Below are 72,089 nucleotides of genomic sequence, written 5' to 3' on the forward strand. Positions count from 1 at the left end.
AGACTGAGGATGGAGAGTCTGGACGCCAATGACTCCAGTGGCATTGTTCTCACTGTGTCACAGCTGGTTCCCAGAACCCATAATGTTGACATCAGCCTGTGGGAGGCGTGAACCCAGTGAAACTGAGCACCAAGAAGTTAAAAATCTTCCCTATAGCGAGAAACTTTGAGGTAAGCTTTCCTAACTACAGCTGCGCATACTCAGCATAATCAACTGCTGTTTAAAACTAACCAGGTCTTTCTCCAACACCTTTGTCTTTCTGTCCAAAAACCCTGTCCCTCCTTAGTATATGAGTGAGCTGTCTTTCCCAGGAAGTTAAGGTCCAGACATCAAGATTCAGCCTCACAAGGCCAAATGCAGGCTGAAGATGAAAACTAACCAGAAAAGTCCAGACAGTCAAGGGAAAGAAATTCAGTCTTCAAGGCCAAACACAGGCTGGTGGGAAGGTGCCAACCAGCAAGGCCACACGCTCCGCTTCCCCTAACTAAAACCCCAGCACACGCTCCTCCTCCCCTACCCAAAACCCCAGCACATGCTCTCCCTCCCTACCTAAACCCCAGCACATGCTCCCCTCCCTACCTAAAACCCCAGCACACACTCCTCCTCCCCACCTAAAACCCCAGCACACGCTCCCTCCCCACCTAAAACCCCAGCACATGCTCCCCTCCCTACCTAAAACCCCAGCACATGCTCCCCTCCCTACCCAAAACCCCAGCACACGCTCCTCCTCCCCACCTAAAACCCCAGCACACGCCTCCTCCCCACCTAAAACCCCAGAACACGCTCTCCCTCCCCTACCTAAACCCCAGCACACGCTCCCCCTCCCCTACCTAAAACCCCAGCACGTGCTCCCCTTCCCCTACCTAAAACCCCAAATAAAAACCCCTACCTTTTTCCCTTTGAGGAGGTGGATCGAGTTCTAACTCTTATCTCCTCATCTGGCTGTCTTTAGATAATAGCAAACCTCTTTCCTTGCCACAAACCTGGTGTTTCAGTTTTCTTCTTTATTGGCCCTACTATGCGGCAGGTACACAAAATGTGTTTGGGTTCGGTAACACCAGGGCCTTCAGTTCACCCCTTGTAGGCCATCACGCTAAGCAGTGGCTCAGATGGAACCTGTTCTCTGACCTAATAACCACAACTGCCCGTAATATCTCCTGTAGCTCACAATTTGACCGTTTGCTGGGTTTCCGATACATTAGTTCATTAGTGACAACAACAACAAAAAGGAAAGACAATGCCCAGCCTGCTCAGAGAGTTTTCCAGAGCCACATTAAGGAAGCTTCCTGCATTTTCTTTCTGGATCCATCTCCTCCCAGGGAAGCGCCCTGATGCAGAAGACCACCGTCACTTCTTACACAAGAACAAAGAAAGCAGTTGCCAGCTCCACCCTGGACAATTGTAACTGTGAGTAAAATATTTAGCATTGACTGGAATTCTCTGAAAAATATCGAATCACAGCATTCCCGAGAAGCACTTAGTTTTTGTTTTCTTTTTTCTCTTAAATTGTATTATGGATAATAACATTTCTGCAAAACTTAGCAAGTGAGACTTCTTTGATAACCTTGCACCATTCTGTTTAATAAACAGTGTTTCTTTTGTTGATGAGTTGTCAAAGGCAATAATATTGGGCATTTCTCTCAGGGATTTTGCTTAAGAGAAAGTATTTGAACCAAGTGAAAAAGATGATCCTGGAAAAACCTCAGTGTAACTTCAGGTTCTTTCAACCAAAAGCACTAGCTGTGGGCCTACTCCGTGCACATGCTGGTGGGGCACAGGAGGAGGTGAGGTAACATTCCTCAGAGGGCACTTGTGTGCTCAGCATGACCCATCTGTTTATTTTGTGGTAAATGTGAACTGTTTGCCTGGGTTGGCTGGGAGCCAGCCTCCCCTGCAATGGACAGAGAAGCCACCACAACAGACACTCTCTCCTGTTTCTGTCACAGAAGTTCTACCCTCCAAGCTGCCATGTTCAGGTGAGGCAGAAAGTACCTTCCTTTTAAGACAAAACACACAGCGCACACACTCTCTTGCCAGGAGGATGGCTCTGTCTATTACATGCCAAGGATCCTCCCATTTTGGCCCCTGCTCCTCCCTCAGCCCTTGCTTCTCAAGGTCATTTCCTGCCAAGGGGCTAAGTCTACACCTGTGTCAGTTTATCTTCTAATGTACAAAACACAACAGGGACATGGACTCCTTGTAGGCGAGGCTGCTAAGGGACTAGGTCTCAGCTTCCAGACTTAGCTTATCCCTCCCTTGATCAGCTGACGTAGATCAGCTCAAGGTCAGGAGCAGTGAACAGAACCAGTAATATGGGAGTGAAGTGGATGCACAAAAACTTGGCTGACCTCGCCATTTGGCCAAAGGCTTTTTCTCCCTAAAATTGAATTCTGTTTTTGTAACAGTAGCAGTTCATAAAACAATGAATAGCAGGCACTTGTATAAAGCGAATAAACTAGCATTATTAAATTCCAGGCCATGGCCTGGGGCTTAGCCTTCCTTCAGCATAATCTCCACCTTCTACAGCTAGCACAGTAATTCTGGGCAATGAGGAGTCGTGTTTCGGGCAATGAGTCCAATATCCCCAAGGTGATTGGATTTTGGCTTTGATGTAGCGAGACAGAAGAGTGGATTCAAACACTGTAGACGAAAATCTTTCTCCCAAGACTGAATCAACCAAAATGTTCACTTAACCAGAAGGTCCACCTACTCAAGCCTCCCTGGTTTTTATATATTGCAGATGTCTTTGGTTTTGAACAAAAGGAATATAACATCTCCAGTAAAGTCTTGTTGCTAACTGGAAATTATCATGTCTCACAGGACAGTGCAATAAAGGAAAAAAATGGCATTTTGTGTTGACATAATTATTGTGCTTTATTTTCAGGGACATAAATTGTAACGATTCAACTGACTAAATTTAACACAACTTAAAATTACATGTAGTCACTATAGACAGTAGCATAAGCAAGAATTGTCAGAGAAAATGCAACTCTTTAGCTCTTTCAAACTTTTCTCAAACTTTTTTTTCTAGTCCTAAAAGTGTTGTTGTAATTAAATTCTATGTGGAACTTCATTATTAAAGCAGAAAAATAGCTGTTTTTCTTTTTTTGTGTGCTGCTGCCGAAAGCATCACCTATCAGTGGCCACGACCCTTTTGTTGTCCCTGGTGCTCCCAAGGGGTTTCAGGCGCTCACCGTGAAGTATAATTTAGTCCACTGGTCTAGCTTTGGGAGGTGGTGGAACATCTCTGTTTAGAGGCTGCCTAACTTCCTTTCTGGCTCTACCACTTATTAGCTGTGGGACCTTGTTCAAATTACTTCACTTCTCTGTGCTAGTTCTACAAATAACAAAATTAATTCATAGGGCTACATGAGCTATCTCATGTAAAGGGCTGTATGGTATCCAACAGAGAGTAGATGTTCAATACTTAAGTTATCATTAACATGAGGTCAGAGTGATCCATTGATGATTAGGTAGCTAGTAACTGAAGTTTTTTTTCTTTTTTGTCATTACTGATTACAGCTTTTAGTTGTGCCCCTGTCCATTGTTACCTGTGCTGCTTAGGCAATAATACCATCCGACTCCCCGTAGGTTCCTACAGATAACATCCCCCTGGGGCCTGGGTCACCGTGGTAATGAGTGTTTGAGCTGTTTTTCAGGAATTAGAACCCCTTGTCTGGTTCAGGCCAGTTGAGACCACCAACCCATCAACTGGGCCCATGCAGATGTCTGATAAGTGACCTTTTGACATTGAGAGGCTAAAAACTCCACCCTCAGGTCATGCTAACGCCACCATTTTGTGAACATGCGTCCTATGAAGAGCCATGAAGTTTGACTACACTTGCGCAGATCATCAATGATCTCACCTCTCCTCGCCTCCAGTCTTCTATCTCCACACTTGGGACCACCTTGCCCCCTACCCCATAAATACCCCTGAGTCCCCATTTTTGGGGAGGTGGATTTGAGACTTGTTCTCCCACTTCCTCACTTGGCTGCCTTGGGATTAAACCCTCTCTCTGCTGCAATCTTGTCATCTCGGTGTTTGGCTTTCTGGGAGATGGGCAAAAACAAATCTATTTCAGTAACAGATTTAACTGGGTGTTTTCCTTCCTTCTCATGAGGTCTGTGTACACACTAGGAGAAGTACACGTACACGCTGAAGTGAGATACCTGACTAAGATAGATGACAATTTGGAAGCTTCTTTAAAGGAGCTCTTCTGAACTGGCAACTGGTGTTTAAGGAGCATTTAGCAAGTAGAGATGTGAGCACTTCTATGTTGGACGTGTGCTCTCTGAGGTGGGCACGCAGATCACAGAAGGTGTTTTTTCCTTAATCACTTTTGCAGAGATTATAACCCATGAGTCATTGACTCACCCAGTGAAACCTCAGAGCAGTCCACTGAAGTTTGAAAATGTTAGTGAAAAATAACTGACACCAAGATTGAGAGGCAAGAGTTCTTTTAATTTTTTTTCAGTTGTATTTCTGTCCTACACAAAAACATGAACAAAATGTTGTTTGATGATGTTAATGACGGTAATAATGTTAACAGTTGTAAGGGGTTCTGGGAAGAAGACCAGTCACAGACCCCAGCTCCTCTTCTGTCAGGAACCACCTGCGAGAAGTTGGACATCTTGTTGATGTGGGAGATCAAAATTGGCCACCCCAAAATATGTTCCTTTGCCTTGATTATTTTCTCTGATGGATATTTGACCTCCCCTATTAACTGCCTAAATGAGTTTAACTCAGGGTATAGATAATTTACATTTATAAGGGAAATCTCCATTTGTAAAAGTATCTCCCTCTCTGTACTGGGAAGAGGGGGGATGACCTTATCTCTAGAAACTTTTATCATTATGGAAGGAGAGGACTTAAATCTGCATACTCTTGATTACTGTGATTTCTGTCTCCCTCCCCACCCCCAACATCCTCCTTTGTGTACCTGAATATGCTATTTAAGGTGAAAAACCTCCGCCGTTTGTCGAGAAACTCAGTTTCCCTGGTTTCTCCCATGTATACTTGTTTTTAAATTTTGTTTGATTTTCTCCTGCTACTCAGTCTTTTGTCAATTTAATTTGTAGGCCAGCCAGAAATGACCCACAGTGGGTAGAGGACAGTTTTCCTCCCCCTTCATTGACAATTTGACCCAAGAACCACCATTCTCAGTGGAGGCACATTCCTCTGGGGGGAATTTCCAAATGACCTGCAAGTTTGGGTTTTTTTCCAACACCTCATTCATCTTTGTGAGGGAAAGTGGCCCCTCCAGTAAAGTCTCACTGTAGAGAGCCTGATGACAGATGGGCTCATGTCTTTGTCTCAGGATGGTTCTTACTAGCAAAACTATTTGAGGATCAAAGGTCTCCTGCACCCTGGTCTATTTCTACCATTTTTAGCATTTTCTGTCTCCTTTTTCTACTCCATTTTTCTTAATAGCAATGTCACTACTTGATATTATAATACATAACTATTTGTTCATATTTTTGTAGTTTTCCCAAATAGAATATAAACTCCAGGAGATCAGGGGCTTGCTGTGTTTGTTAATGCCTAGAATGTCTGGTGCATTAACACACACAAGGAATAGTTCTTAGATGTTTCTCTCATTCTTTCATTCAAAGCCTGACTGTGAACCATTCATATACAAAGCAAAGAGATCCCCTCTCTTGTTTATTTGTTTTTGCTGAAATCATAGGAAGCGGCCTGAGATAAGCAAAGAGAGGACAGCCTGGGGGCTTGAGGATTGGAATGAAACAAAAGTGTGATTTCCTCCTTCTCATATTTTCCTCAGTGGGGAGGAATTTTTGATTGCCAAGGCAGTGCTGGGTGGGAAGCCTCCCTCTGTCCCTGTGTCACCTACTAGGTGCCCCAAGGAACTCAAGCATGGTTTTGGAAGCATTTAACTGTTTTTCCAAATTGTCTTTTTCCCCTTTTTGTTATGTTAAGGAGATGCAACCACCAACCACCCTGAACCAGACCAAGCCTCACCACAAGAGCTACGTCCATGACCTTTTCCTTATTTTTAACAGTAAGATCTGTCCAGGAGGAGCTTAGGCCTTATCACCATAACCTGCAGTGTCTGTGGAAGCATGTTTTCCAACTGAGCCTGCACAAGTGAATACTCACCTCTCCCTTTTGAATATTCATTCCCTATCCAAAATAAAATGTCCTTGCTTCACTTTGTTCAGTGATGCCACAACTTTAGAAATGATTCCTCATGGCCTCCGATTTGCTGCAAATATACTTTACTTTGTGAGACAACTTTCACTTGTGTAGAGTCTTATTTATCTCGCCAGGAGGCGAACCCACTTGGTTTGGTGACACATGGCCTAGTAGGTGGCAGCTGGGGTCAGGGCAGAGGCTGAAGCCTCTGTCAAATACTTGCAAAGTAGGAAATTAATTTTTGAATTCTCTGAACCTTTTTTCCTTTGTGAGAACTGCAGCTGCAACACATTTTAATTTGCATTTGAATGTACTGCTTTTAAAAAATCCATTATAAGATCAATTATCCTTTTTTATAGTATGTATATAAATCGCCGTTTATCGAACCTACCATTAAAGAGAATGGAATTCAAAATAAAAAACAAAACAAATCCTAGGTTGGCTATTTGAATGGGTAAATATACCACAATTGTCAAATTCTGGGTTTGTTTACTACCGATATGAAGAGGTGCCGTATTAATGCACAGAAATATTATCTGGGGTCTCTCCAGGATTCCTCTAAACCAGTCCCACCTCCCCCTCCCACACTCCTGTTCCCCTTTCCTACCGTTCCACCCTCTCTCTATGTAACGCTGTCTTCCAGAATGTGTCTGTCAATCCTGTATCGTGGCTGCTTCCTTGAGGGAAGAAATTCCTTCTCTCAAACAAGAACAGAGTCACCCATCACCTTATGTTGGCCAACAGCCTCTCACCTTTGACACAGTGCAGACCACGCACTATGGCAGGGCCTGAAGTAACACCATAGTTCCATGACATTATTGCCATTTGACCATAAAGCAGGGTTCTGAAGAAATAGAGTAACGGAGATAAGCATTGATTGAGGAGGAAGGTCAAGCATATCAGTCAGTGATAAGTGGTCACCATGCGTCTGGAGGAGAGGTGGCAATTCTGCACAGTTATGGAGCAAGATGAAGGCCAACAGGAGGCCAGACATTAAAAGAGAGGGATCCCTTGGGCCGGCCCCGTGGCTTAGCAGTTAAGTGCGCGCGCTCTGCTACTGGCGGCCCGGGTTCGGATCCTGGGCATGCACCAACGCACCACTTCTCCAGCCATGCTGAGGCCGCATCCCACATACAGCAACTAGAAGGACATGCAACTATGACATACAACTATCTACTGGGGCTTTGGGGGAAAAAAAAAGGAGGAGGATTGGCAACAGATGTTAGCTCAGAGCTGGTCTTCCTCAGGAAAAAAAAAAAAAAAGAGGAGGATTAGCACGGATGTTAGCTCAGGGCTGATCTTCCTCAAAAAAAAAAAAAAAAAAAGAGAGTGATCCCCCCGAAAGTGAGGGCCACCAAGGACTTTGCCTCATTAGAAATTATTATGAAGGCTGCTTGGATTTGAGTGTTTGGGGCACTTGATCCACGTTTTAAGTAAAATAATGAAATTCTGCCTTGTGTTGGAATAAGGTACATTGATGGTTGTTCTAGTTCTGTCACTAATTAGCTTTGTAACATCGAAGAAGCTACAGAACTACCTTAATATTTAGTTTGCTCATGTATAATAGAATGGCATTTGCATGACACATTTCAGAGAAATCTTCAATTTTCAAATTTTACAATAGATTGAATGTAAACATGGCCTCAATTCTTCCCTTTCTTGTACAATGTATCTTTACTGCTTTTCCCACCAATCAGCTGAGTTTAATTCCTCACACTTGCATCTGGGCTGGCCTTGTGCCTTGCTTTGGCCAATAGAACGTGGAGAAAGTGATGATGTGCTAGATCTCAAGAGAATTTACAGGCTTTTACTTTTTCTCTTGCAAATCTGTCCAGCATTCAAGTGAGAAAGCCCAAGCTAGCCTGCTGGAGCGTGAGAGACCTCGTGGAGCAGAGTCATATCACCCAGCCAAGGCCCTCCTAAAGCAATCAGCTGACCCATTCCACTCACTAGTTGATCACAGATGCATAAGAGAGCCTAGCAAGATCAGTACTCCTCAGGTGGCCCACCAACTCTTGAGAAATAATGGATGATGTACCTTAAGTCGCTAAGTTTTAGAGTTAATTGTGCAACAATACCTAACTGATACAGATGATGATCACATCTGAGATTCATTGGTATGCATTTTGGATACGTTTTAGTTTCAAAGAGGGATTCCTTTAACTACTCTAAAGTTGATGTCGATTATTTCCAGATTTGGTACAAGTCGTCAAATGGAAAGCTAGGTATGTTTTTGTTCTTCTAATAAGCTACTAGGTAATTCCCAGTCTTAGTTTGAACATTTTAAGAAACTGAAATAATGAATGATGACTTGTAAGTTACATATTCTGGTTTTTTAGTCCAGCTATTACCCAAACACCATGAAAACTTTCTAGGCATGCAGAGCAATTTTTGGAGAATTGCTTGCAATGCTGCCTATTATTATAAATATTGGGCAAATTTCTCCTGCTCTGGATGAATTTAGGTGAATTTGATTATGGGATAGGAATTGAGCAAAGATTCACTTACCCTTGGCGACATCAAAGACTCTGGTGCCAACATTATTTGAATGATGAATTTATTGCATTTGTAAAAATGATACATGCTCACTATAAAACATTCAAACAATTCAGGAAAGTATAAAGAAGTTAATAAATCACCTCAAATCCTCAAAAACACTAGTGTTGTCACTTTGTGAATATCTCATATATTTCTCTACTCAGATATATAAATAGAAGGATGAGGAGGAAGATAAAGAGATTTCTAAGTACACTTTCAGACTATACATATTATTTTTAATTTTAAAAGTATCGCATTTAATAATCTTTCATTTTATCAAGAGAAAAAAAGTTAAGGAAGTGTTCAAATTCAGATAAATATTATTCATTCCTTAACAACTAGTTTCTCTAAGTTTATTCAAAACCCGAAAAAGATTAGAGAATCAAATACCTATTATGCATCACTCAGATCTTTCTGTCCTCACCTCTTCCATGTTGCAGCTTTGCATTAGCTAGGACCAATGTTATAAAGCTATAACCTGACAGTGTGTCCCTACTTGCCATGCTGTGCATTTCAGCTCCCAGTGTGGGGCTTCCCTGTGGATGTCACGATAGGATCCTACTGAGCACATACACAACCCAAAAGTGTGGGGGAGTTAACACTCAGGGGAAGATTTTTTGACTAATCGAAAATGAGAGCCAATGTTAAATTATTCCCCCTATCTCCACAATCCCCAAACAGGGGTGGGTCTTGAGATGCAGTTTACATATTTCTCGGGGCCACGTTCCTATGAGTCAAGCAAGCATTCACACTTAGCAATTGCCCACTTGATAACACATCTGTACATTGCCTTCCTACCTTGCCTACCTCACTTATCACATTCCCTACTCTAGCTCACTGGAATTGAACTTCTTCACATAGTAATAGCACATAGCCCTGGCCTCAGGTGTTTTTAGTGTTGAATTCATTCTAAGATATTGATACCAGAAGTGGATCTAGGTTATTAGGAAAGCAGATCCTCAAGATGATGTTTTGGTATTTTTGAGCTTATCGATGGCGATAAGGATCTCCATGTTGATGGTAGTGGAGTGGTGCTTGTAATCCCAGGCATGCAGTGGCATCACCTGTGGTTAATTGGGATAAGGTAGAGGTGGAAGATGAGGCATTGGGATGTGTGGGGATTGTGACACATAGTATTGGGGAAATAATGTTTATAAGGATTGTGAAGTGGTCTGGCTTCATTAATGACACTGGAAGCATTTCAAAAAGTAAATAATAGGCTCAGGGCATCAAAATGCAGCTTAAGACACCCTATAAAAGCCAAAGGACCTCAATAGTATTAGACTGGGATTTTGTCACCTCCTATAGTCTTATGAGAGACTGTTTGAAATGAGGTCCAAAATCTTATTGTAAAGTGACAGGCTGCAAAGGAGACCAAATGCACAGCCTTGACAAGTCACTGATAGGAAAATAGTGGGAACCTGAGACCTAGGATGGGGGTATCTGGATGGATGAGCCTGAGAATCTTTAAACCCCAAATTCTACTTAAATGTTCAGGATGCAAAACAGCATCTTCTCTATTGTCAGAGAAGAACAGTTTCTTCTTGCCTGAAGAGTAAAACATGACTTCACCTGAAGCAAGGTGACACTTATTTTCCTTACAATATGCCATCACCACTCTTCGTGCATCCCAGAGCAATGTTTGTCCTTCCTGGTTTGAGTCATGCTGAGGACTAACTGCAGTTATTGGCCTTGAGGTAAAGAGATTATATGCTTAAAGGGATAACAGAAGCTGGCTAGTTTTCCCAGTAGAAACTGGGGAGATGCATGTGGGATCAGAGCTTGAGGGTGTTGGACAGTGGGGCTGGGAGAAGAGCTGGCTAGGGAAGAGGTGACTGACACGGGGGCACTTGCACTGTACACGAGCCCACACTCTGGCAAAGACATCTGTATGTAATCTAGTCATCTGTTGAGATGGCTCCTTGAAGTTTGAACATGATAATATCCTCCAGTAAATGAGATGGAGATGTTAAATTTTCCTTGACTTAGTATTGAAGAAAGAGTTAGAATGTAAAAGGAAATGGGAACAGTAGGATCGATTTATTATATAAGATCTGAAAACTCACCACCAAAAATGTTTCCCAAGAGGCCCCAGAGGACATTTCTTCACTAAGGTCATAAGGAACACATTTACAGGAGGACACTTGGATGGTGTTCAGAAGCCTTTCCACGGGGTTGTTCTCTTTAAGCCAGAGCTAATGTTGGAAAGTGACATCATGAAAGTGGGCTCTATGAAATCAATGCGGTTGACTCCAGAATTGCAGAGACCTACTGGAAGCATTTATTGTCAGAGGCCAAGAGGATACAGTTATCATAATGGGTAAGAAGAGTGCCTTGACCTTTCAAGAACTGTTATGGTGAGTAATAGATTCAAATGTCAAGGCAGTACATAATATTGGACCTAAATTTTAGGTCTTAAGCCACATCAGGGGCCTAGAAGGAACATAGCTGGAAGTTAGAGAAAAGTAAGCTTGAGGTGTACGTATGGACCTATGGAATAAACTCAAAATGTGTAGATCTTCATGTCTCACATTAATACCCACCAGAAAGTGCCCACCGCAGAGAGGTACTAAACAACTAACTGAATAGGATGATCTGACCTATGGATGTCAGCCAGACTCCCTCTTTGACTACTCCAGAACTTGCAAATAGACCCATATAGTGGCCATAGTGGCAGAGATGGAGGCTTTGAGCTTTGTGTGAAAGAGATGGGCTCCATCTCACTAAGGCAGATCAAGCTACTGTCACAACTGAATGCCCAAACTGTCGATAGCCAAGACTAACGCTGACCCCTTGGTATGGGCAGCAAGGCATTGGGTGGCAGATAAACTGCCTCAGAATCCTTCCATTTTGGAGGTGGGCAGATATTTGTCCTTGTGCCTCCTCCAGACATGGATTTTCCTTTCCTTCTCTGCCATCAGCACTGCTATTTGAGATTTTACAGATTGCCTGATATTCCACAGAACCTTACTTCCATCCAAAAGAGCACGTTACAGCAATGAAGTGCAGCAATGAGCACAAGACAATGGGATCCACTGATCTTACCATGTACTTATCATCCAGAAACATCCAAACTTACAGAATGATGAAATGTTAGCAATTCAGTCCACACATCTAGCACCCAGATCATTGTTTCTAAATACCATTTCCCATTTAAACAATATAGAGCTTCTTGGAGAAATCACTTATTTCATGTCTGGGGCAGGGAAAGTACAAGATGAGCATGGAACAACTTTTTGTGCCAGAAAGTAAGGAAGTACTCATCAAAGAATGGGAACATGTCAAGACAACACAGGGGCTAGCTTGAAGGGGCTCCCATCGGCCAAATCTGGGAACACTTGATCACCAAAATAATATTAGTGCTTAGTTATAATCCATTGAATACAATAAGAATCCATGATAATATGAAGAAACGAAGGGAAAAAGGATGGAGGGAGGGAAAGCTAATCCTTACAGTAAAATGCCAAGTAACGAATGGAGACCAAGTGATGGAGCTAGGAAATAATCATTTTGCAAACATCATAGTAAATATTAATTTAGTCCAGAATCATCAAGGGACACTAAAATTAGTTTGTGAGAGTTTGATAAGGCAGAGCACATCTATGGTCTCAAAGCATTTCTTCACAAATTACTTATTAATTACAGAAGGAAAAATCAGTCACATTATATGGAAAAAACCTGGCAGACACCATCCTTACCAGGTGTTCAAAGTTAACATTCCTAATAACGGGACAAACCAAGAAAACATATGATTGTGCTCCCTAATGTGATACAAAGAGAAGGATCATATGTTGCAGTTATTCCAAAAGTAGGTAACCTGAATTGAATCATAAGGACATATCATAACAATCCAAACTGAGGGACATCCTAACTGGCCTGTACTCTTTAAAAATGAAAATACTAACAAAGTCAAAGAAAGACTTGGGAACCATTCAGATTAAAGGAGATGAAGGAAACATGAAAATGAAATATACGATTCTGGTTTGGATCCTGGACTAGAAAAATTTCTATGAAGGACATTATTGGGACAGTTGGGTAGATTTGAATAAGGTCTATAGATCACCTAGTATTTTGTCAATGTTAAATTCTTTGATTTTGAGACTGTACTGTGGTTATGCAAATGAATGTCCTAGTAACTGGAAATATATATACACTAAAGTATTTGGGAGTAAATAGGCATAATGTCTGAAATTTACTCTCAAATTATTCACAAAATATGACAAAGCAAATGTGGCAAAACCATATCAAATATTGAAGGTGAATGAAAGATATAGGACCTTCTTTGTATTATTCTCATGAGTTTTCTATAAATTGGAAGTTATTTCAAAATGAAAACTTACAAAGACCTTAGCTCATGCCAACACAGGAACGTGGATTTGGGGAACTGGCTTTCAGGATAAGTATGACACTGAACCAAGAACTCTGTTCCACTGAACGGGGAGGGTCTTAGTTTTATTGGAGGAAGATTGCCTATTGGATTCCCACTCTGGATGGTACTGGAATTTGTAGCTAAAGCTCAGGTCCCATAGACTCATCAAGTGTTCTGGGATGAAAATTGACTGCAGTGTTTAAACTTGGTTTCTATATTTTCATAGTTTTTTTCTATTTTGACCTAAGGATTGTTTGTGTCTTACCAGGTCATCAATGGATTTAATTAAGATGCCACATATTTTCTCCAAGTTTTTTTCTTTTAGTTTTTCAGTAATATGGTCAATCCAGACACAGTCTACCAACTTACCAGAAGTGGAAGTCCCTTTCCATTGCTTTCTGGCACTAAACATCACTGTGGAGAAACCTGAGATCATCCTGTTTTATTTCTTTCTTGTTTTCTTTTGAAGGTGACTGGTTTTAACTACTGGATACCTGAAAAGAAATTTTTTAAAAAAATCCTTAAATCTCAATAATTTATTGATAACATGTATGGATATCAATACTTCCTGATATAGAGTGTGCTTTTTAAATCTGCAGATTCCACTCTTCCTTTATTTCAAGAAAATTTTGCTATAAATTTTGGAGGACTTTTTCACTTTTTTGTTGTTGTTGGATTAGCTGTGTAATTGTTTTCACGTTAGATCGTATTTTTCCTCTCTTTCCTGGCTATTATCCTCTCTCTAAAATTTTTAATACTTTTCTCTGTACCTATGCATTCACTGATGATCTCATGTTTTTTCTCTATCCAATTAATTGGATTTTCGATGTCTATTTTTTCCTTAATGTATCTAACTTATTTATTACAAAGCACACACATATACGTTATTGTGTACCTAACATACTGATTAGATATGTAATGGCATACTTTGTGTTCTCAATTTATTCCTTAGCTCTATAACCTCTCTTTTCATCATATTTTATAACTTTATCATTTATTCATTTAATCTATACATTTAATTGCTTATTCTATGAGTTATTATTATTTTATTGACTTTCTATGTTCCCCTATAGTTATACTCATTCCTAGAGTATCTGCTCTGGATTACACTTTCTTCCAGAAACAATTCATTTTTTGTCTTTTATATGTTATGTTTTGTCTTTTATATGTTTTATATGTTATGATCCTTCCTTCCTCTTCTTCCTCCTCACCTCCCTTCTCTGTCTCTCTCTCTCTCTCAGTCTGTTTGATTTGACCATAGAATGCTTGCATAACTCTCATGATAATGTTTGTTTTCATTTTTTGCTTACTTGATATGGGTCACCTTATTCAAAATTTTTTGAGCTCTGACAAGGTATGAATGAATAAACCCTGACAATTTTTACCTTAAACTGGATCAGATCCTCTTCCCCTTCCAACTAGCTCTAGTTCAAAGGCTGACCATGGCTTTCCAGCTACTTTTCTGGAGCCTAAATGCTCTGGGGTGGGGGAGGCAGAAGCCATTTTAAGGGGAATTTGATTATTCCATCTTTCTCAACCTCTCTTTCTCTGAGACTGACTAAAGACTCTCTCCTTGACCGAAGTTTAGACAGGCTCCTCTGAGCCTCTTTTTGACTAGGACTCATCCTTGGGCCCTGTCTTCAGCCTGCATGGCTCAGTTGTAGCAAGAATCCTGCTAAGTCAGTTTAGTGAGAATCCCCCCAACCTTAATATAGATGACCCTTGATATCTGATCAAGGTCCTCATCCCCACCCTTCGATGTCTATGCCCTTGACCTGACTTCAGCAAGAATCCTGTTAAGTCGATTTAGCAAGAATCCTCCTACCTTTGATGTTTCCTCCTAGTAATTTTCCATCCACCAACCCCCACCCTGCTCCTTGGCTATAAATACCCACTTGTCTTGCTGTGTTCAGACTTGAGCCCCATCTCTCTCCCTAATCGATACCCCTATGCCTACAGATCTTGATGCTATTTCATTCTGAAGGAAACTTTGCCTGAGCAAAAGCCCAAAAATCTCCCCCAAGTCCCCAGATTTATGGTTTCCATTTATCATCAGGAAGAAATACTAGGCAGGTGAAGTATTTCTTTCAGGGATCTCTCAATTTATGTCATAGTCTGCCCACCAATTTAAAAAAAATAATTCTTCTGCTTGTGCATAGTAGAGTTGAAATAATATAGGTGATTAAAAAGAAAAACCCGGCCTCTTACGTCCTAATGTAATACACACTTTCTAATAAAGCATACTTTTTCTCTTAAATCTTGATTTATGAAATGACTAGGCCAAGGACGTCACTTCAATTGGACATAAAAAAGCCAAAGCTATTTTTAAATTATCAATTTATTTAAACATCTTCAGGAAAAACCATGATGAGCTTATCAAAATAAAATGCTCAGAACTGGCTGGTGAGCAGCAGGATTGGGGAAAGGGAGAGATGACATGCAAAAGAACGAGAAAGCCACAGAATCATGGGGAGGGGTTCCAAAAACACATTCTGTGACCATTTTTCCCTGAGGTGGCTTTGTAACATCACCCACATGGCTACATACGGCCCGATTCTCAGGAAGTTGTCCCTCCTCTCTGCTTTTCATTACTTTCTTTCACAATCTGTTTGCTACTCAGGTGTCAATTTTCTCTTCCTTTCGGGGAGGTAACAGCCCATTAACTCATGGGTCACTTGGTCACTGAATTGTCAGCCTGATAAACTGGTGTACGAGGATTCAACCTTCGGGGCCTGGATTGTTACTGTGTGACACTGGGCAAGTCACTTAACCTCTCTGGATTTCAGCTCCCTCATCTTTTAACTAAGAATTTTGGACCAGAATAGCCAAAGCAATCCTCAGAAAAAAGAACAAAGCTGGAAGTGTCAAACTCCCTGACTTCAATATATACTACAAAGCTTTAGTAATCAAAGCAGCATGGTATTGGCAGAATAACAGACACACAGATCAATGGAACAGAATTGAAAGCCCAGAAATAAAACCACATATTGATGGACAGCTGATTTTTGACAAAAGAGCCAAGAACAAACAATCGAGAAAGGAAATTCTCTTCAATAAATGGTGTTAGGAAAACTGGACAGCCACATGTAAGAGAATGAAAGTGAAGCCAGGTACCTGTAAATATTCCATAAGAACATGGTTACCCTCCGACTGAACTTGTTCCCAACACAGACACAGATGAAAAGAAGTTAATAAATAACCTTAGTCGCCATTCAATGTATTTGTTGAGCCCAAATGCTTGTTTCACAGCCCACATATAATTATAGCTTGCTAAGTTTTTGTTTTCTTGTCTAACCAAAAGGGGTATCTCCAGGGTTGCAAGAATTTATGAGCTTGTTTTGCAGAGGAAAAAGAATGCCTTTAAGGAAGTTACAACCACCAGATAACCAGCCCCCAGCTGACACTTATGCCAAGAAGTCTGGCTCCTCAAGGTCTTACCTGGAGTGAAAGAAACACAGACTTCACCTTTGTTTCCCCAAAACTCCACCTCCTAACCCCCTTAGCTGTATAAAAACCCCCTTCTTCCTTCTTTTGTTGAAGCGGATCTGAGAGAACCCATTCTCCCACCTTCTCATTTTGGCCAATTCAAATGAACCTTTCTCTGCCTCCAAGCACTGGTGTCTCAGTGATTGGCTTACTGCGCATCAGGCGTGGACCTGAGATTAAGAGATTCAGTATCAAAAGTAGACCATTATCCTATGCTATACACAAAAATTAACTCAAAATGGATTAAAGACTTGAATGTAAAATTTGAAACCATAAGACTCCCAGAAGAAAACATAGACACCCGTGGCTTGGTGGTTAAGTGCGCGTGCTCCGCTGCTGGCGGCCTGGGTTTGGATCCCGGACATGCACCGACGCACTGCTTCTCTGGCCATGCTGGGGCTGCGTCCCACATACAGCAACTGGAAGGATGTACAGCTATGACATACAACTATCTACTGTGGCTTTGGGGGGACAAATAAATAAAATAAAAAAAAACAAAGAAAACATAGACAGTATGCTCTTTGACATCAGTCTTAGCAGTATCTTTTTGAGTATCATGTCTCCTCAGGCAAGGGAAACAAAAGAAAAAATAAAATGGGACTACATCAGACTAAAAAGCTTCTGCACAGCAAAGGAAACCATCAACAAAATGAAAAGACAACCCACCAACTGGGAGAAAGTATTTGCAAATATCCAATGAAGGGTTAATTTCCAAAATATATAAAGAACTCATACAACTCAACAACAACAAAAAAATGAACAACCCAATCAAAAAATGGGCAGAGGATATGAACAGACATTTTTCCAAAGAAGGTAAACAGATGGCCACAGGCACATGAAAAGATGTTCAACATCACTAATTATTAGGGAAAAGCAAATCAAAACTACAAGGCGCTATCCCCTCACTCCCATCAGAATGGCTATTATTAAAAAGACAAGAAATAACAAGTGTTGGAGAGGGTGAGGAGAAAAGGGAACTGTCATACACTGCTGGTGGGAATGCAAACTGGTGCAACCATGATAGGAAACAATATGGAGATTTCTCAAAAAATTAAAAATAGAAATACCATATGATCCAGATATCCCACTACTGAGTACTTATCCAAAGAACATGAAAACACTAATTCAAAAATATCTATGCACCCTCTATGTTCATTGCAGCATTATTCATAATAGCCAAGATGTGGAAGCAACCTAAGTGCCCATCAATGGATGAATGGATAAAGAAGATGTGGTATATATACACAATGGAATACTACTCAACCATAAAAAAGACAAAATTGTGCCATTTGTGACAACACGGATGGACTTTGAGGGTATTATGCTAAGCTAAACAAGTCAGACAGAGAAAGGCAAATACTGTATGGCTTCACTCATATGTGAAAGATAAACAAACAAACACATGGATAAGGAGAACAGATTGGTGGTTACCAGAGGGGAAGGGGGTGGGGGAGGACAAAGAGGGTAAAGGGGCACATACGTATGGTGACAGATGGCAACCAGACTTTTGGTGGTGAACACAATGCAGTCTATACAGAAGCCAAAATATAATGATGTACACCTGAAATTTACATAATGTTATAAACTAATGTGATCTCAATAAAAAAAAGTTAAGAAAAAAAAAAAGAATTTTGCCCCAGCTGATTTCTAACACTGGAGGAGTTTAAGTAGAGGGTTTTGGTTTTGCTGCTGTACCTTCAGGAAAGTGTTCCTCTTCCCATCAGGCCAAATGACAAATGCAGTGAGAGGAGACCTACCAGAGGAGTAAAACTCAGTAACAACCCTGAGCACATTTGCTCTCGCTGCTTGCAGCAGGCCTGGAGCCCAATGCCCAGGATGAGAGGTCACCACTGTAGTCACTTCCCAGAATTATCTCAGGACTCAAGCCACAGATCTGCATGTGGCTGGAAGCCTGGGCCTGCTGTGGGGAGACTTATGTCTGGGATGGGCAACGTGGTGTTTCTTTAAGACAGATTCTCTCATGTCCATGAGAAATAGGAGTGTCTTTTCTTATTTCAGATCCTCACACTGGATCATAACCTTCACACTAGGCTTTCATATCAATAGACATAACCAGTTCTGCAACCTTGACCTATCTGCACGCCTCTTTATACCTCCGTTTCCTTATTTCCAAGACGGATTTGTAATTATCTGCCTCATGGCATTATTGAAACAAACAAATTAACTCTGTAAGTGTCAACTGCAGCATCTGAGAAGGCAAGTCTTAATAAACGGTAGCCATTTCGCCCTATCACTTCTCAGCGGGGAGGCTGTGTCTGCAGCAGGCCAGGCGGAGGGTCCCAGGTCCAATGTGCACTTTGCCAGCAGCCTTCTCCAAGGACCACAGCTCGGTTCGTCTTCTCCATCATGGACCTCTGTAGGACATACTGTTTGTTCTACACAATTAAGAACTTAAATACTTTTTCAAACTGTTAACATTGCTTCATGTGTGTAGGTCTTATAGGATGTCACTGGCCCACCCTCTCGGAATCACGTGCTTTCAGGGTATCAGGATGTGTTACAGTGTGTATACAGTTGCCAGACCCTTGAAAAGACACCTGAATAGTGAGAGTGGGGCCATCACTCCAGGCAGCGAGGCAGGGGAAAGCCTTCAGGAGGAGCTCAGGTTTGAGTTAGTTCTTGAAATATGGGTAGAGTTTAGAAGTGTGGACAAAAATGGCAAAAATATTCTCGGTGATCAGAGCAGCAACGCAAAGGGCCAGGCCTGGGCACTCCCTCGGCCCCTGGAGGGGCTGAAGCTGGCAGTTCTGAATCTGCGGCCAGAATTCTTGGTCAGAGCTGCAGGAGGAGGTGCAGAAAGGATTAAAAGTCCACGGTCTAACGGCCTCTTCTGCTGTCGTGAACTTAAATCTTGTCTTGAGTCAAGAAAATTTGTTTCTGAAGCTGGGTGGAAAAACACTGGATTTGGGAGCCAGGAGCAAACTGTGCTCCCAAGTGGGGATGACACCGTGCAGAGCTGTTATGAGGACAGAATGAGATATTAGATTTTATTTTTTTACTAGATTTACTTTGAAGGAAATTACAAGAGCTCCAAGTGTAAGAGAATATTATAATGTTCTCTTTGCTTTGCTGTGAAAACCGGGCCTTTCCCCCGGGTTAGAATTGTGATGTTCAATCTCATGAGGGATTCAGACTTAATTGGAAATCATACCATGATGTCGCCTTCTGGAAGCTTCCCCAGAAGAGTCCATCAAAGTAGTAGCAATTACCCTGGGAGGCCATTTGGCAAGACCTTGATCCACTGGGTGATGGTGACATTTCCCAGAGATATAATGTCACTCAGACAGGGTGCTACAATTTCCTCTTGCTTTTCCCACTGGGTGGGTCTCATTATTCTCTCTATTGCAGTCTAGAGTTTTAAAGCAAATCAGTTTGAGTTTGTAAGCCAGAAAAATTCAAATACAATATTAAATCCAGCCCCATTAAGCCAACCCAGGCTTCAGGTTTCCTCAGTTCAAGATGGAGCTAAGGTGGCAGATCCTGCGAACACAAGGTGGTGGGCTCAGCACCTCCCTCACCAGCCCGGAAACTTGTCTGGCTCTGAATCGCACTTTCTTTTCCGACAGCCACAGTGAAAGGGAGGTGAGAAGCCCGAGCTGGTAGCTAGTGCACAGATTTGTAAAATAGATCTAATTATTTTTATTACAAAGCTTTTGCTTTTATCTAAAGGGACGTGTAAGAAGATGATTTTGTGCTTTTATGCACACGGATTTGAGGAAAATCCCTGTGCTTTCCAGTGCTCTGACGCATCAGACCTTACTTTCTCCCATACTTCTTGCCCCGTGGCATAGGCATGTGTTTGTGCTGGATTCCGTCATTACTTCCCTTCCTCTGTGTTAAGAAAATCACTTGCCAATGTTGGGGACTCTTGTGAAACACTTTTGTTTAGTAACTGTGTGCTCCGGCCGTGTCTCCTTCCTGCATTTGCGGTGAGAACAGCTGCCCTCAGCGGCCGTGCACTACAGCACCGGGAGAGCTCAACCACACCGCACATCCTCCTTGTCTCTTTCAGCTCAAACAAGGCCTTCCTCCCCTCTTGTGTTTTGAGCCTCAGAAGTAAGAGGCAAGGCCACCCGTGGTAGCTGGCCTGAGGTCTCTGACGCCTAGTCTCTCAGAGAACTTTCTTGTCCCTCTCTTACATTTTTGCTCATTTTAAACAACGTATATGTGCTGGTGGGGCAAAGATTTAGCAGGGCTCTCAAGAAATTGTGCATTCTTCTCTTGGATAAATTTTACTGATACTGTTGAAAACCTAGCTCGATTTTAAAAGAAGAGCAAAGATATTACTGAGTGTCAAGCAAAGTCCACTGAGCACCCCTGTGTGCAAGGAGGCGGGGCAGGCGCTGAACAGCTGCGGCCCTGCCGCCGCGCCTGGTGGCGGCCTCCCGGGCTGCTGCTCTCTGTCGCCGTCCTCCCTCATCTCACCCACGCCCTTCCGTGCACCACTCTGACCTTGACTTGATTTTATCTTCCCTCTGCATTTTCAATTGAGCTCTGCTCCGGACCTGAATGTGCCCCTCCCGGCGTCAGGCACGGCGACACACGTCTGTTTTGCTCATGGCTGGCGTGGATTTGGCCTCCACGGCACCGGGGTGTCTTGCCAGGTTTTTAGTGATTTCTGCTGAGCGTGTAAGCTCTGCCTGGACTTGGTTCTGGCGCTGTGCAAGGCCGAGTGCACGGCTTCAGCTTTTAAACCGGCTGTTACAGCGAGCTGAGGAGCGCGGACACAGTTTGCATCACCAACTCACTCTTGTGCTGTGGAAACGTTCCATTTCCTCTCCTCCTCCCGCAGTCATAGTCCCGTGAGTGTGGCTGCATGGTTCCTCGCTGGCTCGTCCTGGGGCTGGCGTGAATCCTGGCCTCCGTCCTTCTTCTCGCAGCTCACCGAGTTCCTCCGGGGCCCTGTTTGGCTTGTTTGTCAGACTGGAGAGATTCATTGGCATTTTCAGACCGCTGTCAGCCGGACACCCAGGGCCTCCTAAGGTGGGGGAAAGAAGCAGAAGGGAAGCAAGAGCTGGAAAAGGGGCTGGGTCACACACTCCCCAGAGGCCCACAGAGGGAACGTACTGTCCTCAGGGCGACGGGCAAGCACGGCCCTGGCCGTAGTTTGTCTTATCTTTTAGCAGACGGGCCAGGTGGTCAATATGTGTGGAAGGAAGAAAGGCCGGCAAGCAGCCAGTGAGCCCACGTCCAACGAGAAATGTTTATTAAACACCTACTGTGTGCCTAGAGTCATGAAGGCTCTAAAGCCCTTGGGTGGTTTACAATTGTTGCCAGCATGCAAATCCTGTCTCTTCAACACAACAGGAAAACCACATAGGATATTGTGGAAGCACGGGCTAAATTATGCCTGGTGGGAATTCAGAGAACAGACCATTCTGTGTTGACAAGACTCAGAGACCGCACCATGAAAAGGGGAGGTTTCAGCTGAGATGTGGAGGCACCATCGGATGTGGATTGACGGGAGGAGGAGAAATCAGCTCTGCCAAGATTCATAAATAGGGAACCGGATAAGGAGGATAGGAAGGAGCCGTGGAAATCCAGACATAGGACCCAGGATCAGGTAAGAAGGAGGGCTCTCTTTCTCTCCCTTCTGTTTCCTGCTTCAGCTCTGTGACTTTATGCTCACGTGGTAGTTTGGAGCTCTGAGAAGTCCTTTCCCTGTTGAAGTGAGATTTAATTCTGTAAATTAGATTCTACTTCTTATGACCACCGCGGGACAAGGGAGAAGATTTCAGCTACAAGAATTAAACCAAAATCTGATTTTCCTGTTAGCCTGTCCTTTGCCAGAATTCATGGAAAAGGGCAGATGAAACTGAGGGTTCGATGCCAAGTAAGTTTGGGTTTGGGAGCGTGTCCACGCTTTCCCCCATGCTCAGGGTCAGTCCTACCTAGGAAATAAGGCTGGTCAGCGTCTTTAAGACACTTTGTTTCTTTCCAGACATTTTTCAAATGTTTATTTTCTTTGTTCTAAAAAACTCAGTTATTAATAATAATAACACATCCTGTATGCCCTGTACCAGACAACGGTGTTTTATAAATATGTCTTGACTAAGTTGGCCCCACTATTCGGATATGAAAACTAAATCATAGGAGGCTTCCACCACAGGCCATTTTCATGTAAATGTACAACATCTTGGATCTTTGGCCTCATAATGTTAGTAATGGAATGTACTTTGTCTTCCTTCACTTTGGCATGATTGGAATTAAATGTCCTCTCCATCCTTCCTTTAGCTCCCAAACCCCATCTGAGGATTCAATGAGATTAATATATATTAATATAATATATGGGAGACACTTAATGTGTATTTAATGTGAGTCATGAATAAAAAATATTTGGTCCACTTCAGAGATATCTGAATTCCAATTGTACTCCTCCAGTGGAGAGCCAGTCATTTCCTTCTCTAGGGAGAGGGCAGAAGGGATTTCAGAGGCCTCTTGTGTAAAGCAGGTCAGGGGCTGGTGCGTCCTGCTTCTGGTGACAATAGGGTTGGGAGGCTCCCTATAGCATTCCTGTAAGGTCTCCCACGGGTCTAGCGCCTGCAGTGGCCCCTCGTCCTGGGCAGAAAGAACAAAGCTTGTCCAGAAAGATTCAGCACGGTCCCTGAGGGAATCAGTGACAGCACTGCTGAGAAAGGTGCTGTGTCCTTAGAGAAAGGGAGCGCATTTGTTTCCCCCACGGACCCAGAGGTAGAGAAGATTTAAAATTTTAATGGTTTGCCCAGATGAGCTGTTTGGACGTAGACAACATGGGATAGCCCTCTCTGTAGTGTGACTCTCTGTCCACGGCTGCTAACAGTCACTCCCCGTCTTTCTCCAGGACTAGGACTGTCGACCTAAAAGAAGAGCAGTGGCTGCTTCACTGGCTCTGGTTCCAGTTCTGAGGATCATGTAGATAGTGGTAGCAGTATTGTGGGGGGATAGTTGTCAAAGAAGAAGCCCCCTTCCTAGGAGATGTCTTCTCTCCCCCAAGCAGGCATCTTTACTGGAGATGCCTCAGAGCTAGTGGGGAAGCCCTCATGCTTGTTGCTGGCATGAGTTGCTCATAAGGATCCTTTATTTCGCATGTTCTCTGACCTTCCCAAACCAACCTACACACTCAGATGTGGTGTGGGGAGGCTGTGACTTCTATCCCTCCATGCAACATCATACCCCCCAATGGATGAGGCCTGGTGTGTGCCTCTGAGAGGCCCACCAGGTTGTAGATCACTATCAAATATACACTGGGGATGAAGGGAACCAGGTATGCTAGACTTCTCCAGAGACCAGAGCACTGATTCTTAAAGGGGGAGGGTTATTCCAGACATTCTGGAGAGGCTTTGAAAAATGAATTCTGACAAGCTCCAATATGTGTGTATTCCTTTTTTTTTTTCAAATTTTTTATTTATTGCAGTAACATTGGTTTATAACATTGTATAAATTTCGGGTGTACATCATTACACTTCTATTCCTCAACAAAACTGCCCATATGGGATGACTCTCAGCTGGAGTAGTGCAAAAAAAAGTTGTAATATATTTTCAAGGTTAAAATGAATGGCCCAATGTATCACTCTTTTATCTCTTTTACTGAAGTAGAATCTGAATATCAAAACAAAGTTGTTCACTGCAGATTTTGTACCAGATTCAGAGGCAAGTCTTTTGATTTTCTGTCCATGGGCTCTTCCACTTCGTCTTGCCTGTCCCTGATGTCAACCTCATTCCCGATAAGAGTGATTAATTATGGTGACCAAGCCAGCCTTAACTGTCCCTCAGCGGGAGTAAAGTATGCGCAGCTTCTCCCTGACTCGAGGCACTGACCACCCGTTTCTTAGGGCAGTTTCCTTAGAAAACTTGTAAGTGTCAATTCTTTCTCTGTCCCTTTGAGATGTACATCCTTTTAAAAGCATCCTGCCAGTTTTATAACCAGGGCTGCCTTTCTCAAGGACCTGGAGCCATCTCCTTGAAGTGTAACCATCAAGGGGGATGGTGCCCCTCTCTGCAGTCTCTGTGGGGGTAGGAGCCTAACTTTGGCAGACACCTTCCTCCAAGCTGTAAAGCCACCTCTTGTCATGAAGGTAACAGAAAGCTTCCTGTTCCTTTGGGGAAGGCCAGTTAGCAAACAAAGATGTTCTGTGTTCCCTTCCCCCATCTCAGCTCCTAAAAACTCGGCCATCCTTGTGTCAGCAGACCTGAGTTCAGACTACGTTCTGGTCTCTCTGTTTTATTGCGATAGCCTTGAATAAAGTCTTCCCTACCTGATTAACTTTGTTTAGGGCAATTTTTTTTTTTTTTTTTGAAACAAGGGGCTTATTTATTTATTTATTTATTTATTTGGTGAGGAGATCAGCCCTGTGCTAACATCTGCCAATCCTCCTCTTTTTTTAGCTGAGGAAGACCGGCCCTGGGCTAATATCCATACCCATCTTTCTCCACTTTATATGGGAGGCCGCCAGGGCATGGCTTGCCAAGCAGTGCATCGGTGCGCGCCCAAGATCCGAACCGGTGAACCTCGGGCCGTTGCAGCGGAGTGCGCGCCCTTAACCGCTTGCGCCACCGGGCCAGCCCCAGTTTAGGGCAATTTTTGCTTTGACAATGGTGAGGTCAAAAGATAAAATCTAGAGGAAAATGGATGTCTAAAGATAAAGAAAAGGATGCCAGGAAGTAGATGAGAGGCAAGGAAAGAAGAGGTTTCAATGACAATGACCATACTTCTCCCTCATATTTTTCAAATACAGGACCTACAATGTCATTTCCCTACTAACACCCTTCAGTGGTTCCCCAGTGAGTGCAGAGTAACATCCCAGCTTCTTCACCAGGCACGTAGGACCCTTTATGACTTGGCCCCTCTCTCATCCCTATAGCTCTATCCCTACTTCAGACTATTTCAAATATTGACCTAGATGCCACTTCCCAGACACATCATACTGTTTCAGCCTACCAGGCCTTCACTCATGCAGTGTCACTTTTCATCAGTCTCTGCCTTGCACATTGCTAGCCCACAGTGCTGAATTGCTTGTAGTTCCCAATAATTTTATGTCCCCTCTTGGGAACTTGACTATTAGATTGGGTACAAAGAAATGATCCACAGAACTGGATGGACCATTTCCTCTTCCCCGTCCCCACACAGGGCTTCCCCAGGGCTCAGGTATCCTTCAGCAACACTACAAAGGAGTAAGGTCTGCCTCCAGCTCATTTCCAGCCAAGACCACAGAAGCCTACTTAGCTGTTTCCCCTGCCCTATCATGCTTCCCTCACCTCCCTTTTCCTGAGAGGACTCCTTCAATCAATCACGTGGACAAGCCTTGCTTCCAGAGAACTCTATAGGGGAGCTAAACTTGGCCTCAACTCTAAAGAATGAATAAGTCACCGATGGGATAAAACAAGAAGACGATGATGGTGTTCACCGTAGGAAGCAGCATTTGAGGTGGGTGGAATGGGTTCAATAGGTGGGAATTTCAAGAGAAGCATTATTTGTTCCTGTTATTCTCTCCTCTTAGAATGTTCACTTGTCCTTTAAGCTTATTTCCACATTAGAGTCTGGGATATAAAGACATAGAACTTGGTGTGAAAACACCTTAAAAATGTATGAACTCTCACAGTTATCAGCTGGTAGATCTTTGACTATTTGTAGATTAATTGAGAAGGCCAGCTAAATTTTTATTGAATGCAATGACACCAGTGTGTTTTCTTGGTAATACTTTGTGATCTGCTCTTCCTTTGAACAAGACGTTTTATAAAAACTGATTAAAATTCAAGAGATTGGCCAGGGAGGTCTACATTTCAAATTATAGTGATACTTGCCTTAAAGTCTTTTGCTATTTTTTCCCTTATTTCTTTGGGATGCATTAGGCATTGCCTCAGTCTAGGTTATGGTTAAATAGATTTCTATTTTCCTTCCTCAATGTAGTTAACCTAACCTGAACTTTCTAGATCTATCAAAGCACTACCTCTGCCCTGGTGCTAACCATCTGATGGGATTTGAACAATGTGCTGCTATATAACCTCTGAAAGAGGATTGGATCTCAAACAGTAGGACATGAAATTCAAGGATGTGTTTTTATCCTTTAGTCTCGTCTGAAATGCCTGGTTATATTCCACAGGACAAATGCCATTCCTATTGAAAGGAATAGAAGAAAGAAGAAAAATATTTCATTTTAAAAGAGAAGGGAATCCTTTTCAAAATGTAGAATTTTAAAACTAAAAGATTGAAGGATTAAAATAGATCTAAAATTATCTGGTTTAATGTCCACTGATTCTGGGTTAAAAAAAAAAAAGTAATCTACCACAATATAAAGAAATGAGGCAGTGTACATTTGCTAGTTCTAAAAGCAATGCTTTTGCTTATTTATATTATTATGGAGAATCCTTTATATACACAAAATCCATAAAAGAAAATAAAAAGTAAATACCTACAATTCTTTCTCTTGGAAATAACCACTGAATACATGGTTTATTTTTTTACAATCTTTGCTTTCCCTAGCAGTATTTTAAAAATTAATTATAGAGCCAGCCCTGATGGCTTAGTGGTTAAAGTTCAGTGCTCTCACCCCCATGGCCCAGGTTCGTTTCCCAGTTGCAGAACCACACCACCTGTCTGTCAGTAGCCATGCTGTGGTGGCTGCTCACGTAGAAGAACTAGAAGGACTTACAATTACAATATACAGCCATGCACTGGGGCTTTGGGGAGGAGAAAAAAAAGAGGAAGATTGGCAACAGATGTTAGCTCAGGGCAAATCTTTAAAAAAAATTAATTGTAATTAGAAAGTGTATAGAGTTTTACATTAATTTTCTCATATATTATTATATAATCAACATTTTAAAAAGTATCCTTTCCTTTCATCCAATATTTCCATCTTTAAGAATTTTTTTCTAATTAAAAAATAATATATTGGGTGACATCACAGAAAATGGCAGAGTAGGGCAGTCAAAAAATGGGTCCCTCCACTGAAACACCCATAAGCTGTCAGAGACTGACATATTCAACTTTCTTGGAATTCTAGAATTGAATCCAAAACTCACAGCAATGAAGGGACTACTTCATGAAGGGAAGGGGGCTGATTTTTGGTAAGAGAACATTGTGGAGTGTTTGCTCACCTGACGACTACCACCCTACCCCCCCTTCCCCAGAGTGGTGGCAGCAGCCCTGAGGATGGAAGCTGCATTCCTGGTGTGGCTGACTGGTGCTGGGGGCTCTTACAGATCATGTTCTTAAATACCGTGGTTGTATGTTTTGACCTGCCTGCCAGTGCCCTGAGGGACTGACGCAGAGACTGATGTTGGTTTTGTTCTCCCCATCTGGGGCAGGAGCAGATTTCCAGGCAGTGCCACATCTGCTAAAAGATTTAAAGACATACCCTTCCCTTTCCCTGCTGAGTCAAGGGAGGGAAGTTGGGGCCCAAAATCCCAGGAAGGAGGATGCAGAAGAGGAAATTTCACAGGAGAACATGGGCTCAAAAGTGCCACCACATATGCCAGGGAAGATGGAATGCAAAGCACATGCTCAGGACGAGATGCATGCTTAGAAAAGACCAGAGAGAATCCTAGGCTTGCACCTCTGGCAAGTCTGTGGGCTCCACATAAGTAGGAGGTAAGGGTGGCCTGGCTTAGCCTTGAAGAAGCACCCCAGATCAAGGCCAAGATGCAACATCTGGGAGAACAGTATTTATTTTTCCTTCTTGGCTCCTGACAGGTCTCTGTCAGGTTGCTGGCTGTCCACTGAGACAACAGAACAGAGACCAGTGACCACACATGACAAGGAATATAATCTTTGCAAAGAATACTGTGGAAAACTTGCTAAACAAATGAAGAACTGGAGCCCTTGACAACCCACTACAGTAAATCCCGAGGAAGGAGAGAAACTTACCTCCTGAGTTAGCACACTACAGTATTCAAAACACCTAATCAGTTTCCAACAGAAAGTTACAAGGCATACAAAGAAACAGGAAGTAGAACCTAGTCAGCACTGTACTGGAAGTTCTGGCCAGAGCAATTAGGCAAGAAAAAACTAAGAGGCATTCAAACTGGAAAGAGACAAGCAAAACTCTCTCTATTCACAGATTGCATAATCCTATGCATAGAAGATCCCGAAGAATCCACAGAAACACAACCAGAGCTAAGAAACAAATTCAGCAGGATACAAGATCAATGCAAAAATCATTGTGTTTCTACACATCAGCAATGAAAAATCTGAAAAAGAAATTAAGAAAACAATTCCATTTAAAATAGCATCCAAAATAATAAATACCTAAGAATCAATTTCTTGATGTAAAAGACTTGAAGACTGAAAGCTACAAAATGTTGCTGAAAGAAATTAAAGATTTAAATAAATGGAAAGAAATCTCATGCTCATGGATTGAAATACTTAATATTTTTATGACGATAAACTACCCAAAGTGATCTACAGATTCAATGTAATTCCTAGCAAAATATCAATGGCCTTTTTTTTGCAGAAATGGAATAGCCAATCTTCCAATTTACATGGAATCACAAGGGGCCCAGAATAGCAAAAACAATCTTGAAAAAGAAGAACAAAGTTTCAGAGCTCACACTTCCTGGTTTCAAAACTTACTACAAAGCTATAGTAGTCAAAACAGTGCGGTACTGGCATAAAGACAGACCCAAAGACCAGTGGAACATAGCTGAGAGTCCGGAAATAAACCCATACATCTTTTGACAAGTGATTTTTGACAAGGGTGCCAAGATCATGAAGTGGAGAAAGAATAGTCTCTTCAACAAATGCTACTGGGATAACTGGATGGCCACATGCACCAAAAGCACAAGCAACAGAAGAAACATAGATAAATTGGACTTTATCCAAATCAAAAACCTCTGTGCATCAAAGGGTATTATCAAGACAGCAAAAGACAACTTACAGAATGATAGAAAATGTTTACATATCATACATCTGATAAGAGTCTTATATCCAGAATATATAAAGAATTCTTACAACTCAATAACAAAAAGACAACCCAATTAAAAAATGGGGCAAAGGACTTAAATGAGACATTTCTCCAAAGAAGATATACAAATGACCAACAAGCACATGAAAAAATGCTGAACATCATTAGACATTAGGGAAATGCAAATCCAAACCATAATGATTTACTACTTCAGATCCATTTAAATTATTATAATAAAAAAATAAATAATAACAAGAGTTGACAAGGATGTGGAGAAATTGGAACCCTTGGACACTGATAGTGGGACTCTAACATGATTCAGCCACCATGGAAAAAAGTTTGTTCCTCATAAATTTGAAGTAACAGAATTAGTAATAAAGTAAAGTAATAGAATTACCATATGATCCAGCAGTTCCACTCTAGGTGTGTACTCAAAATAATTGAAAACTAGTACTCAAACAAATAAATGTGAATTAAAGTTCACAGCAGCAAACAGCCAAAAGGTAGAAGCAGCTGAAATCTCCATCAATGGATAAAGGGATAAACAAATTATGGTATATCCATACAATGGAATACTATTAGTTCATAAAAAGGAATGAAGTGCTGATACATGCTACAATGTGGATGAGTCTCAAAAACATTATCTAAGTTAGAGAAGCCAGGCACAGGAAGTCAAGTATTGTTGATTCCATTTATATGAAATATCTAGAATTGGTAAATCTATAGAGAACAGAAAGCAGTTTATTCATTGCAAGGGCTAGGGAGACAGAGAATAGGGAGCAACTGCTTAATGTATACATGGTTTCCTTTTGGGGTGATGAAAGACTTTTGGACTATGTAGAGGTGATAGTTGCACAACATTGTGAATGTACTAAATGTGTCTGAATTGGTTGCTTTAAAATGATTTTAATTTTTATGTTATATGAATTTCACTTCAATAAAAAAAAAAGGAAAGCCAAAAAGATCATATGTTGCACATATCAATAGTTTGTTTCTTTTTATTGCTGAGTAGTATTCCATTGTGTGGATGTAACTACAGTGATAGAGAACAGATCAATGGTTGGTCACCAGGGGTTGATGTTGAGAGAAAGATGTGACTATAAAGAGGTAGGGCAGGGGAGTTCTCTTGTGGTTCTGTGTACTCGTGATGGTGCTTATGCATGTGATAAAATGTCATATAAATAAACACCAAAAAAAAAGAAGTGCACACAGTGGGCCCAGCCCTGTGGCCTCAAGGGTGAGTTGGGCGTGCTTCACTTCAGTGGCCCAGGTTCGCAGGTTCGGATCCTGGGTGTGGACATACACTACTCGTCAGCCATGCTGTGGCAGTGACCCACTTACAAAATAGAAGAAGATGGGCACAAGATGTTAGCTCAGGGTGAATATTCTTCAGCAAAAAAAAAAAAAAAAAAAAGTACACACAAAAACTGGTGATTTAGTTAATAATATCATAACAGTGCCAATTTCCTGATTTTGATGGTTCTGCTGCATGGTCACTTGAAGTCCCATGCCCAGGTACTCCATCTCCTCCCAGACATAGTAGTGCTCTCTTAGCCATTTTGTGAACTACATGTTTCTCTGCTATAGATGTCAAGATTTTGCTCCAGAAACCTAGGGACTGATGTTGTGATTCTCCTAATAGGGTTTGCATAAACTCTACACAGAGTCTTTTCCCACCGTAAATACCTCTTATACAGAGAGTCTCCTGGGTTCTACAGCCTGAGTGTAAAGGAGGCTTGTACCGCATCCTGGACCTCCTGACAGCCTTAGAATTGTCTTGTGTATGAGTCAGAGCAGTATTTCCAAGTGTGGAACATGCTGCCTTCAGGACCCACAGCATGTACCGTCATCCTGGTGGTGAGAAGTGATATGTATTAATTTATCCTTAATCTGGAGGGGAAGCCTCAGTACACCAAAGACCTTTATGCATTTCAGCGATATGGTCTGCCCTTGGTCTTTATCTCTGACTGCACATATCTTACCAAGGTCTCCAATCTACTTGCTGCTTCTGTCCCAGATAATACGATGCCATCAACAGAAGGATGCGGGTGATGTGCTGCAGAATATCCAGATGGTGAGGTCCTCTTTGAGCAAGAAGTTAACAGAGCTCTGGAGACAGGCCATGATTGTATGCTATTGTCTGTTCCAAGAGATTGAGAACTATTTCTGATTTTCCTTTTTCAATAGGAATGGAACAGAATGCATTTCCCACATCAGTGGTCACACCCTCTGTACCTGAGGCTGTGTTAATCTGCCCTAGTAAAGATACCACGACTGGCATAGAAGCTGCAATTAGAGCTACTACTTAGGTGAGTTGGGAATGGGTCCAGATTGGTGAATTAAATGGAGAAATGGTGGGGAACACCACCCTGAGTTTCTTCTGTTTTTAGGGTAGAACTAATCTCTACCATTCCCTCTGAGATGCAATATTATTTTTAATTTATCACCTCACAGGGAGGAGAGGCAATTTCAAAGGGTTCCACTTGGCCACCTCCACTAAGATAGCTCTCATTTCACAGGCCAAGAGCCAACATAGGAGTTCTGCCAACTACAGGGTGCATTTATTCCAATTATACATTCAGGGACCAGGAAATACCACTACTTGTATCCACGGACCCAATGATGGTGCTGTGTACCAGTCTGGCCTCAGAACTCCAGCTATTGTCTGTCCCCTACACACACCACCATATCTTGGTGGGGAGGATTATGATGGCACTTTATATCTGGGACCCTCTGTCTAACGGTTCTCAAAATGTGTGAGTATTCCCTTCTCCCCAGGGTGTGTTACCTACATAAATGGCCATAATCCCCTTTGGGGAAAGATTGGGTGAATTATTGTTGTATACAGTTGTTATGGTGTTCAAGGTCCTTATCTAGGCACGAGGCCTCTCCATCAGTCAATGGACTCTGGGTCTGAAAAGTGATTCAAGTCTAGAAACTGGGCCATGGATCACAGTTTTTTATTGGGATGGCTTCCCTCAGCCGGCTGGTCTGGATCAATTTATCCTTGATTTCTGAAATGATAAATACCCTTGTTAGCTGCTCATCTGTCTTGACCCTAGGGGTACTGTATTCTATTATCCACAGCTCTGTTGGTGTCAGAGACCCTGACTGCACTCTGCCCTTGCTACTCATTAAATAATTGTCCCACTTTTCTCCTTTGGTTAAGCATTGTCACCTTGTTTCTACTACTTAGGGATCCTATCATCCCATTAATAATAGTGAGCCTAGTTCTGTAGAAGCATATCTGCCATCAGCTCTGGCTGTCGGAGGATGACCAACACTGAGCTCAACAGCGCTGATGTCCTGCTCATCATTGCATACCTTATCACTTGGACCTTTATGGTCATATATCCACTCCAAAATACCAACTTGTCTGAGTCTTTGATCCCTTCTTCCATCATCTGCCATGGAAATTCTGGCATTGATACTTAACAGTGTGGGCCATTGCTTCATCAAGCTTCCAAGAGCTGTCTTACTAGCATGTTAGCACCCACTCTTCGAGGTGCTGCCAGGATGCTAAACCCTGTGTCATGGTAGAATTCTCCCACATAAATAAACTTTCACTGTCTAGTCTTATATTCGGGGCCTTGACTCAGCTTCCTCAGGGCCCTGTTCTTTACATACTCTCCCGGCATTTGCCAGCACCAGCTGGCTAATTCCTAGCTCATTCAGAATAGAGTCCTTTTCTCTCTTGGCAGACCCAGAACTTTTCCATCCACATTATGTTTTGATCTACTCCTTGTTACTGGTCTACTGACCAGGAGAGGAAGTGTGTGTCAACCTGAGTGTGGGGGCGGGGAGAACATGTGCCATTTTGTGAGGCAAAATCCCCTACATCTTCTTTGAGAAAATACAAAACATTAGTCTTAACTAGGAGGATTTGACTCCTTCTATAGACCCAGAATGTTTAGGATTCAAGATTTTCCATTGCATAATCCCAGATTTCCCTATCCCAAGTCTCAGGGTCCCATACTTCTCAATCATGGCCTTGACTTTGGCCAAGTAATCCTGCTGGGCCTCCTTCTGGGGCTGAGAATTAACCTTTTCTGGAGCTCTGTTTATCTTATAATTAAATTCTGGGCCTGATACACAGATTTGTTTTTGCCTTTTGGCTGCAGAAGATGAGAGACTTTTTATATACTGCCAAAGAAGTCCTCTGGTTTTCACACTGAGACTTTAATTGATGATTAATAACCCTCAACCTTTTATTGTTTTTCTCCCATGCATCCCTCATCTAAATCCATGATCCTTGTAATTACAATTTTCCCCATACTTCTCCAACAACTTAGAAGTGCATTTCCTTCCTCTGGTATCTCATCCATTTCACTACTGATAAAAGTTTTAGCAATTGCATTATTACTGCAGACCAGGGGTTCCTGTGCTCTACCAATCATTAATAGAATGCTTATTGCCAGCCCATTGCCAGGTGATCCAGCTCCCAAGTTCCACTTTAGAGTCTGTTACTTCAGACCATTCCTGGCATTAAATGTTACAGATCAGGTTATCCATGAAACAGACCACGAGACAGAGATTTTTATCAAAGACCTTCATTGGATTACACCCTTGAGATACACACCCATAGGGGAGTGATGGGTGTAGGGATGGTAGTGGCAGAATTTGATTAACGATCCAGTTGCTAAAGAGCCTCAGCAGATTCCATGAGGAGCTCTGGAGATGGGACTGCTCTTCAGGGTTGCCTTAAAGGAAGGTAGGAGGTCAGGTGTCCTTGGATGTGGGCTGTCCACAGAAAGAGGTATGACTTTGGGTAAGGAGACTATGTTCATCTGAGAGCAATTTCCAGCGATAAATTCAGCTAAGAGTTGCCAGAAACCAACATTTCCAGAATCTGACAATTAATTCTTCAGTCCTAAAGGAGATGGGTAGGACCTGGGAATTATACTCCATTTAAAAGGCAGAAGGCAGAAAAGTTAGGTTAATAAAAACATGACCAATTACATGTCCTCTACAAGACACTTTAAATAGAGAGATAGAGGTAAGTTAGAAATAAAAAAAGTTGGCAACAATACTGTGCAGACACTAATCATAAGACAGGTGGAGTGGTAATAATTATATCATGCAAAGTAGTCTTCAGAACAAGGGATATTACCGCGAGTAAAGAAAGACACTTCATAATGATACATGGGTAAATCCACTAAGAAGACACAACAATCCTAAGTGTATATGCACATAATAGAGCTTCAAAATACACAAAGCAAAAACTGAGAGAACAGAAAAGAGAAATAGATAAATCTGCCATTGTAGTTGGAAATTCCAACACTTATCTCTCAGTAACTGATAGAACAAGTACACAGAAAATCAGTAAGAATGTAGAACACATGGACAGCACTGTTAATCAAGCTGATCTAATTGATATTTACGGTACATTCCACCTAACAGTGGCAAATACACATAATTTCAATTGTATGTGAAATATTCACCAAAACAGACCATATTCCAGGGCATAAAACACTTCTCAGTAATCTTTAAATGAATTAAATTATACAAAAAAATACAATCTCTGAATCAAATGGAATTAAAATAGAATAACAAAAATATACTTGGAAAATCCCTTCAATGTTTGGAAATTAAACAAGATACTTTAAAATGTCCATAGTTGTTTTTTTATATTTTTTATTTATTTATTTTTTGTGAGGAGATCAGCCCTGAGCTAACGTCTGCCAATCCTCCTCTTTTTGCTGAGGAAGACTGGCCCTGGGCTAACATCCATGCCCATCTTCCTCCACTTTAGATGGGACGCCGCCACAGCATGGCTTGACAAGTGGTGCATTGGTGCGTGCCCAGGATCTGAACTGGCAAACCCTGGGTCGCTGCAGTGGAGCACACGCACTTAACCGCTTGCACCACTGGGCCGGCCTCTATAGTTGTATTTTTAAAAGGAAAAAACAAGAAAATAGGTTGACTTAAATGAAAATGAAACCACAACATAAGAAAATTTGGGGGATGCAGGTAAAGCAGTGTTTATAGGGAAATTTATAACTCATGAGTAGAAAGATCTGAAAATAAAATTTAAACTGAATATTCAGCTTAAAAAAAAGGAGACGAAGGCCAGCCCTGGTGGCCTAGTAGTTAAGTTCAGCGTGCTCCACTTTGGCAGCCTGGGTCTCGTTCCTGGGCGCAGACCTGCACCACTTGTCTGTCAGTGGCCATGCTATGGCAGCAGCTCACATACAAAAAGAGGAAGACTGGTAGTGGATGTTAGATCAGGGCGAATCTTCCTCAGCAAAAAAATAAAATAAAATAAATAAGAAGAGAAACTTAAGTAAAAAAAAAAAGTACAATTAAGAAAATAATAAATGATGCTTGGGTAACTGAAGACAAAGGCAACAGCATAGGTCCCCATCCTCCCAATTTTTCTCCAGAAATAATGGAGAACAACAATATATAGAAAGTATGCAAAAACCACACCCTCAGCATAACAGAAAATGCCCAAACTTCAAAATAGCTACATAAAAATGGCAGCGGATGCTAAGTCCTGGGGTTCAGCCTCTCATGCTCCTTCCCCACGCACACTCGGCTGCAAGGCTTTGTGAGAAGCAAACAGACCAATAAGAAGGGTGGGGATGAGAAAAGATGGGAGCTAGCCTTGGACCACAGTTGATCCAAAACAAATGCCAGAAAGACTTAGTCTACCCGACATCTAACTACCAAAAAGTGCCTGGGTTAGAAGAGACGTTTTAAATATGCACAAATTGAAAGGATAGTCTTCAAAATGAATAACCTTCGGGGGAGGAAAGAAAGTGCAGAAAGGAGGGGAGGCTGACATTGGCGATGGGACGGTGAAGGGGAAAGAGCGAAAAGGAGATGCTAAGGTCCCGCAAGACGAAAGAAAACTACAAAATCAGAAGAAACAAAACTCCTCTCCCCCACCCATGGACGCACACTACAAAAATCCACTCAAGTACCTGAACTTTGCTTCACTAAAAGAAGTGGGCATTGTTAAACAAGGATTCTTGTAAATCTCTCCAATCCCACAAAAATGAACAATAAAAGTTCAACATATCTCCACGAGTTATTGCAAAAAACCACCAAAATTAAATTCAACATATATCAACTGAGGTAAATGCCCCGCCCTGACAAATAATCACAAAGCAGGAGAAAACTAAGACAACACTCCAAATGAAATTACATGTACTTCAGCAAGCATTGGAGGATATGAAAAAGAACCTTGACTAACAAATCGCAAAACTCTGACCAGAAATGAACAAACAGAAAACACCAGGAAGAAACAAAAAAAAAGTTCATTGAACTTAGGAGAGAAATGAAAGGACAGACAAAATTCCCTCAGACTTTAATAATAAATTACAAGGTGTACACTCAAATGAAAATTTAATGAGAATCATCATTGAAGAAAGGCAAGCAAGTAATGAAAATAAATTTAAAATGAGGTTAAAAAAATAAAGGAATCAGAAAAAAGTAGTGGAAATGAAAGACAGGCAAAGTAGGGAAAATATTTATATTTTTGGGGTCCCCAAGGAAGCAAACCTAACAATAGGACTAATTTTTAAAACTATAACCCAAGAAAACCTTCCAGAAAAAAGAAATTACTTCAATCTATACCTTGAAAGGACTTATCAGGTACCTGGGAGCATTAACTCAGAATGATCAACTCTGAGACATATGCTAGTAAAACTTCTAGATTTCAAAGATGAAGAAAAATTTCTCAAGGCTTCAAGCAAAAGATCAAATAATTTCCAAAGATAAAAGAATTAGACAGCCATCCAATTCTTTGAAAAGGAACATAAAGGCAGATAAAAATGAAGCGGTATTTAAAAAAAGTATCATTGGGAAATGTAAACATAGAAGAGGTAAGGAAATTCTGTACCCATAAGCTCTTCTTGCAGAATTTATCAGAAAATGAACTTCATATATCACAGCGACTAGATCTGGAACAATTTGAAGAAGCAAGAGAACAATGCTAATAAAGAAGAATAAGCTATAGAATAAGATAAATATCTATAATTCCATATTAATATAAATAAATGGAGGAGAAAGGCCAGCTTTTTCTTATACTAGAATTCTAATTAATACATGCAGAGGAATGATGGAAAAGAAAATCACCATTAGAGAAACACTACAGCAAAAATGGTTACAGTCAAGAGTGATGGATAGATGCTAAAACTAGTGGACAAACGTATGATGAGAAACTGGAAATTTGCATAAATTTAAGGCATCTCCCTACAAAATAGTCATTAATTAAAATAAGAAAAATAGAAACTTTATCATGGAGAAATCTGACAGAAAGTCCATCAGCCAAGTGACTGAAGTTAACATCACCAATAATAAGACATATTGAAACCTCCTCAGATGAGGTACTGCAATTAAGAAAATAATGAGGTTTATATTGGCATCAAAAAATAAAATGCTTAGCCGTGACGTCAGCGTCATGGTGGAGTGAGCTTTCCCATAAACTCTTCCCCCGATAAGATACAACAAAAGGAACAGTCACAGACCAACAACGGACTCCTACACAGTGAAAAGGAAGATCAGAAAGATCCACACTGCTGCACATCTGAGAGTGGAACGTGCTAGGCCCCTGGAGGAAGTGGGGAGAGGTAAGGAGAACTCCTCTCCCTCCCCCTCAGATCAGCAATCCGGGTCTGTGCGGCTCCCAGAGAGGGGGGACGGGTGGCCCTGTGCAGGGAAACCGTAGCTCTTCAGGCTCTCTCAGCCAGTGGGAAACTCCCACACAGAGGACTGAGAACTGCTACAGGGGTACCATCATCATCTGAGCACCCCAGGAGAGTGGATAACTAGGGGCGAACGAGAAGCCCCCCACACCAGGGACCCAGCAGGCAAAAGAGAGAGTGCCCCCCTCCTCGCATGCCGGGCACTGCAGCTCAGCAGACCAGACCAGACCAAGCGGCAGGCCCATCGCAGTGAGCAGCTGGGACAGAGCGCAAGGGGCTCAGATTACACAGCCCTTAACCCCCACATGGTGGCAGCGGGTGGAAATTGCAACCACATATTTCCAGGATGAGGAAAAACAAAGCAAATACAGGAACCACAATGCAAAGGTGCATGAAATAACCAGACCAGAAGGAAAATGACAAGCACCCAGAAACCAACCCTGAAGACACAGAAATCCATAACCTAAATGATAAAGATTTCAAAATAGCAATCATAAAAAAACTCAACGAAATACGAGATAACACAGACAAACAATTCAATGAGATTAGGAGTTTCTTCACAAAAGAGATTGAAATTATAAAGGAAAACCAATCGGTACTGATGGAGATGAAGAACACAATGAAGGAGATAAAGGGGAATCTGGAATCTTTAAAGAACAGAGCTGACAATATGGAGGAAAGAATTAGCATTATAGAGGATAGGAATACAGATGTGCTCCAGATGGAAGAGGAGAGAGAACTAAGACTAAAAAGAAATGAAGAAAGTCTCTGAGAAATATCTGACTCTATTAGGAAATGTAACATAAGAATTATAGGTATTCCTGAGGGAGAAGAGAGGGAAAGAGGAACAGAGAGCCTATTCAAGGAAATAATAGCTGAGAACTTCCCAGATACAGAACTTGCCAGCTGAGAACAGGGACGCAGGGATGGTTCAACATCTGCAAATCAATCAACGTGATACACCACGTCAACAAAACAAAGAATAAAAACCACGTGGTCACCTCCATAGACCCAGAGAAGGCATTTGACAAGACACAACATCCATTTATGATAAAAACTCTCAAGAAAATGGGTATAGAAGGAAAGTACCTCAACATAATAAAGCCTATTTATGACAAACCCACAGCCAACATCACACTCAAAGGGGAAATACTGAAAGCCATTCCTCTGAGAACAGGAATGAGGCAGGGCTGCCCACTCTCACCACTTTTATTCAACATAGTACTGGAGGTTTTGGCCAGACCTATTAGACAAGAAAAAGGAATAAAAGGAACCCAAATAGGCAACGAAGAAGTGAGACTCTCACTATTTGCAGATGACATGATTTTATATATAGAAAACCCTAAAGAATCCATTGGAAAACTATTAGAAATAATCAACAACTATAGCAAAGTCTCAGGGTACAAAATCAATCTGCAAAAATCAGTTGCATTTCTGTATGCTAATAACGAACTAACAGAAAGAGAGCTCAAAAAGATAATGCCATTTACAATTGCATCAAAAAGAATAAAATATCAAGGAATAAATCTTACCAAGGAGGTGAAAGACCTACACAATGAAAACTACAAGACATTATTGAAAGAAATCGATGATGACATAAAGAAATGGAAAGACATCCCATGCACATGGATTGGAAGAATAAACATAGTGAAAATGTCTATATTACCTAAAGCAATCTACAGATTCAATGCAATCCCAATCAGAATCCCAATGACATTCTTCATGGAAATAGAAAAAAGAATACTAAAATTCATATGGGGCAACAAAAGACCCCAAATAGCTAAAGCAATCCTAAGAAAAAAGAACGAAGCTGGAGGCATCACAATCCCTGACTTCAAAACATACTACAAAGCAATAGTAATCAAAACAGCATGGTACTGGTACAAAAACAGACACACAGATCAATGGAACAGAATTGAAAGCCCAGAAATAAAACCACGCATATACAGATAGCTAATTTTTGACAAAGGAGCTAAGAACGTGCAATGGAGAAAGGAAAGTCTCTTCAATAAATGGTGTTGGGAAAACTGGACAGCCACGTGCAAAAGAATGAAAGTGGACCATCTGCTATCGCCATTCACAAAAATTAACTCAAAATGGATCAAAGACCTGAAGGTGAGACCTGAAACTATAAAACTCATAGAAGAAAATATAGGCAACACACTATTTGACACTGGTCATAAAGGAATCTTTTCAGATGACATGCCTACCCAGACTAGGGAAACTAAAGAAAAAATAAACAAGTGGGACTTTATCAGATTAAAGAGCTTCTACAAGACAAATGAAACCAGAATCAAGATGAACAGACAACCCACCAGCTGGGAGAAAATATTTGCAAAACATATATCTGACATGGGTTAACCTCCATAATATATAAAGAACTCACACAACTGAACAACAAAACAACAAACAACCCAATTAAAAAATGGGCAGAGGAAATGAACAGACACTTCTCCAAAGAAGATATACAGATGGCCAATAGGCACATGAAAAGATGTTCAACATCACTAATCATCAGGGAAATGCAAATCAAAACAACACTAAGATATCACCTCACGCCCGTTAGAATGGCTATAATCACCAAGACAAAAATCAACAAATGTTGGAGAGGATGTGGAGAAACAGGAACCCTCATACACAGCTGGTGGGAATGCAAACTGGTGCAGCTTCTATGGAAAATGGTATGGAGATTCCTCAAAGAATTAAAAATAGAAATACCCTGTGATCCAGCTATCCCACTACTGAGAATCTATCCAACAAACCTGAAATCAACAATCCAAAGAGGCTTATGCACCCCTATATTCACTGCAGCATTATTCACTCTAGCCAAGAAGTGGAAGCAACCTAAGTGTCCCTCAACTGATGATTGGATCAAGAAGATGTGGTATATATATATATACAATGGAATACTACTCAGCCATAAAAAAGACAAAACCGTCCCATTTGCAACAACATGGATGGGCCTGGAGGGTATTATGTTAAGTGAAATAAGCCAGAAAGAGAAAGACAAACACTGTGTGATCTCACTCATATGTGGAATATAAACCAACACATGAACGGAAAAAACTGTATTGTGGTTACCAGGGGCAATGGGGGTAGGGGGTGGGCACAAGGGGTGAAGGGGGACATATATATGGTGAAGGACAAACAAAAATGTACAACCCCAAATTTCACAATGTTATAAACTATTAAAACATCAATTAAAAATAAATAAATAAAATAAAATGCTTAGGAATAAACTTAACAAAATATGTGCACAGCCTATACACTGAAAGTTTTATATAAGTTTTTTTTTAGATAAATTTAAGAATACAGAAGTAAATGCAGAAATATACTATGTCCCTGGATTGGAAGACTCAACATTGTTTAGATAGCAATTCTCCACAAAATTTATATATGGATTCAATGCAATCCTAATCATAATTCTCTCTGGCTATTTTGTAAATTTGATGAGCTGATTTTAAATTTATATGAATATGAAAAGAACCCTAAATTGTCAAAACAATCTTGAGAGGGAAGAATGGAGTGGGAGGAGTTACAGTCCCTGATTTCAGGACTTCCTACAGTAATCAAGATAGTGTAGTATTGCCACAAAGATAGACATATAGATCAATGGAATAGAATAGAGACCAGAAAAAGAACAAAACCTAAATAGTAAACTAATTGTCAATGAAGCTGCCAACGTAATTAAATGGAGGAAAAAAGAGAATTTCAACACATAATGCTGGACCAACTGTCTATCCAAATGGAAAATAATTAAGCTGAACTAGAAAGCTAAAACTGTAAAAATCTAGAGGAAAACATTGGAGAAGTTCTTGTTATGCCAGTGGAGGTAAAGATTTCTTAGGAAGAACCCAAAAGCACTGTCAGGTAAGCCCTGACGGCTGGCTTTCCTCTCTCTAATGCAAGTGCCCAAGTTAAGCTTCGATTGCTTGGCATCCGCTTCAAAGACAGGTATCTGAAGGAGCACATGGGCAGCCACATGACCCGGGGAAGAGCCAGGCCACGTGCACACGCGCCCCTCGGCCCAGCCTCCTTTGTTTTAGAGATTTTGGTTGATTTCGATAGCTGACCATTTAGACCGCTTGTTTTTTTCTCTTCCCACACTTTAAATTCCCACTCATGTTTTAAATTCACCAATAAAGCGTGAACCGGGAAACCCTAGGCCCCCACACTAGACTCCAATAAAAAGAAGAACCGCACGCCCTCAATGGCTCCGACCTCCCCTCCCATCCTGTGACCTGGCTGTGTGGTCCCAGGTGTGCTGTGTAATTTCGAGGTCCTGTAAGTAATAAACCTTTTTTTCCAAGTTTCCTGATGGCTGTTGCTGAGGGCATCTTGCAATCATATTAAGAACCACAAGGGCTGGTCCAGCCACAACAGTGGTTATCAATAGGCTGAGACTGACATACAAAAAGCACAAACTTTTTGGAAAGGAAAGGAAATTGATAAATTGGATTTCATCAAAATTAGATACTTCTGCTCATTGAGAGACCTTTCAATATAAGAAAAGGAAAGCTACAGAACAGGAGAAAATTATATATATATCTGACAAAGGATGGGTATCCAGAATATGTAAGAATATGTAAAGAGCTCTTACAACTCAACAATAAGGAGGAAAGCAACTCAATTAGAAATAGTCAGTAGATCTCCAGGACTTCTTATCTTGCACAACTGAAACTTTGTACCCTTTGACCAACACCTCCCCACTTCCTCTATCACCCAACCCCTGGGAACAAACATTCTACTCTCTGTTTCTACGAGTTTGACTCTTTTAGATTCCTCATGTAAGTGGAATCATGCAGTATTTGTTCCTGTGTATTTGGCTTATTTCACTTAGCATAACATCCTCTAGGTTCATCTGTGTTGTAATAAATGGCAAGATTTCCTTCCTTTTTACAGCTGAATAATATTCCATTGTGTGTAAATACCACATTTTCTTTATCCATTCATCTGTTGATGGACATTTAGGTTGCTTCTATGTCTTGGCTATTGTGAATAATGCTGCAGTGAACATGGGGGAGATAACTCTTCAAGATCCTGATTTCAATTCCTTTGGATATATACCCAGGGTGGGATTACTGGATCATATGATAGTTCTATTTTTAATTTTAGTTAACAACACTGTATTGTATACTTAAAAATTTGTTTAAGTGTTCTTATTGTGAAAAGGAAAAAATAAAGGGGGCAGGAGGTAGCTTTTGGAGGTAATGGATATGTTTACGGAATTGATTGTGGTGATGGTTTCATGCCTATATACATATCTCCAAACTCATCAATGTGTATATATTAAGTATTACAGCTTTTTGTACGTCAATCACAGCTCAATAAAGTGATTTTTTTAAGAACGTCAAAAGATTTATATAGACATTCACAAAAGAATATATATATAATATTATATATTACATACCATGTATCATGTATTTTGTATTATGTATTATTCACGGTCTAGCAGTTAAGATCCTGTGCTCTCGCGGCTGCAGCCTGGGTTCATTTCATGGTTGGGGAACCACACCACCTGTCTGTTAGTTGTCATACTGTGGTGACTGCATGTGGCTGTGATGCTGAAAGCTATGCCACTCGTATTTCAAGTACCAGTGGGGTCACCTATGGTGGACAGGTTTCAGTGGGGCTTCCAGACTAAGACAGACTAGGAAGAAGGACCTGGCCACCCGCTTCCAAGAAAATTCCATGAAAACCCTCTGAATAGCAGCAGAGCATTGTCAGATATAGCGCCGGAAGGTGAGAGGATGGCGCAAAAAGACTGGGCAGGGTTCTGTTCTGCTGTAAACAGGGTCGCTAGGAGTCAGAATCCACTCAACCTCACTAACAACAAATTTTTATTTTTTAATTTAATCTAACTTACTTTAATTTTATACATGGGCAATAACCACATCAGGAGATGCTCAACATTATTAGACACCAGAAAAATGAAAATCAAAACCACTAGAGTAATCAAAATTTAAAAGACTGACAGCACCAAGCAGTGACAAAGCTGTGAAACAAATGAAAACAAAGATGTGTAGCAACCAGTGGAAATGTAAAATGATATAACTACTCCAGAGAACATTTCAACAGTGTTTTTGACAATTTCTCATAAATTTAAAGTGTATATTTACCATATCGCCCAGGAATTCCACCCCTGGGTACTTACTCAAGGGAAGTAAAAACAGGTCCACATAAAGACTTGTGCCATTGCTTTATTCATAATAACCAAAAACTGGCAAGAGCAGATGTCCATCAGCAGGTGGGAGGATGGACAGACTGTGTGACAAGCAAGCAATGGAATATGGAATTACTACTCATCAACAAAAGGAAACGAACTACTGATGTATGTCACAAAATATTGATTCTCAAAAACATTATGCTGAAGGCAAGAGTGCTAACACAAATAAGTACTCAGTGTTTGATTCAGTTTCTTTGAAACTCTAGAAGAGGTGAAACTAACCTATAGTGACAGGAAGCATATGAGATTCTGCCAGCTCTTAGAAGTTGGGGGAATTGACTGCAAAGGGATATGAAGGGAATTTTGGATGATAAAAATATTCTGTGTCTTGGAAGTGGTGATGGTTACTGAATGCATATATTTGTCAAAACTCATTGAACTGTACACTTAAAATGAGTGTATTTTATTGGTATGAAAGTGTACCTCAACCAAACTGATTTTAAAAATCACACTTCTGAGGCAAGTTCAAAGCATAGCATTGACTCTCATCCATATAATTTGCTTGCATGAGAATAATAAAATCTTGAAAAATTCTGCAAGTCTGATTGATTTTTCCATTTTAAGTTACCTCAAAATTCAAAAGGGCAATGAAACTATTTTGAAAATTCTCAGACTTGCTTGTGCTGGGAATCCATTTTAGAGATCTAACATAGCAAATGGAGATCACCAGAGAGACCCACTTGCTCTCGGAAAAGCTTCACCTCAGACCTGAGATCCAGGGCCAGGCTTCCAATGCGGAGAGAGGGGAGGATGGCTTGTCCCAGAGGGTCATGGGTGCAGGAAACCTGACAGGGAGAAAAGGCATTCCTCCTTGTTGTAACAGGGAGGGGACTTATCTTAGAGTCGGGGTGCAAGATGTGAGCTAGCCCAACTACAGTGATGGCATGGCACTGAGAACTGGCTGTCCCCTTGTGTCTGAGCCCCCAGGGGTGTGTTAAAGCTCCTTTACCAAGACTTCTAGACACCAGGGTGGAGCTGGGCATCCATTTAGAGGTCAGATTTGCCTGCAGGGAGCTAGGCGGGGGCCCTGCAAATGCCCGGTAATCAACTCCTCTGTGTTGCTGGTCCTGCTGACACTTTCTTCCCTCCCCACATCAAGGGAGGACGATCAATTCTTCATTACTGCCTTAGAAGGAATGGTGACAGGGCAGTCATTTGCTGCTGGCTCTGCTCGCTCCGCGACCTCTGAGGTCACCTGCTGACACCTTCAACCTGCTTTACGACTTTTCCTGTCTTCCTCCCTTTCCCTGAATCTGCACAAAATAGAGTTCTTATATTATTGACTAGGCACTTAGGAGTCTGAACTTTCATTTTCAGACAGTTGCAAATTTGTTTCTTTTCTGATAAAAGTGAAACTATATATATATATATATGCACATAAGTTTTCTTCAAAGTAATACATTCTTATAGAGATTTATAAAATATGGGCAAGTGAAAAGGAGGAAATAGAAATCATTTTTAATGCTCCACCTTGAAGAATTCACTATTTACATTTTCATGAATGCTAGAAGGATCTGGTACGGACTTAATTTATTTGCTGTCTGGCTTATTTCAAGAAGGATTCAGTGCAGTTCACAATGGACACTTCATGACAGCAAAGGCCTTGCAGCCTCGATTTTCATTATATTGTCTGTGCTTGACTAAGTACCTGAGCCTGAGAAGCACTTAAGGAATCTTTTCTGAATGGGTAGGTGAATGAATGTCATTATAAGACTGAGACTTCCCCTCCCAGACCTGCTGATCCTTTTCCAGAACCGTGTTGATACTTTGGCTGCTGGGACATAGCCCGGAGGTAGGTTTTGTTTGGAAAGAGAAGGATAAAGCATTAAGTGATTGGTGGCCAGCTGGACCAGGGAATCTTGTGATACAGTCCTGTAGGAGTATTTCATTCTTCAAACTATCCCTGATCCCATAGTCTAATAATAAAAGCTCATATTTAGTAATAATTTATACTGTGCCTGGCACTGCTCCCAATTATGTATATTAACTTATTTCTTATAATCACTCCATAAAATGGGAACAATTATTATCTCTACTTTATAAATGAGGAAACTAAAGATCAGAGAGGTTAAGTAACTTGCTTAAGGTGCCAGAGCAGAGCCAGATTTGAGCCCAGGCAGACTGGTTCCAGGGCTTGAACTCTTATGCACTGCACTGTGATGTATGGCCACCATGCTAGACAATGGTCATGACATTGCATAGGCAGGAGTCAGAAAGTCCACTCTCTCAAGTCAGATGTGTCTGGAATTCCGCTGGCCACTCTCTGCCTTTCTAGATGCAGATAAGACTGTGCGAGTGGCAAACCCTGGCAGGCAGACGTGTATGCCAGCTCTATGCAGTGGGCGGTGAGTGGTTGGGGAGTTTGTTGCCCGGTGGTACATCTGGGACACACTGCTCTCCCAACTCACCACTGGTGGCCATTCAAGCTTCTTAAAATATGGTTTTTAATGATTCTCAGTCACTTCGTTTCAGAAAGGACACCTTGTTCTACTGAATCCTCTCCTGACTCCTGAATTTGTTGAAAAGTTATGAACCTGGATCTCACCTCATAATGTGCAAGGTAGAGGGAGAAAGACTCACCAAAATGGCTTATTTTGCTTCATTCAACTCCTGACAAGGTGCCCAGTTTAACCCTGAGATTTTTGGTGTTGGATAGAGAACAGGTAGATTTCATGGCCTTGGACGATACCCTCTAAACCAGAAGACAAATAGGGTATATCAAATATATCCAAGGGAAATACTTCCACCAACCTTATGACCCATCTACTAAACTCCCCATGACAGAATCCTATAGACTAACTTAAGGCAAAACTCTACCCATAACACCCATGACAGAGCAGCTACAGATTCCCAGATTCACTCTTAGGTCATATCTCTTGCATCATCCACAACCCAATAGCAGGTCAGTATTTATTATAATATCCTACAGAATATGCAGAAGCCCCAGGGATCATTCCAGAATGTTAAAGAATTTACATTAGTAACGATGACACATATCATATACCATCTATAGACTTTTTTAGTATGTGCTTGGTACCACAGCTGATGTTTAGATACATTAGCTCAAAGACACAGAGAAAAGTGTCCAAGGTTACTAAGCCATCAAGTTTTGTAGCTGGATTTGGCTGTAGCTGTGCCCTTAATCATGATGGTGTTAAGGGGAGGATGTTCAGCAGCCCAGGCTGAGAGAGACACCATCAATGGCGGTCTCTTACCCTGCGCGTTCACTCTGCTCACCTCATTCAGAAGCCAGATGCTTATCATCAGACCATCAGGTGATGCTATGGACTTTCTTGGTGAATGACAATTGGAATGATGAACTTCACCTTACACCATTCCTTGCCCTATCTTAAGATCTGCCCCTTTATCCTATGTCCCAGTGGACTGTTCAGCTACTCTGAGAAATACTGCCACTCCAAGAGAAAACACTGGCATCCCAGCATCACCAGGCTCATTGTGGGGGACTGAGCACGTTTGCTAGACTGACTGCTTAAATCCTCGCCGAGTGCAGCGTGTGCTTGAAAACACAAGGTGTAGCTCAGAGAAACATGTCTCCTCCCTGTCTTGGCCACACAGTGGATATGAGATTATGCTTACAAAAATGTGAAAGAAACCAATATAATATAAATAAAAAATGATCACGCACAACTGAAGGCCCACTGCAGGGCAGAAGCTGTGTGGATTGGGCCATGGATTTGGCTATGGACTTGAAAAATCCCCAAGTGTTCGTTCACACCTTTCTTTAATATTTTCTCTCTTATCTCTGTATGTATTTTACAGATGAGCCTATGAGTGCTTTGGTTCTTTCTGGATAAGGTGTTATTCCTCAACATGGACACATTTGGGTCATTCTGTGTTATACAGATCTTGCACTGAACGGTTGTTTTTGTGCAGAGTATAGTACAGTGCTTCCTCTAGTTGCTCACTAAGCAGCAATAAAGAAAATGTTGCCCTTTTCATCATCATTGTCATCCGGCGCCAACTTAACTCCCTATCGTCATTTACTCACTCCTCGTGTGTAGACAGCTTGAAAAAATCCACAGTTATCAATGCGGCATTGGTGTGTACAGATTGATTAGTTGTGTTTGTGTTCTGCTAGAGTCTTGATTGATTGATTGAAACAAAGAGTTTCTTGCTGAAGAATAAATACTACGAATGACACTGTGTCATCTAAAAATGTAAGATTTCATGAGGGCACAAGACATACGTATGTGGTTCATTAGTATCCAGAGTTGCTATTTCAACCAGGGATCACTTTTAAACTTCAGTGAACAATAAATGATTTATTCTGGGGGACTCTCATGGAGCTGTAAATTGGCTCTATATTTTGTAGATTTTTCCTTCTCTTAGAAGTTTGCAAGAACATTCTGTGTGCTCAATATTTTAGAATAGGATGGTTTTTGATTACTTTATACCCTTTACACTCAATAGTTCAGCAGTTCTTATCTACAGCCAACATTGTTAAGATATCATTTTGCTTCCAGCAGCCATGGTGCACTAATGGATCACCTAGGCAGTGTATGAGGAGGAGTAAATTAACTATCAAGAGCAAAATGAAAGACTAAGTTCATTGCTTCCCAGAGACAGTATATTATCAGCCTTTTCTTGATTGAATGTATTTGTCTGGGTCCTCTGTCCACAATATTCTAAAAAAATGAACATGCAGTAACATATTATCTGGCATTGTGAAATGAGTTATATCATTAGCAATAATATATTATTTTTTCCTAATTATAAGAACAACCTATAATCATTTTTAAAAGTGGAAAATGCAAAAGGAACAAATATAAAAATAAAAATCATCTCCAATACTATAATTCTAGCCACTGAGGCAACAGTCTTTAACCATCCTAATATAAATTCCTTCAGTCTTTTTTCCTTGTACAGGCCGCATATGTGCAAACTGGTGCATATAATTTACACAAATAAAGACTTATGGTGCATTTTAGATTTAATAAATCATAACTATTTTTCTATGTCATTCAGTATTTTTTAGTACCTTAAACATTTTAAGGAATGCATAGAAGTCTATCTTCAGAGTTATCCTAACTTATTGAATCAATAACATAGTGTTAGATATTTACATGGTTTTCAATTTTAGATTGTTTTTAATTACACAATTATAAGCAGCTACTCACTGAGCAGCACCTTGGTATATTTCTACACACAAACCTGATTATTTCCTTAGATGACATTTTTACGAGTAGGATTGCTGTGTTGAGAAAGTACTTTTTATGTTTTTTAATACATATTGTAAAATTTCTTCCCAAAAGACTGCACCGATTTATGCTCAAACTAGCAGTGCCATTTCTTCAAGCCCTCTCCAAAGCTAGTTATATAATTTACTATGCTTTTCCTGGCAAATTGTAAAATATTTTTGTATCTTAAAGTTAGTTTAATTTCTATTTTTTAATTACCAGTGATATTAATTTTACTTCCAATGTGTATTCTCTTTGCTTTCAGACTCTTTTGGAGGGAGTCTTCCTAAAAAGTATTGTACATGTATTAGTTACCTATTTCTACATAATAGGTTACTGCAGGCTTAGTGGCTTAAAACAACACACACTTATTATCTCACATTTCTGCGGTCAGGAATCTGTTATGGCTTAGCTGGGGCCTGCACTTCAGAGTCTCTCATAAGTCTGCAGTAAAGTTGTCAGCCAGGGCTGAGGTCTCATTTGATGGCTCATCTGGGAAAGGATCAGCTTCTGACTCATTTACATGGTTTTTGACAGGATCCAGTTCCTTTCAGGCTGTGACACTAATGGCCTCAGTTCCTAATTGACTGTTAGCCAGAGGCCACCCTCAGTTCTTCATCATGTGGGCCTGCTCAATATGACAACTTGCTCTGTCAAAGCCAGTAAGGGGGAGAGTCTACTGACAAGAAGGAAGGTAGACTTTTGCAATATAATCACAAAAGTGACATCCCCTCAAAGATGAGTTATCCTATTAGTTGGAAGGAAGTTATTCTGGGGGAAGAGGTTGCCTACAGCCATGAATACCAGAGGCAGAGAGCATCAGGAACTATCATAGAAGTCACCTATTACAATACATTACTCTGATTTCTTGGAGGTATATATAAAAACATAATTGACTTGTAATTGATGACTCATGTCTCTATGTCTCAGTTTCCTAATCTGCAAAATAGGGATAAAAAGAATAATCAGCTCATGGAGTTGTTGTGAAGATTAAATGAAATGATTCAAAAAATGCTTAGAACAGTCTCTGGCACATAGCAAGTAGACATCAGTATTCACAATTATTTTTATCTTCATCATCATCATCATAATCAACATCACCATCATTATCACATCATCATCATCATCACTATCCTCATCATATCATCATCATCATCATCACATCATCATCATCATAATCACATCATCATCATTATCACATCATCATCATCATCATCATCATCACCATCCTCATCACACTATCATCATCGTCATCATCGCCATCTCATCATCATCATCATCACCATCCTCATCATCACTATCCTCCTCCTCATCATCACATCATTATCATTATCACCATCATCATCATCATCATCATCATCATCCCCATTGTACTATAATGACTTTGAGGACAAAACTTCTTGTATGTTTGTTAACTTCTTCAGAAATACTTGTTGAATGTATGAAATAATTAGTGAATAAGTGGATGAAACAAAATCATTGTCATCTGGGATCATTTAGTCAATCCAACGTTTGCATTTTCTAGATTTTCTGGGTCTTCTCTACCTTTAGTTATTTGTCTATTGTCACTTCTTAACAGTCAGTTTTCTTGCCTGTACTAGGAATTTCCCTTTCTTCTCTGGGATACCATCACCTGACTAACTAACAGACAGACAATCAAAACTCAGTTATCAATAATTACCAGGCATTTATCAGTTATTTAATTTGGCATGTTTGCTGAATAAGAAATTAAATTTTGTCTTGATTCCTGCTGCTATAGACTCTTTGGAAAAGAACCAAGAATAACTTCTCTCTTTCTCCTCCTTGTTCTACTCTCAGGGAATATCTATTCCCGAGGTCTAAACTATCCTTGTTCCTTAGGAGGAATTGACTGGTGTATATGTGTGTGTGTGTGTGTGTGTGTCTATTTTAGAACTCTGTAAAAGAAGTTGCCAAGAGCCTTCACAAATAATACCTAAGGACCTTTTAGTGGCAACTTCAGAATATCTATATAACAGCAGTTTCAGGGGTGAGTAAATCTTGCTGAAAGGAGAATAAGATTTTGTCCTGAAGCCAACTTTATCTAGGAGGTTCATTATTTAGATTGTGTATTTATCTGCAGTGGCCTTGTTGAGAAGGCTGACGGAAGTTAAGAGGAAGCTAATGGCCCCTTCAGCCCATGCCGTGGTATCTCCATTTTATAGGTACAAACTTTTACAGTCACAAAAGATACACGACATGACCAAGATCACACTACTGGGTTCTAGCCCTGGGGTTTGAAGCAGATCTACTGTTAAACTCAGGATGCTTTCCAGGAAATCACATCTGAATGCTGCAAGTAGCCACTGGGATGGCAGAAAGAGAAGATGCATCATCTTTGAAGTCTTGCTTCATTTTATTCTAAATATACCCAGTAAGGAGTCTTACATTCAAGGATTCTTAATTCTTCTGTTGTCATAGAAAGAACTTCAATTTATGAACCCTGAGTTTTAGTGTTGACATTAACTGGTTCTGTAGCAAAAAAATTATCTGCCTGATATCAAATTTTTGCACTTTCTTATTAACAAAACCCTCCTTTTCAGTTACTGTTAGTTTTTAGTTTGTTTGTTGTGTTGTGCGTGTGGGGGTATGTGTGTGTGCATGTGTGTGTGTCCTTTTGTAATTTACCTTTCTGAATAAATTTAATTCTTAGTACAATAAAATCTCATTTAATTAGATTCCACTAGTTAAATTCTGTGATAGTTTGGATAAAGCCTGGACCAAAGATTGCTTCAATGTTTTTTTTATGAGATAAAAAAGGATTACCCAAATAAATCAACATTGTAAATAAGGCAATTTATCTCTGCTTAGGAGAACGAACTGTTCTCAATTACTATAGAGAATCTATTTATGTAAAAATTAATTAATGTGCTAATTAAAAATCATTCTTACCCAGTTCACTAAATGTTGCTCATTGGCAAAATTTTGTTAGAGGTTCTTCATTTAATGTTGTAATGGAGCTGGAAGTACTAAAACTTCATGACTTTTGAAGTATTATGGAATTCAGACCGTGTTACCCAGTTTATCTAAATCAATGAAGTTTGCTCTTGGTTAATTTATACCTCTCCCAGACACAGAAGCAGAAAGATTAAATGCCACTCCTTTTTTCTTAAATTATTAATATTTCTGACTTTTTATTTCCTATAGATTATGACACTACAAGGGTCTCTCAGAAAATGGCTTGGGGGTAAGAAACCAATAGTTACACTAAAAAGATAATAGAAGCCCTGGCTTCTTAAGATAAATGATTTTCTTTCTCTTTTTCCATTGCAGCCAGGAGGAAGGAAAAACTGATGGGAATACTGAAATGCTAAGGAGTGCTCACTGTTAGCAGAAGTTTCTTCTCAGACATGGGAGTCCATTTGGGATAAGACAAACACCGAGATTTCTCTCTCATTTATAAGCTAGTCTCTTGGTCATGCATGACTCTGAGTATATCCCCCAAGTTTTCAATTTACCTAAAAGGCACTACACAAATGTGGGTTATTTTTTGTTTTAAACTCTATAAGCTGAATAGATTGCGTTCAATAGAAGCTGGTGGGGAGAGAGTGGAGAGGGAGGTGGAAATTCTGCAAATTCGTTTGATCTGTCTGTATGTTCTCCAGAGTACTCATCTGCTCTGGCCCTTGGCCTCTTCACACATGGATGGCTACAGAAGTTCAGCTATAAAAAATTCTAAGGACAGTGGAAAGCAGAGCCAGAAATGCCACTTCCCATTTAAACTTGTGTCCTGGATCTTTTGGGAGTAAAGTCTTAAAATCAAGACTTTGTCTCATTTTCTATTTGTTTCCCTTGGCCCGTGTCTTATAGCTCCCTGCCCCAACCTCTCCTCACCGTGCTAAGACTTTGCCGTGGTTGGTTAGTCCATCCTGAAAGTCTAATGTAGGTTTGACCCTTGTTGTTGCCACTCCTTTCAACATTTTACTTCCCTTTTGGTGATCGTTGTCTTTTCCCCTTGTCATAATTCCCACTTAGGTCTGCCCATCCCATACCCTAAGTCAGCATCTTCCAGCCCTTACCCAAAATGTCCAGTTCTGTATTCCATCTACCGAGGCAAATTTAACAAATTCTTACTAAGATATTAATGGCAGATAAGGCTTTATCTACCTTTCTCAGATAACTCATTCATATATATATATATATATTTTGTGTGTGTGAGGAAGATCACCCCTGGGCTAACATCTGCCAATCCTCCTCTTTTTGCTGAGAAAGACTGGCCCTGGGCTAACATCCATGCCCATCTTCCTCCACTTTATATGGGACGCCACCACAGCATGGCTTGACAAGCAGCGGGTCGGTGCACGTCCGGATCCGAACCCCGGGCCACCACAGCGGAGCGTGCACACTCAACCACTCCGCCACCAGGCCGGCCCCACTCATTCATATTTTAACAGGGCCCTCCAGTGCTACAATGTCATGACTAATTATGAAAGTTTAGGCAGATTGGGTAGACGTTTTTCAGTGTAAGAGTGGATGAGGATGTCTCCCTGCTTCTCAACACTCACCTGTTAGGCAACTGTCCACACTTTCTCTGCTTATAACCAGTATTGATAATAGAGCAAAATTGTCAACATGAGTTCAGAGGCAATGGATGTTGTGGAATAGGGGGCCTTAGAGACCATTCATCCCACCTTCTCATTCTTGAGATAAGTAGATTCGAGGCGGGGGGCTTACTAGCATCCGTAAGCAGATGGCCCTGTGAGGACAGTGGCTCCCTGTCCCTTTAGCTCCCTGTTCTTGTCTGTCTTGTGATATTCTGCCCCTGCAGAGAAGGTGCTAGGGTCATTCTGTTTTAATTTCTTTCTGCTGCGTGGGAAAAATCTTTAAGTCAAAGGTGGTCCTTGAATATTCAGAATTCCAGACACAACCCACTCTTTCAGATCCAATTTGTATTTGCCTCCCTCTCACACGTGTTCTAATTCCTCCACGCTTCAGTGAGCTTTACCTCTCTGGAGCACCTCTGAAACGCATGTAGTCACATAAGAAACAATTTGAGAATTACAAAGTGATCAGCTAGGCGTTAGCCTTGTCTTGTGCCTTAGACTGTAAGCTTCTTAAGGGCAGAGAGCTCGACCTTCCATACCCCTCACAGGGCACGGCTGTGCCGAGGTTAGGGCCAGTTCCCCACGCTGCATTCCAGACAGCACCTACGAAGTGCACGCTGCTCCAACATGAACAGACGTGCTCCCTGCCCTCATGTTAAGTTTTCAGGATGTGGCTGACTCGAGTTTTCATTTTTCTACTGGTTATTGGGAGTTACTTACTAGAGAAGTGAGGACCATTCTGGAAGTGCTGCAGAGAGAACATATGGCAGAGGAACTGATTTCTGCAGAGAGGCCCAAATGACCTTTTGAAGGGGGAAAGAGGGGGCAAAAGAATTTCTTCGTCAGTCTTAATTTAGATGCCTCGGGAGGCGTGTGGAAGTATCGTGAGCTATTTCAATTCCAGGAAGCAGGCTGAAAATGCTAAATAAATAATTGACCATTTTAAATTATTTAAACCACTAGTTCTTAACCTTTTTTAAATGCTGGGCCCCTTTGAGAATTTGATGAAAGCTACAGACCCTATCTTGAAATAAATGAACATATATATATATGGGGGTTTATTTGTAAATAAATTCAGGAAACTCAGTGGCCCACTGAATGACCATCTGCAGGCCCCAGGCCTTGATATCCTCAGATATAGGCTCATTTTCACCCTTGACAGCATTTCCAGCAGTCGTTTTAGAACTGAGCCACTCAAACCAACTGCCAGAGCTAAAGCATAAATAGACACTCTCACTCAAAGCCTCATAGGCAGTTTCTCATGTGAAAATGTTATTGTTCTTTAGTGGAGAGGAGGGCTGGAGGAAGTGGCCTGCATTTTTTGGGCATTAAAGTCCCATATGGTGATCTGAACAGGGCACTCATTTCTCTCGAGGGCTATAGCAAGTCAAATAAAACGAATTTAAGCCAACCTGGGACACATTTATGTGCGTTCATGCATGGACAGGTTTTCCCTCCCCTGGAGAATGAGGTTCCATACATATAGTGAGATTTCAACCTCAAAATCCTATGTTACCCTCTCCCCTTGGGTATTTCTTGTTTCTAGTTAACAAAGGAATAAGGGTCTATTTTTTCACCGTGGGGAATGAGAGGGGCCTGGAAAATGAGGTCAACGACGTCATTGGAATGAGGATGGGGAGGGAGTCAGGGAATCCTTCGTGGCAAGTAAGTGATCTTCCAATTCAATGGAAGCCTTTAGGGGAAAATGGGGAGATGCCACTTCAGACACTAGGACGTCTGATGCTAGAGCAAGAGCTGCCATCCCATCAGCAGCGGGAAACATCCCTTCTCATTTCCAAGGCTTTTCTTGAAGATATTCAGTTGCCAGTGGAACTTGGATGAAAGTGGTTCTTTAACAAATGCACTGTGTAATCTCAGCAGAGCTGAAAGTCCCCTGTGTGAAAATGTACCTTTTTCTGAAACCCTAACTTTTAAAGAAGTATTGCTGAGATTTAGGAAGCTCTGGGATGCCACTGTGAGGGACTAACGCTAAAACTCTGTCACTCAGGGGGCTAAAGATAGGCTTTGTTTCATTACATAAGTGCAGTTCAAGGTTGCTCAGTTCGAGATTGCTCAGTTCAAGATTGCTCAGTTCAAGGTTGCTCAGTTCAAGGTTGCTCAGTTCGAGATTACTCAGTTCGAGATTGCTCAGTTCGAGATTGCTCAGTTCGAGATTGCTCAGTTCAAGATTGCTCAGTTCAAGGTTGCTCAGTTCAAGGTTGCTCAGTTCGAGATTACTCAGTTCGAGATTGCTCAGTTCGAGATTGCTCAGTTCGAGATTGCTCAGTTCGAGATTGCTTGGGACAGCGTTGGGTGTAGCTGAGCTGCTTGTTGGGGGGCTGGGGTCCTTATGCTTCAGGGGCCACAAGGTGAAGTGAAGACACCCAAGTGAGGATGTGAACATTAGGGAGTGGAATGCTGGAAAGAAATAGAGGAAAAGAAAATGAAAAGAGAATGAAAGGGCAACAAAGGACTGAAATCACATTCCATTTGCTTCATTATTGAGAGGCTGCCCTTCAACTCATCCATCCGCTTGTTCACTGAATAAATATTTATTGATCACCTGTTTTGTCCGGGTCACATTGATATGCTCTGGGATTGCAGTCTTAAACAGGACAGAAGAGATTTCCCATTTCAGAGAGACCGATTCTAGCAGGGGAGAAGGATATTAAGCAACAAATTGCATAATTAATCTTTTCCTTTAGAGGTTCTGAACTCTCTCCTCCACAAAAGCAATGAGGAGATGTGGCAAAAATTGTCAGCATCAACTTTTCTAGAATGCTAAAAATTAACCAAAGGCTTGCAGCAATCCCAGGAGCATCTACTCAAGAAAAACAGCCAGATCTCAGTAAAATCAGCAAGCTTGGTGGCATTTTAAATTACTCTATTCCAATTCCCCTTTCTGCAGCTCTGTGGGAGTTGCCTAGAAAACCAATAGCTCTCATCACGGTAAGAACAAGCAGCCTAGAAGCTACCAGAGGGGGCAGAATGGGGTTAAAGCCCCTTCACAGCCTTACTCTCAGAGAATCGTCATTATTTGATGAGCAGGGTGGTTTTCTGGAATACAGCACTTGAATGGCTGCTTTAATTTCACCTGATTCAGACCCTGCTCAGTGCACAAAGCCTTTCCCAGGGGCATTTGTCAAAAACATTTAGAGGCCACTGTTGACCTATGCAGCTGAGTGAGGCTGGATATGTAGATAATGGTGGATAATAGTTGGGCAAACAATAGGCTAACCAAAAAACTTAAAAGGAGAATCTGGAGAATGAGATGTCCAGAGAGGTGTTGGAAAGCTCTGACATAGTCTTGAGAATCTGGAAGCACATACGCACGAATGTGAACACACTGAGGTCTGTAAGTGTGCTCAGGAAAGACCCGAGAAAGCCCTAAGCTCTTACTCCTGGCTGACCTTGAGGCTCTGCCATACTTCCATGTTTCTCTGCATACCTCATGATTTCTTGTTGAAAATGGAGTCTAACGTGGAAACTCTGGGAATCAGATTCCCCCATCCCCAGAGTTCCTTATCATTGCCATTTGTAGTTGTTCTGTTGTTTGTTTGCTTAGTGACTTCTCTGTGAAATGTGTCTTCTTTTCCAAGTATAGCCACTGGAATCTCTGTTCAGGTAGCTTATTGGTCATCTAATGATTGCACAGAGATTTCCTTAAATGCTTGGAACCAGTAAGTCTCCCAGGCTCTGCTGAGTGTCTGTGTGTGTGCTGGGGCACGCCTTCAACACTCAGCTAGGCAGCGGGCAACTCTGCCCTAGCCCTCACTTCCTGCTGACAGAAGCCAGACACAAAGATGGCATGTTGTGTGAATCCCTTTATACGCAATGTCCATGATAGGCAAATCCATGGAGATAGCAAGCAGATTAGTGGTTGTGAGGCACTGTAGGGAGGATGGAATGTGGATGACTATGAAGGGGTATGGGATTTCTTTTTATGGTGATGAAAATGTTCTGGAATTAAATAATGGTAATAATGAATATACTAAATATACGTGTGAATATACTAAAAACCACTGAATTCTACACCTTTAAAGGGTGAATTCTGTGGTTTTTAGATTATATTTTGATTTTTCAAAGGCTACATGTGGTAATGTGGATTCGGTCAATGGATATCTGCTTTTCGCAGAGATGGTTTAATAGAAACTGGATTTACCATCCTGCCTGGGAAACTGAAAAACAGGAAAAAATCCACAAGACAATAGCTTTACGGCATTGGACATCAGGCAATGGAGGAGAGTCCACTGAGAGATAGGAAACAAACAAGAAGAGTCCTGTGATTGCCCTAGATTCTTGCCATGAGAGAGTTGCTTGGCCACAGTGCAGGAAGAGGGGTAGAGGCATAGACCAGCAAACTTCCCGAGTTGAGGTGATCAAGCTGAGTTCAGGGAGACAAAGGTGCTTACAGTTTGTGTGGTAGATTACCAGAAATGGAAAAGCTGCACATAGAGAGAAATCCAGAGATCTATAATCAGCACATGCATAGGAGGAAGCAACCAAAGGCTGGGACTAGAAACCATGAGAATGACTAGTGGTGACAGTCCCCAGTGCTCACATAGGTCCTGGACTAGTGCCTGTTCCCACCAGTCAGACTGGAAAGCTTCGTGATTTATCAGGTATTGGGTATAATACTCAGAAGGGTGTTTTCTGTAATGTGGAATAATTAGCCCTACACTCATCGTGCCCAACAAATTTTCAAAACAAGACCTAAAAAGATCAAACCTCTTCCACGAAGCTTTATTTCATTCTGAGGGAGGGAAGAAAGCTCAAAAATGTGTATTAGAATACAAAATTACTCAGCTTCCAACAAGCTAAAATTCAACAAGTCTGGCATCCAATCAAAGATTAGTAAGCATAAAAAGAAGCAGAAAAATCACAGCCCGTAATAAGGATAATAATTAATCAATTGGGACTGTCCCAGAAAAGACATTAATACTAGAATTAGCAGAAAGAGACATTAAAATCATTTTTATAACTGTTTCCTATTTATTCAAAAGCTAAATAGAGGAAAAGAAGTTATAAAAAATTACTTAAATCAAATTCCTAGAGATGAAAACTACAATATGTAAAATGAAAAGTGTGCAGAATGAGATTAATGTTACATTAGGCATTGCGGAAAAGATTAGAGCAATTGATACACAGCAATAGAAACCACCCAAAACGAACCAGAGAGAGAAAAGGCTAAAAGAAAAAAGTCAACAAAGCACCAGTGAGCTGTGGGACAACTTCCTATGGCCTAATCTACGTGAACTCAGAGCCTGAAGAAAGGAGGGACGGGCAACAGAAAAGTACGTGAAGAACAATGATGGAAAGCTTTCCTAATGGTGAAGGAGCCAGTTGGGTTAGGCAATGCAGGGTGCCACGGCCGCCTGGGCGGCTCTGGATTTCCTCTGGGCAGACACTTCCTGCACCCGGGTTCCTTCCCTGTGCTGGCCGTTGGTTTTCTCATCTCTCAATTCTTTTTTTTTTTTTTTTAAGTTTTTTTTTGTGTGTGTGTGAGGAAGATTGGCCCTGAGCTAACATCCATGCCAATCCTCCTCCTTTTTTTTCCCCCCGAAAGCCCCAGTAGATGGTTGTATGTCATAGTTGTACATCCTTCTAGTTGCTGTATGTGGGACACAGCCTCAGCGTGGCCAGAGAAGGGGTGCGTCGGTGCGTGCCCGGATCTGAACCCGGGCCACCAGTAGCGGAGCGTGTGCACTTAACCACTAAGCCATGGGGCCGGCCCCTCAATTCTTATTTTATAGGAACTCCACCCTCGAGTTTATCAGTAAGGTGCCTGAGCGATTTTTACATTTTTTTGATCCTTTTTTTTTTTATTGAGGTCATAATAGTTTATAACATTGTGAAATTTCAGTTGTACATTATTATTTGTCAGTCACCATATATATGTGCCCCTTATGCCCATCCCCCAACCCCTTTCCCCTCTGGTAACCACTAATCTGTTCTCTTTGTGTATAAGTTGGTTTATCTTCCACATATAAGTGAAATCATGCAGTGTTTGTCTTTCTCTGTCTGGTTTATTTTACTTAACATAATACCCTAAAGGTCCATCCATGTTGTTGCAAATGGGACAATTTTATCATTTTTTATGGCTGAGTAGTACTCCATTGTGTATATATGCACCACGTCTTCTTTATCTGTTCATCAGTTGTTGGACACTTGGGTTGCTTCCATGTCTTGGCTATTGTGAATAATGCTGCAATGGACATAGCGATGCATAAGTCTCTTTGAATTGTTTACTTCAAGTTCTTCAGATAAATAGCCAGCAGTGGGATAGCTGGGTTGTATGGTATTTCTATTTTAATTTTTTGAGAAATCTCCATACTGTTTTCTATGGTGGCTGCACCAGTTTGCATTGCCACCAGCAGTGCATGAGGGTTCCCTTTTCTCCACATCCTCTCCAACATTTGTTGTTTTTTATCTTGGTAATTATACCCATTCTGACAGGTGTAAGGTGATATCTCATTGTAGTTTTGATTTGCATTTCCCTGATGACTAGTGATGTTGAACATCTTTTCATGTGCCTGTTGGTCATCTGTATATCTTCTTTGGAAATATGTCTGTTCATATCCTCTGCCTACTTTTTGATCGGCTTGTTTGTTTTTTGTGGTTGAGTTGTGTGAGATCTTTATATATTTTGGAGATTAACCCCTTGTCAGATATATGATTTGCAAATATTTTCTCCCAGTTGGTGGGTTGTCTTTTTGTTTTGTTCATGGTTTCGTTGTCTTGCAGAAGCTCTTTAGTCTGTTGAAGTCCCATTTATTTATTTTTTCTTCTGTTTCCCTTGCCCGAGTAAACATGGTGTTCAAAAAGATCCTTCTAAGACTGATGCCAAAAGTGAACAGCCTATATTTTCTTCTAGGAGTTTTATGGTTTCACGTCTTACCTTCAAGTCTTTAATCCATTTTGAGTTAATTTTTGTGTATGGCAAAAGATAATGGTCTACTTTCCTTCTTTTCCATGTGGTTGTCCAGTTTTCCTAACACCATATATTGAAGAGACTTTCCCTTCTCTGTTGTATGTTCTTGGCTCCTTTGTCAAAGATTAGCTGTCCATAGATGTGTGTGGTTTTATTTCTGGGCTTTCAGTTCTGTTCCATTGATCTGTGTGTCTGTTTTTGTACCAGTACCATGCTGTTTTGATGACTATAGCTCTGTAGTGTATATATATATGTTTGGTGAGGAAGATCAGCCCTGAGCTAATGTCTAACGCCAATCCTCCTCTTTTTGCTGAGGAAACTTGGCCCTGGGCTAACATCCATGCCTATCTTCCTCTACTTTATATGGGGCCCTGCCACAGCATGGCTTGACAAGCAGTGGGTCAGTGTGCACTGGGGATCCAAACCTGCAAACCCTCGGGCCGCTGCAACGGAGCTCGTGTGCTTAGCTGCTATGCCACGGGGCAGGCCCCTTTGTAGTATATTTTGAAGTCAGGGATTGTAATGCCTTTAGCTTTGTTCTTTTTTCTCAGGATTGCTTTAGCTATATGAGGTCTTTTGTTGCCCCATATGAATTTCAGGATTCTTTGTTCTATTTCTGTGAAGAATGTCATTGGGATTCTGATTGATAGTGCATTGAATCTGTAAATTGCTTTAGGTAGTATGGACATTTTAACTATGTTTATTCTTCCAATCCATGTGCATGGAATCTCTTTCCATTTCTTTACGTTGTCATCAATTTCTTTCAATAATGTCTTATAGTTTTCATTGTATAGGTCTTTCACCTCCCTGGTTAAATTTATTCCTACATATTTTATTCTTCTTTTTTGCAATCGTAGATGGGATTGTATTCTTGAGTTCTCTTTCTGTTAGTTCTTTGTTTGTATATAGAAATGCAACTGATTTTTGTAAGTTGATTTTGTGCCCTGCAACTTTGCTATAGTTGTTGATTATTTCTAATAGTTTTCTGATGGGTTCTTTAGGGTTTTCTATATGTAAAATCATGTCATCTGCAAATAGCAAGAGTTTCACTTCTTCCTTGACAATTTGGATTCCTTTTATTTCTTTTACTTGCCTAATTGCTCTGGCCAAAACCTCCAGTACTCTGTTGAATAAGAGTGGCGAGAGTGGGCATCCTTGTCTTGTTCTTGTTCTCAGAGGAATGGCTTTCAGTTTTTCGCCATTGAGTATGATGTTGGCTGTGGGTTTGTCATATATGGCCTTTATCATGTTGAGGTACTTTCCTTCTATAGCCATTTTATTGAGAGTCTTTATCATAAATGGATATTGGATCTTGTCAAATATTTTCTCTGCATCTATTGAGATGATCATGTGGTTTTTATTCCTTGTTTTGTTAACATGGTGTATCACATTGTTTGATTTGCAGATGTTGAACCATCCCTTCATCCCTGGTATAAATCCCACTTGATCATGGTGTATGATCCTTTTAATGTGTTGCCGTATTTAGTTTGCTAATATTTTGTTGAGGATTTTTGCATCTATGTTCATCAGCGATATTGGCCTATAATTTTCCTTCTTTGCGTTTTCCTTGTCTGGCTTCAGGATCAGGGTGATGTTGGCCTCGTAGAATGAGTTAGGAAGTGTTCCATCTTCTTCAATTTTTTGGAATAGTTGGAGAAGGATAGGTATTAAATCTTCTTTGAATGTTTGGTAGAATTCTCCAGAGAAGCCATCTGGTCCCGGACTTTTATTTTTTGGGAGGTTTTTCATTACTGTTTCAATCTCTTTATTTGTGATTGGTCTATTCAGATTCTCTATTTCTTCTTGATTCAGTTTTGGGAGGTTGTATCAGTCTAAGAATTTATCCACTTCTTCTAAATTGTCCAATTTGTTGACATATAGTTTTTCATAGTATTCTTTCATAATTTTGTATTTCTGTGGTCTCCATTCTAATTTCTCCTCTTTCATTTCTAATTTTATTTATTTGAGCCTTCTCTCTTTTATTCGTAGTGAATCTGGCTAAGGGTTTGTCAATTTTGTTATCTTCTCAAAGAAACAGCTCTTAGTTCCATTGATCCTTTCTACTGTTTTTTTTAGTCTCCATTTCACTTATTTGTGCTCTAATTTTTATTATTTCCCTCCTTCTGCTGATTTCGGGCTTTGTTTTTTTTCTTTGTCTAGTTCTCTAAGGTGTAGTTTAAGACTGCTTATTTAAGATTTTTCTTGTTTATTAAGGTGGAACTGTATTGCTATGAATTTCCCTCCTATGACTGCTTTGTCTGCATTCCATAAGAGTTGGTATTGTGTATTTTCATTTTCATTTGTCTTCAGGTTTTTTAAAAATTTCTCCTTTGATTTCTTCATTGATACAACTGTTGTTCAGTAGTATATTGTTTAGTCTCTACGTGTTTGTCACTTTCCCAGCTTTTTTCTTGTAGTTGATTTCTAGTTTCCTAGCCTTATGGTTGGAAAAGGTGCTTGATATGATTCCAATCTTCTTAAAGTTATTGTTTCTCAATGTATGGTCTACCTTGGAGAATGTTGCATGTGCACTTGAGAAGGATGTGTATTCTGCTGTGTCTGGATGGAGTATTCTATATATATCTATTAAGTCCATCTTGTCTAGTTTTTCATTTAATTCCACTATTTCCTTATTTATTTTCTGTCTGGATGATCTATCCATTGATGTAGGTGGGGTGTTTAGGTTCCCTACTATTATTGTTTTGCTGTTAATTTCTCCTTTTAGGTTAGTTAATAGTTGCTTTATGTACTTTGGTGCTCCTGTGTTATGTGCATATATATTTATAAATGTTATGTCATCTTAGTGGAGTATTTGTTTTATCATTATATACTGCCCCTCTTTGTCTCTCATTGCCTTTTTTATCTTGAGGTCTGCTTTGTCCAATATAAGTATGGCAACACCTGCTTTCTTCTGTTTGCCATTAGCTGGGAATATCATCTTCCATCCCTTCACTCTGATCCTGTATTTGTCTTTAGAGCTTAAATGTGTTTCCTAGAGGCAGCATACTGTTGGGTCTTCTTTCTTTCTTTCTTTTTTTTTTTTTTTTTTGGTGAAGAAGATTTACCCTGAGCTAACATCTGCTGCCAAACTTCATCTTTTTTTGCTGAGGAATATTAGCCCTGAGCTAACATCTGTATCCATCTTCCTCTATTTAGTATGTGGGACGCTGCCACAGCATGGCTTGGTGAGTGGTGCTTAGGTCAGTGCCCAGGATCCAAACCTGCAAACCCCGGGCTGCCGAAGCAGAGCCCGTGAACTTAACCACTACACCGCCAGGCCAGCCCCTGTGTCTTGTTTTTAATCCATCCAGCCACTCTGTGTCTTTTGATTGGGAATTCAATTCATTTACATTTAGAGTTATTATTGATATATGAGGACTTAATACTGCCATTTTATCACTTGTTTTCCGGTTGTTCTGTATTTTCCTTGTTTCTCTCCCCATGTATTTCCGACTGCCAATTTAGTTTGGTGGTTCTCTATGATGGTTTTCTCAGTTTTTCTCTTTATTTATCATTTGTGTCTCTGTTCTGATTTTTTGTTTAGTGGTTACCATGAGGTTTGTATAGTAGATCTTGTAGATGAGATAGTCCTTTTTCTGATAGCCTCTTATTTCTTTAATCTAAGCAGGTTCCATCTCTTCCTCTTCCCTGTCTAAGCTATTGTTGTCACAACTTATTCGGTTTTGTGTTGTGAGTTTGTGATTAAAATGAAGTGATTATAGTTATTTTTTATGTTTTCCTTCCTTTTTTCTTTAATGTTATAATTAAATGTTTGCTAACCTGTTCTGATAGAGAGCTACAATTTTCTGATTTTGCCTGTCTGTTTATCTCCTTGCTCAAGGCTTTGAAAACCCTTTCTTTTTTTTCAGGTATGAGGGCCTTCTTGATCATTGCTTGTAAGGGGGTCTTGTGGCTCCCTCAGCATTTGTTTACCTGGGAAAGTTTTTATTTCTCCCTTATATCTGAAGGATATTTTCACTGGATAGAGTCTTGGCTCTTTATCTTGGCTTAAAGATTTTGTCTTTCAGAATTTTGAATATATCATTCCACTCTCTCCTAGCCTGTAAGATTTCTGCTGAGAAATCCACTGAAAACCGGATAGGGGTTCCTTTGTAGGTTATTTTCTTCTGCCTTGCTGCCTTTTGAATTTTTTCTTTGTCATTGACTTTTGCCAGTTTTACTAATATATGCCTTGGAGAAGGTCTTTTTACATTGATGTAGTTAGGAGTTCTATTATCTTTGTTCACATGCAATTCCAGCTGCTTCCCCAGGTTTGGGAAGTTCTCAGCTATTATTTCTTTGAACAAGCTCTCAGTTCCTTTCTCCCTCTGGAATACCTATAATCCTTATGTTGCACTTCCTAATTGAGTCATATATTTCTCAGAGAATTTTTTCATTTCTTTTTAGTCTTAGTTCTCTCTCCTCCTCCATCTGAAGCATTTCTGTATTTCTGTCCTCTAAATTACTAATTCTTTCCTCCATAATATCAGCTCTGTTATTTAAAGATTCCAGGTTTTTCTTTATCTCATTCATTGTGTTTTTCATCTCCAACATTTCTGACGTTTTTTATAGTTTCAATCTCATTTTGAAGAATTCCCTCTGTTCATTAATTTTATTCCTGATTTCATTGAACTGTCTTTCTGAGTTTTCTTGTAAATCATTGAGTTTCTTTATGATAACTATTTTGAATTTTCTGTCATTTAGATTGTAAATTTCTGTGACTTCTGGATTGATTTCTGGGTACTTGTCATTTTCCTTCTGGTCTGTAGTGTTGATATACCTCTTCCTTCTATTTGTTGGGGTGGACTGGACTTGTGCCATCACATAACAGTAGTATCTGATCTCAGATTCCACCTGCCACCACTGGGGGGGGTGTGTATTGTGAGCCCACCACAATCCCTGGCATTTGTGCCTGTCCATTGGAAGCTGTGCTGCTCAGGCCCATGTGCATTTTCCCAGTGGCCGCCATTGCTTTACACACATAGGCGCTCAGGCACTCTGGTGGGGGTCCCCTGTGCTGGCCAACCGGCCAAGCTGGTGCACGAGGCAGGAGGGCAGAAGGGGTGCTTTCTTTCAGGAGTGCGATCTCTGGAGTGTTCCCGCTCTGCACTTGCTGTCTGCCCTCCTGGACTGCTCGTCTTGGTGAAGATGCCCCCATAATTACTTAGCCTCCTTGGTGTGGAGCATTCCCATGGGCTGGAAGGCAACTCCGAGAGCAAAGGCATCCCCATGGAGGGCTGCCCTTTCCCCCTCTCATCTCAGAGTCTGACACCAGCCACTGCGTGAAACCCCACAACCTAGATTAATGCCATTTGAGAGGGAGGAGAGATCCCTTTGCCTCCTTCCACTGCCTCCTTGGGGGGTCCAGCACCCCCAGCTTCAGATGTGTGGCTGCATGTGTCTCTGAGATGTCTGTTGTGTGGTGTGAATGTCCTCTGTTGGTTTACAAATGTCCTTTTCATTGTATCTTAGGGGAGAGACTAAGAGAAGAGCTCACTCCTCCATCATGCTGACGTCATTCCCTGTTGAACCCAGCAGTAATGGGTCCTGCTTTCAGGGCAGTGGCAGGGGCAGTGGCAGCAGCACACGCCATCCGTTAGTGGCAGAAGCAAAAGCAGCACTGTGTGAGCTGGCCCTGGTGCCAGGAGAGCCTTTAGCAGGGGTGTGTACTCAATGCCACCATTTTAAAGCCCGATTTTTTTTCCTGGGAACACTTTTCCTTGTGCTGACTCTGATGGCTGCCCCATCAGTCTGGTCTGCTCTCGCGTCACTTGGCAGAGGGACTCCTCTGTGTGTTCCAGATCTCCTTCAGACATGCCCATCTCTTCAGCCACACCCTCTTCCTCTCTCTGCTCCCTCTGCAGGGCACTAAGGCAGCTGAAGGCCCAGCTGCAGGTGAGCATTGTACCCTCCTCCCTCCAGCAGCCCTCTCCACTTCCTCCAGGTTCTCCAGCACAGTGCCAGCCAGGTGTCCTTGAGCACACTCCAGCTACATGTCACTTATCACACAGACCGCCCAGGGGGCTTCCTCAGCCTGAGCCCCGTCCCCAGCCCACTCCCCACCACCCTTTATTGTCATAGATTTGTCCCTGTGGAACTGGCTCTCAAGCCTGGGTTTCTGTGGGGTGATGGCAGCACAGGATCCACAACATTCCAGCTCCCACTCTGGCTGCAGTCCCCTTTGCTTGGGAATGTGGCAGCTCCTCCCCGAGCAATTGATTAATATTAGAAATAGATTATTAATAAGGAATGACTTAAGCACAACTATGACATGTTAGAAGAAGGACAGGATGTGGGCAGAGCTTATAACAGAGACCTCTGACCTCATCTGAGGGTCACAAAGTTTTCCCTGGGAGATGACATTGATGATAAAACACTTAGGATTATCAGAATAAGTAAATGAAAGGGGGATTAGGAAAAGGAGATTTTAGGCAGAGGAAATTGAAGAGTGAGAAGCTTGGCTTTTCTCAGGAAATGAAGGGAGAAAAATAAAAGGGGTGATAATGAGATGTCAGATTATGCAGGCCCCCTGTAACCCAGATTAGAACACTTGCATTTTGTCCTAAGAGCAATGGGATAAACCTTTGAAAATTTTGATCAGGGGGATAAAATGATTTGGCCTGAGTCATAATAGAATGACTAGAGAATGGATCAGAGGTGGGCAGGACCATTTGGGAGACTACTGTGGGATTCTGCAGGGTTTGGGCTGGAGTGGCGGCAATGGGAAAACAAAGGAGGACAAATTTCGAAGCCAACTAGGTACCATCAGCAGGGAGGTCCCGTGTGTTCTTTCCATCACGATCGGATATTCAATTCAACAAACGCCGCAGCTTCCATGTGTAAGACAGAGGAGGATAAATGAGGTATGGGAGGAAGGTAGGCATGAGGAGTGGGGTTACAAAAGGGAAACTCTTTCCAGACCTTTAGTAATTCCATTTGGAATTACTAAAACGTGAGAAAAATGGAAGAAACCAAAGACCTTCGCAATCAAGTGTCAAGGTGAGGGGCGCCGACCACGAGTTCTGCAAGATTTGACCTCATTGGTGGGCAGACTGGCCTCTGGTTGTGAGAAGGTTTCCTGGAAGAAGTTAGACTTAAGCTTGGCCTTGAAGGAGAGAAGTAGTTCGATATCTTAGTGAAGCCAAGCCCACAGAATCCAATATTTTATATGACTACTGCCATCATCCAGTCCCAGGAAATTAGTATAGACAGAAGAGATTTCATTAAAATAAACATAATTTCTCACCCATGAAGGGCGATTCAACTTTGGAGGCGGGTGAGAAAGGAGCTTAATGAAGCTGTAAGCATTTAAATACTCATAAAATCACCATTTCCTCTTCCCCTTCATGCATGAGCTCTTCTTTGGTTCCCTCGCCCGTTGCACATGTGACCGCCAGGCCCCAGTCAGGGTTCAGAAGTTACAGTCAACGAGGTCTGCACCCGTCCTGTCCCTGGGTTTAGGTGTGGGAATTTGAAAGTCATGAGAGTTCTTCTCATGTAAGCATCAAACAATAAGAATATTTGGTTTTCCCTTTTTCTCCCTGTGTAAAATCTATTCATAGAGCTGGAGAGTTTTAAATTAAACGCTCACTTTCAGGAGTCCATTCACCTAACTCTATTTCAGAAGATTGGGTCAGTACCTATAACCCAAAAACATCTGTGATGGTTAATTTTGTGTGTCAACTTGACTGGGCCAAGGGGTGCCCAGATATTTGGTCAAACATTATTCTGAATGTGTCTTTGAAGGTGTTTTTGCATGAGATTTACATTTGAATCAGTAGACTGAGTAAAGCAGAGTACCCTCCCTAATGTGGGTGGGCCTCATCCAGTCAGTTGAAGGCTTGAATGGAACAAAAAGGCAGACACACACAAGTAAGAGAGAATTCCTCCTGCCTGACTGCCTTTGAACAAGAACATCAGCTTTTTCCTGTCTTCAGACATGAACTGAAACATCGGCTCTTCCTAGGTCTCGAGCTTCCTGGCCCTCGAGCTGGAACTACATCATTGGCTCTCGTGGGTCTCCAGCTTGCAGACTCACCTCACAGATCTTGAGACTTGTCAGCCTCTAGAATCTCGTAAGCCAATTCCTTATAATAAATCTCTTTCTATATATATGCACATCCTGTTGGTTCTGTTTCTCTGGAAAACCCTGACTAATACAGCATCCTATTTTCATCTTCTAGGCACTGCATAGTCTAGCTTACAAAAATCCAGAAATAGTATTCTTCAGCTTTTGTCTTTATTCTGTTGTTGTTTTTTTTAAATTTTATTTATTTATTTATTTTTCCCCCAAAGCCCCAGTAGATAGTTGTATGTCATAGCTGCACATCCTTCTAGTTGCTGTATGTGGGACACGGCCTCAGCATGGCCGGACAAGCGGTGCGTCGGTGGGCGCCCGGGATCCGAACCCCAGGCCACCAGTAGCGGAGCACGCGCGCTTAACCGCTAAGCCACGGGGCCGGCCCTATTCTGTTGTTCTTAAGGGAAATATGTTACTTAATAGTATAGCTTGACTCTCAGCAATCCCTACACATCTGCATTCTCTTCCTATGTTGGTATATGGTCCCCCTCCCACCTTCCAGACTCCCTACACTGCCTCTCAGCGACTTCAAAACCAACCCAGTAAACCAAAGCCAGCTGTGTCTTCTCTCAGCTGATGTTCCCTAATAATGGCTCTGGAATGTCTCAGGATGCATTTTCCTTGCCACCCCTTTGCATTACATATTTTTATTGAAAAGTACTTTTAATTTGTCCCTAAATCACAAAGCCAAGGCATCTTCCTGCTGGCCTCAGAGTGAGACCAGCCCTGGCTTTAATGGAGCAGCCTGATCAAGGGCATAGCCAAGACCCCTTCTCATCTGTGGCTCAGGACAGGAAAATAGAACCCAGGGCGGGGTTCTTCTATTTTAATTGCTCTCTTGTTTCTTTCCTTTTAAAATTATTCTCCCAGAGAGAGTTTTTGGAGCTGATGTAGTCTGTGTCCTCAGAGAAGCAAGGATTCTATTAGGGGAAGAGTGTGTGAGAGAAAAGGGAGACTCATTCTCATGGCTGCCACAGAACTATGAAAAATTACATTTATGAGGGATTATTGTACAGACCTAGTACTTTGCTGGAATTGAAAGCATCTGGACAAATTCACAGATCTGTCTGCGAGCATCTCACTCTTCATACCCAACCTTGGATTCACTTATATTTGACTCTTGCTATTTTCCTCATCCTTCCTTGACGATGCTATGCTCATTCTCATGACTGCCTTCTCTTGCGCTGAGAGTTCCACCTAGAATTACCTTCTTTTCCATCTTTTCCACATTGATTACCTTGGCACCTTGGTTGAAAATCAGTTGGCCGTATGTTCATGGATGTATTCTGGTCTCTCTATTCTGTTTCATTGATTCATACGTCTATCCTTAACACTGATTCCATAAGGTCTTGATAATATAGCTTCATAGTAAGCTTATAAATCAGATAGTGTTCTCCAACTTTCTTTTTCTTCTTTAAAATTATTTTGGATATTCTAAGACTTTTTACTTCCAAATAAGTTTTGGAAAGAGCTTGCCAATTTCTACAAATAAGCCTGCTGGGATTTGGAATGCAATTGCATTGTATCTATCGATCAGTTCGGGTAGAACTGATATCTTAACAATGTTGAATCTTTCACTTCATGAATAGTGTATTTCTCTTCATTTATTTAGGTCTTCTTTAATATTTCTCAGCAGTGTTTTGTAATTTAGATTGCACAGATATTGCAAATACTTTGTTACATTTATCTCTAGTTATTTCATGTTTTAAAGCTATTGTAAATAGCATTTATGTCATCTAATTGTTTGTTGTTATGAAAATACAATTGATTCTTGAATATTGACATTGCACTCTATAACCTTACTAAATTTATTCATTAGTTCTGGGAGCATTTTGTAAATTCCTGAGTATTTTGTACAGGACTGATCATGTCATCTGCAAAGAATGATAATTTTACTTTTTCCTATCAGCCTGTATGACTTTTATTTCTTTAGCCACCTTAAAAGAAACTTTGTGTAAATAAAAGACTCATTATTCAAAGCTTAAACTGAGAAATATTAGGTTAATTGCTCAAGGTTAAACTCCCGGTTGACCATGTCCCTGCCAGGCCCTATCTAAGATCACATGTATGTTGATGCTGCAGGTGCCAGTAACAGAGGGTCGCGATAAACCGCACTGTGACCTCATTGCAGACTGTTAGGTTCTTTGAGATACTCTTACTACTCCTACTAATATATACCAGGAAAATAGACCTGAATGACTGGTATTAAAAAACCAACCTTCTTCATAAATCAGTTTTTATTTTTGCACCAGTGCTGCAGTGAGGATGTTATTAACTTTTATAAAATGGGTGGGAGTAGCTAGACAACTTGATTGGTCAATGACAGCACTAAGCCTGGTGTGTAAATCTTTATGAGCATTCAGGTAGAGATTCATTAGTCATACTGCCCTCCTTCATATTGTTTCCCATAAAAAAGACTGGAAAGGTACTTGGGGAAAAGCCTGAACACTATTCCTATAACTTGTCCCTTTTCTTTAACTCAATGTAAATATACGACAGGCTGTCAGATCCCTCTTGGAAAAAGAGGTTTAATGGCCATTGCAACTTCAGGAAAAATAAAGCACTGATTTTCAGGCCTTAATGTCACCATCTCTTTGGAGACAAAAGTAGGAAAAGAATTGATGTTAGGTCAAATTGAAAACTGTTAGCTTTGAGTATGGATCAGAAACGAAACAATAGTTTGTTAAGAAGTTGATCTCTGAGCAAAACTATCTTTTCTTGTATTTATGCAAAATGATATGGAACTAGTGTTGCATTGGCTGCTTGGGAGGGGTGAATGGAGTCGTTACTAAAAAAGCAGAAGGCACAGTCCTCTTAAAAGCCTTGCATTCTCTTTAAAGCTATAATTCTCTCATAGAAACATTACAGAAACAATGAAAGAGAATATATAATTGATTGTTAGCTGATGTGGCATACACAATATATTAAACAAAATTGAGAGAATTGAGAGAAGATTGAAAATCCATTTGAATAAAACTACCTTCATGGAACTGAG

The sequence above is a fragment of the Ceratotherium simum genome, chromosome 1 (genome assembly GCF_057802395.1).
Source record: "Ceratotherium simum simum isolate JZ-2026a chromosome 1, ASM5780239v1, whole genome shotgun sequence".
NCBI classification, from domain to species: domain Eukaryota; kingdom Metazoa; phylum Chordata; class Mammalia; order Perissodactyla; family Rhinocerotidae; genus Ceratotherium; species Ceratotherium simum.